The following is a 60948-nucleotide window of genomic DNA, read 5'->3' as shown; positions in this document are numbered from 1 at the left end:
TGCGTCGAGGGAACCAGAAGTGCTCAAATGCTAACTGATTTCCAGGTTTCTAGGACTACACTCTGTATAGGCTGTATTTGATTTCCACTGTCAATGCCAGCAATGTAACAATTGTACACTTGTATGTGTTGAGGTATCCTACAGCAGAACAAGGCAGACAGCAGAGAGGAAGGAAGAGGAGGTGATACAAGCTGCAGCCAGAAACCACAGATGAACACACCATTTGTGTGTGCATGTGCATGTGCACATTTGCTTTGCTTTGCACTGAGGAGGTGGGGATAATAGTCATTGTTGCCATAACCTCATTGGTGTTGACCTTTTTCCCTGGAAATGTATATGAAAGTAATTCACATCAAAACATTCAACCACCTGTGCAGCTCAGCACAGCTTTAATTCACCTTGATGTTTCAGTACAAAGAGACGTGTCAAACAAATACGTCATTTTTCCATCATTTCAAAACCCAACACTGAGTGTGAGGAGCTACAGGTTGTACAAGCAGACAGACACAGAGGTGGGCGGACATATATCTGGAGGCGCAGTCAGTTGAAGAGGGACGCTCCCTGTGGTTTACAAATAACTGAAGGGTAAAGGAATTAAAATTTTCCACCCAGTCGTCCTCTGTTGAACAGAAAGCCTTTAAATCAAAAAAAAAATATCAGCATGACGTATCTCAGTTCCTTGATCACCCAACAGCCCATATTGTTATCTCAACCTATCAGGACAATCATTTATTTGTGCGAAGCAGTCAGGTGATTTATTTATTTTTTTTGCCTTTATTGGTTGAAAAAAAAAGGACAAAAAACTTAAGAAGGCTGTTGCTGTAGGCATACTGACTGGAAATATCACAAACTGGCATGGTTCATCACAACCAGGACAGGAAGGCTCTACAGCGGGTGAATGAAACCACCTAGAACATCACTGTTACCATCTACAGAGCATCAGTGACATCAGTGAAGTGAGATGTCTGCACAGAGCCGCCAAAAGGATACTAACATACTAACACCCACCCAGCCACAGTCTGTTCACCCTGCTGCCATCTGACAAAAGATACAGAAGTATCCACTGCCAACTTTTTTCCTCAGGCTGTGAGACTCCTGAACTGATTGTCAACACTCCATGTTTAAAATTTGATTTGATTTTCTAGTGTTGCATAAAGGGACTACAATTTATGTTTTGTTACAGAATGCTGTGTCGTAGAATGACAAATAAATGAGCCTTGAGCTCATTTGAGCCTTCATTTGATAGGATAGGCCAGAGTGACAGAAAAAGACAGAGTGGGTTACTTTTCTACGCGACCATTCGTTGGCCGTTTTAGGCTCATATCTGCTCAAATGAGCTGTGAGTGAAATGGCTGCCATCTCAGGATCTCTGGTGTATACTGTGTTGTTGACTAAATGTGTTACTGAAATGGACTGAAGATAAGACGTTGGCAAACGTTGGCAAAACATGCTAGTTTGTTTGGTTGTTTGTTTCTTTGTTGATCAAACCTTGCATATGTTTTTATATATTGGAACGGTTTGCACTGATAGAATCATGAGAATCTAAACTTTCTAACTTTCTAAATGCACTTAGGTACATTCCATCACTGGCAGTATACATACAATTGTGGCATACTCCCTCGTCATAACATTACACCTTGTCTGTGTTGCAAAATGTATCCCATACCAGATACTGCAACAAGTACCACCAGACTACAGAGCAGCTTCTTTATCCAGGCTGTGAGACTCCTGAACTCATCCTCAACACTCTATTGTCTAAAATAGTCAAATGTAGCAGAACTCAAAGAACTCGATCAATATTTCATTTTTCAAACCCTTGTTTAAAAAATGACAATACATAGCTTGTACCTTGATGTGTGTGCAGTGCTGTCTGCAACATAATCCTTCTGTATTTTTGCTCTCTTACATCATTGTGCTTTATTTTCCTTTCTCCGGAAAGAACAACAAACCCCCGATTACAGAGAAAGACTTGAGTCTCAAAGTTCATCCTCCCACCCCATCCCCAAATGTGTTATTGTTGTGTGTAAGGTGACAGTTAAAAAACAGTTAATGGTGTTTGCACAATGACTGATTTCAAAAAACATATTGTCAGGCTCAGAATGGTTTTCTTGAAATATGGTGTGGTGTTAGATGATATTGTGGTTTGTAATCCCCCTCACCCACTCTCTCTCTCTCTCTCTCTCTCTCTCTCTCTCTCTCTGTGTGTGTATGTGCGTGTGTTCAAAGTGAGACTGTATTTGTATGTTTTGCATGCTCATTCCTATGCACATTAATATGTTGGCATGCATGCATGTATGTTTGTACATGTATACAGACATGTGTACATGTGTATCTCTGTGTGTGTGTGTATGTTTGTGTGTGTGTGTGTGTGTGTGTGTGTGTTTGTGTTTGTGTTTGTGTTTGCAGGCTTACCTGTAAGCGTGTGTGTGTGTGTGTGTGTGTGTGTGTGTGTGTGTGTGTGGGTGTGTGTGTGTGTGTGTGTGTGTGTGTGTGTGTGTGTGTGTGTGGGTACATTGTTCCTGCCACAGCTTCACACAGGAAGTGTCCCTGTCAGAATGACAGAAGTGACACTTTTCTCTCACAGCTCTGTAATGTTGAACAGAGATGTTATTTGTGGGCCCAGCTACCTTTATGCAGAGGGGACAGTTTCAACCTCATTGCACCTTAGTGAGAAAAGAAGGAAACTTCCCTCAGGGTAGACTACTGTCAAACACTGATAATCAATAGCAATCGATCAGGAGGACAAGATGCGCGTGGGGGTCCTGGTGATGATTATGGTGTGTTTGAGTGATGGACAGGTCACAGGATGTTCAGGTAAGACAGCACATCATTGGTGAAATTGCTTCAGAATTAAGACTGTTGAAAGGGAAACTGTTGAGATGGAGATTTTTAACTTCAAAACTTTCAGAATGACTACAAAGGCTTTCATGTGTCCCCGTCAGCAATCTGCAATCGGATCGACATACCAGGAAAGAGGAGCTGGTGAAATAAATCCTGGTTATTTAATCATTTCTCCGTTTGCTTCAGTAATTGTGAGTGGATCCTTTCAAACGCAGAGCTCTGACACCTGCAGTTCATAAACCTCAGAAACAGAAAATAATACAATTTAAAGTGATAATGTTTGTAATAGTTTAGGGGATTATTTAAAGATAATATTTAAATTCCTCCTCATTGCAAAAAAGCAACACAGAACAAACTCTCCATACTCTTTTTGATAGTTGTGAAACTATACAATGGAAAGCTGCGGCTAGCTATAACTTCTACTACTGCCAACTCTTTTTTTTTCCCCAGATTTTTTTTCTAGCCCCTTTAATTCTTTTGTGGATTGCATTGTGGGACAATACTATCAATAAATACTGCTCAGGCAGTTAAAGCAAATTTACCACACACACCTAAGTAACATCTTGACTAGAACTCGGAGGCAGTTCCTTTAGGATGGCTTTCCTTTGCAATGATAACATATTTTAGGGAATAGCTCTCTCTATGTGGTGATAGCAAGCAAACTGGGACAATCAAGGAGACCTGCAGATCAGACTGTGACTCCAGCCTCTCTTCCCTGCTTATTAAGCACAGACAGCCATTCTGACTGACAAACATCACTACAGGAACAGTCTAGTTTCAGTTCTGCTCCAATACAAACATCACACAACCATGAGCTACAGTCACTCTACTGCGCTACTTTATATTTTTTGGGGCAGGTAAACTGGGTCCCCAATGAGAACTTAGGCGGCAGTCTAATGAAATAACACCTCCTCTTCTCCAATTAGTATGACTTAGATTGGCAGGGCCAGTTAAGTAGACTCAACATGCAACGATGATAAATGACACTTTGACATTTCAGCAAAGGGGTTGGATGCCCCCACGGTAGATAAAACATGATAAAGTGCCCTATTGGATGCGCCTCCAGTGGACAAAACATGGTGAAGTGGACTCTAATCTTGACTTTCTTCGCGCTGGTGCCCCACCGCCTACAACTTGTGCCGTTTTTTTTTTGGCTCCCGCCCCTCAAACATCTTGAGTCTGCCTCTGCATTTCAGCTTCAACTTTAGCTCCAGATAAAGTGGTTTATATAATGTGACAATTACAACTGTTGGTTGATTTTATCTGATTTTCTGAAGGGCTGCAGTTCTTGCCTCGTTGGACTGTGTCTGCAGTGTTTCCAGACGTTAGCAAGTACTCCAAAATCCAAAGGGCAAAACTTGAAAATATGATTAAACTATAATTCATCTTTAAAAGGGCAATTTGTAAAATATGGCCAGAATTTTGGTTCAAAAAGTGAACAAACATTATCAACAGAATGTGAAGAAACAACAGTGCTGATGTTATGTCAAAGACGTCTCTGTACTCTGTTGTAGAGATGTCTATTGAAGTTAGCATGCTAACCAGCTAGCCCTGGCCCGCCCTATCTCATAAAACCACTTTGTACTACAAGAGGTGAGAGTCTGATCGTTGCTTTACTTTTGACTCAAAATCAGCGACTATAGTGCACCTGAAGAACATGAAATGTAAGAAATAGTTGCAGTCGGTAGATACAGTGGACAGTGCTGAGCTTTTTGATTTCTTCAGGATTTTAATAACACATCTATGTGCTTTTTGTCTGTCTGTCAGTTGGGAAGATTATCATGGTGTCAAATCTCAGTAAGACATCCATCTCCTGTCCATCTATCAAAGCCAGCAGCTCAGAAATGAAGTACCTGCTGCTCTTTAATGACAGCTGCATCGATGAAATACATCTGAACAAGGTCAGTCAGTGTGTGTGTGTGTGTGTGTGTGTGTGTGTATGTGTGTGTTGATATGCTTCTGTATTTTGGATTTTTTTATTCCAAGGAGGAAATAACACCACATCAAAAACCTTTCACAGATCTTTAATTGTATCATTTCCGTTTCATGTATAATGTCCTCTGCTGTATGTGTCATGTCAAGTTCATTGCTTCGTGGGTTTCAGCACGTGAAACAGATCATCAGGCTTCCTCAGCCACTGCCACAACTAACACATCACAGTTTATTGCTGTACATTTTGGAAAGATTGTCTGATCAATTATTTTTACCTAAGCAAATTTAACTGAGCTTGAGTGACAAGTTAAAAGGCACGTGCTGAGCCCTGACACACAGGAGGAAGCCACAATATCTCACCTCTGCTCCAGGACTGCAATGCACTACCATTTCATGCAAGTTGGGGTTAGCTGGACAGACTGTAAAACCCCCTTAAGGCATATGTGTGGTTTGTGTCACTGTTGGTATAGATGAAATTTACACTGATTCACACAGCCTACAGTAACTCTTGTATGCACTTGACTCCACTGGTCCTCATGAATTGAAAGGTGTATCTCTGACTACACACTCTGTTACTCAGTGGCTGAGTTGCATTGTTGGCAACATAGGCTCCAGGGTTTAAAAAAGGGAGGAGAATGTGTGAAATGAAAAAGATAAGATAAATAAAATCTCTGCTGTATCGATTTTGAGAATGTTGTAAACAAAGTTAAAGATGAATTTGGATTATAGTAGTATTTGTTTTCAAATCTTCTATAGATATCGATATAGATATATCAATATTTAAAGATTATATTATTATCGTGAATTTGTTTGGCCCTAATGACTGTGGAGAGAAAAATCTGATAACGTGACAACCCTTCCCACAATGCACCCTAGTCACTGGAGCTAATTTATCAGATTACATGCAGCTTCCTCTGGAGTCACTGAAGGCTTTATACTACCTTTTCTCAGGTATGTAATTGAACTCCCCAAGACCTTAAAACACACTTTAATGTGTAAAACAGTGGAGTTACCCTTTAAAGTTAACACTGCAGCTTGCAGGCACATGGTGCTGACAGAGCAAATGTTACTTATGAATAATAACTGTGTTAATTTAAAACATTCTACAGCGTCAGCCCAGAGATTTTCATTCTATGTCTCTGACCTTTTCATTCCACTTTTTCCCTTTCTTGATCCTTTCATTTTTCAATTTCATTTGTATTTTTGATGCATACCCTGCTCTTTCTGTCTTGTTTTTATTTGACTATTTCCTGCTTGACCTCTGACATTACATGGATAGACAGATCCGCTTTAACAGTGGACAGAGGTGATGATCAGTGGCGGTCCTAGCTTGCAAGACACCCTGGGCGAACCTCACCTTGCGCCCCATAACTCATTTGTCATTTTGGTTTGCACTAACTGGGCAATTTTCATACTCATATTTATCATTTATTAATAAAAATACACACTGTCTATAATTACACTGTTTATATTTGTACATTTTATGTAGGCTATATACAATTCTATTTCTATTTCTTACCTGTTTATTATATTGTTTATTTTTTACTATTATTATTGCTTATTGTTATATTGAACTGTCCTTTGGCTGCTGTGACGCACACATTTCTCCATTTGCGGAACTAATAAAGGAATTCTGAATTTGAATCTGATTCTGATTCTGAATCCCCTGCTTCACCGCTCCCCCGTACCAGTAGGAGAGATGAGGTCCTATCCGCCCCCCTCCCCCTCCCCCTTCATCCTCAACCTCTGTATGTGAGACTTTCTCAGCAGCAGCAGACGCACCTTTACAAAACAGGGGGTGCCCAGCCGCCCACTCCTCACACGGCAACATGACATAGTTGACTTGACGTCTAAATGAGCAATACAAGAACTGGATGAAATGAATGCAAACAAATTTGAGATGACGAGATAAGCCCAGAGGCGGCTGCTACAGAGCTGGTTACTGTGTGACGACTCTCCACTCGGCATTTATTTATTTTTTTGCGGGCGCTCATGCCGCCCCTCCACGAATGCCGCCCTGGGCGGCTGCCCGTATTGCCCACATGAGAAACCGCCCCTGGTGACGATGGTCAGTACCACTTCCTGCAACTGCCTTACAACATACTGTAGGTAGTCTATTGACAATTTTGGGATAGTGTAAACCCAATAAGATGGTCTGTGCCAACATCAAACGGGCTGTAGCTGACCTTGCAAGGCAGCTGAATTCGCGAAATCACGTGATCATGTGAGGTAAACCCCTAACCCTAACAATTTGCCAAGTTTAAAGCTATGTGCCTGTGGCTGAACACACAGTGGTGGAAATAATCAGCATCCTTTAAGGAACTACTGGCAACTACAGGTGTGGTTTAGATGTGAGGACCAGCTAGAGAAGTGACTGTTTGAAAATGACAATGGCAGCTCCACAAGAGATTAGCTTAGCTGCTGTAGCATTAGTTACATCCAAACTGGAGAGTTTATTTCAGTTAAAGAAGAGCAAAGAACAACACTGAATGGCTCAATGGAAAGGATGTTTGCGGTCTTCTCTGGACTGACTTCGGCACTGGCAACTGGCTACACCGGTGGGTGCTCTCCTACTATTGTTCTGATTGGTTGAAGTTGTCCGGTGAAAGACAGTGATGGTTTGTCCAATCAACTGCCAATATTTTTTGAAAGTGTCAACCCTTTTCCAAACAGCTTAGGCCACAGCCAGCAGGTCAAATATTTATTCCCCACACTTTTCAGTGGGCTGGCCCATCCGCCATTTGCCAGAATTGCCAGATTGTCATACTGAGCCTGCCTCCAGTGTCTGAGGTTTGCAGCAGTGATAGATAGTGGTAGACATGTTCTCATGATGTGGTCTAAACACTTTGACCTCACAGTTTGGTGTGGTTACAGGGATTAGCAGATTCATCGAATCACAAATTGTGCACAGGGTGACTGCAATGAATGTCCCTCTATATCAATGACCCCCCCCCTCCCTCTCTCTCCTCCTTTACTTAGCAGTCAGACTCTGCAGAGACCTTGTTCTCCGGTCAGTTTGAAGTCACAGCCCGCAATAGTGGCGTGTACATCTGCAAGAGTCGGGTGATTTATCCTCCACCATTGAGAGAGCACTGTCTCTCAACTGAAGTCATAGTGGCAGGTAAAATGCAAGACCAACATCTCACATATACTCAATTATATTACATTCTGTTATATTGATCTATACAGTATGTGATTTATTAAAATGCATTGAATTCTGTCCTGTTTAATTCATAGAACAGCCAACAATCAGTGACAACATCCCAGTAGCCAATCAGAGCTGTCCAGTCAGGTCTCCATTCATCCCAGATGTGGTGTTGTGGGCGGGATGTGGTGTTTTATTTGTCTACAGCCTGTCAATCACCTGTGTTACCATTGTTTTATGGGTAAGAATAAAAACATAGATTGACTTCAAGCATTCTCCGAGTTTTATGGAGTTTTATGGAATTTCCTGTTTTATGTTGAAAGCCTGTCCCCATGAGTCATGTCTTACCTCCCACTTCCTGTCTTAATCTTTTTCCTGCCCTTTTTGTGTGTGTACACCTGTGTTTTATTTGTTAAATAGCCCCTGTAAGTCTGTGCTTTTCCGTCAGTGTTCTTGTGTCTGTTCCCCTGTCCTCCTGTGTACTCTGTGTGTGCTTTGTTCCCCTGTGGCTTTCTGGTTTGTCCTCAGTTTTTCTATTACTCTTTAGTTTTTATTGAATTCTATTTTGCCTGGCTTTTTGGATATTTTGGATTTCGAATATGCTATTTAAGCTTGCCGTTTGTTTTTCTACCTGCCTTCCTCTGTGTCTTTCCATTTGGGTCGTCTCTTGATAAACTCCAACATAAAATGCTTTTCTCTTTCTCTCTTGTATTCCTCAGAGGAAGCTGAAGACAGATGAGGAGGATACAAGCCTGTATGTTAACACCAGACCTGGAGAGCTCAGGAAACCCTACAAAGTTTAACAGCTTACAGCAATTATAAAGAAATATGACAGCTACTGATGTTAGAAATGTGCTATGAATGTAGTGAAAATGTCTGTTAGATGGAGAAGAGTTATAGCGCACTGTTCTAATTGTGCTACAGTCTATATATAGTCTGAATATGTTATTCAAAGTGTGGTCATTCAGAAAACAATAGGCTGGGAGTGGGAACAAAAGGGCACACAAAGTAGAATCCAAGAAAAACTAAAGAGTAATACAAAAACTGAGGATAAATCAGAAAGCCACAGGGGAACACAGCAGGAACACAGAGTACACAGGAGGACAGGGGAACAGACACATGAATGCTCATTCTCTGAACACCACAGGATGGCGCCTGCAACACACAAGCTGCAGGAAGTAGCTTACACTGTCCCTCTGAACACAAGCAATCATCTCACACCACATGAGTCATCTCTGTACTTCAGACCGTGGCCCGCAGCACACATGGACGATCATTTCCTGTGAAAATCTTGATCTTGATTTGGGGACAGTGACATGGCTGGCAGCCAGCTAGTCTTGTTCCTAAACATACAGATACAGATTAGGTTTACAGTTCTGACTAATAGCTGAGCCAAAGGGTTCTATGAGCAGAGCGGTTTATCTCTTGTTGCTAAGTCGTACCTAAGGATCATCCTATTTAGTGGAGAAGTGAACAATGTTTCCATTGCATTGTTCAAGGCACAAGCCAAACCCTCAGGTGTTGCCAGGGAAGTTAGTGCTTATGGAAAAACTTAACTTTGAATGCAAAACGTGTGAATTTTTTTTTTTTTAAATAAATACATTTAAAATATATATATATATATATATAAAGATATATATGTATATCTCTCTCTATATATACATATATATTTAATAATATAATTAAATTAAATAATGCATACAATGATTGTAAAAAATAAATGAAAAAAACCCAAAATAAAATAAAATGAAATAAGTAAATAAATGAGCAGAATAAATAAGATAAGAGGACCGAGTGTTCTGTAGGAAAAGGTTCGTAGTTGCTGACAGCCAGAATGCTGCGGCAGATTACTAAGATTTGTTCACCAGCGAGTTATGAGGGCTAGAGCCCCATTGCACCTGTAATGCATCTGATTGTGTGGCGGGCAGACAGCGAGATATAGCGAAGTGAGAACCCATGCAGGCAAGCACTAAAAAAGCTGCTACAGGAACATTTCCCTAGAAGAAAGCTGGTTTACATAGTTAATTAGTGGTTTCCAATGAGAGTCGAATTTATCTGAAGAGCCAAGAGAGAGTGAGCTTTGTCTTTTCAAGTTTTTAAAAAGACAAAGTGTCACACAGCCGAACCTCAAATGACGGTGGTATGGGCGATTTCCATAGACTTAGATTTCTCGGCTGGGCGATTAGAGAGGTAAAAGCAATGACATGCAGTGGTCTGCTGGAGGAAGAATTGACTGCTCGCAAGGCTTTCTCCCAAAAGTCATCAGACAAGGACATTCGCAGTTCGTTCTCTCAGCTGGCCTTAGTTTTGTTGACAGCAGCATCTGAAGATAGTGAAACGAGGTTACAAAAGTGAGACACGTGGCTCTTGAAAATATATATTAAAGGTATTTTTTTTTTCATTTGTAAAGTGACCATGGTGATAGGTGATAATTACTCCGTACATATTTTAATTTCACTCTTATTTTACTTAGTTTTTATATCAAAAAGTGATAAATTACATGAAAACAATATGCATCACAAATATGGATAAATAGATATAGGTTGAATAGGGTACACTAAAAAGAGATCCTACTGTCAGTCAGGATCAGACACAATCATGTTAAGTAAGGGTAAGTAAAGTTACTCAAACAGCAAACAGAATCTGTTATAATAGTGCATTACAATAGCAAAAAGCGATTTGTAAAAAGTTACCTTAAAAATTGATAAAAAATGTTTAGTGACCAGATTTGCTATATCTGTATTATTTCTGATACAATTGCTTTGACAATTAAACTTTTTTCAAATATTTTTTGAAATTGAAATGTAAAAAATATGTAAATGTTTGTAATATTTGTGAGAAATACATTTTGTCAGTGTGATAAGTAATTTTTTAAGTGTGTTTTGAAATGGAGGTATTGAGTAAATCTTCTGTGGAAAAGGGAAATGAACATAAATATCAATCCATCTGTTTTCTATACCTACTCATTCTGTTTGGGTCACATTCAGCTAGAGCCAATCACAGCTCAGTTGCCCTGAACACAGACCGTCAAATTGCTGATAAACGTAGATGAACATCAGTACTTGGTGTTAAAGTGGAAAAGCTGTGACAGTTGAACTGTGTTTTTCCAGAGCTACTTGTCCTTTATATAAAGTTGAAATGTTACTAACAATGATAATTATATGCTGCCTTATTTAGGTATTTGAATTATCACAATATTGAACTGAAGATGCAGCTATCATATTGTATGTATGCTTCATTATAATTGTTTTTAGAAAATTTGATATTTTGAACATTTCAGATTGAAAAATAAAAATATAAACATGTTATTCTCACTATCTTGCTCTCTTTAGTGATGCCAAGCTGTTCTCATTCCAAGGTCACCAAGTCACACTCCTTCACAACAGGCTTACAACCAACTCCAGTGTTAACCCATCTGTGGCAATATTAGGCGCTCAGTGCAAGTCAGGTGATGTATAAAGAGCTATAAAGTTCATGTAGGAAGACGGTGGAGGTGGGTGGATGGTCAAACACAGAACTCTCTGTTTTGCTGACTTTTGCTTTTGCTGTCCATGTCTTTGGCTGACTATCTGATCTCACAGCACTGCTGTTAAACATATTATGAGCTCCGTCAACAGAAAACAGTTTTAAAAGAAATACAACCCCATTAAATTACCTAACCTAAGCTATATTCTTGAAAATACAATATGTAATATTATATAGTCTTTATATATACATGTATATAGGTATATATATATAATCTCACAGCAGTGCTGTGCTAGATTGAGGTTTAAAAGTGATGTTAGGTGCAACAAAAGGTTGTCATATTCAAGTACAGCAGCAAAGCATCTTTTGCTTGATCTAAATGAGCTGCAAATGTGTACTTATCCTAATAACACATGCAGAAGGTGAGCACATCAACTCTGAACTATATTAATAATGTGGCTTCTGTAGAACAGAGGCTTTGCTTCTGAAAATTGATTCCCTTATACCCTGCACATCACTTACTGTATGTAACATACCTTGACTTTCGTAACTAATGTACTTATTTTAACCCAAACCAATATGCTTTCCTTAACCTAACCAGATAGTTTTATTGCTTAAACCTAACCAAACTGTGAAAGTTTCACAGCATTAAACAATGTGACAAAACATCAGTATAGAAACAGATTAAAACAGCTTTGCTTCACTGTAAAGCATTCACTTTACCTTTCTAATTGCAATCCTTTTGAGGATTCATCAAAAAAAAAAATCTGCATTTTGAGTAGTTGCACAATGGATTTAATTATCTGGTTATCTGGTTACAGCAAGTCATGAGTCATTTTCCTTCATGTTTAGTCAAATTACAACTTGAACAGTACAGACATGCCTCATACATGAGGCACTTTACTTAGAAATGCTGGTAAGAAATTTTGTGGATGATGAAACTGCAGATTGGGTGCAATAACCTCACTATTCAAAAAAACTTTTCTCATGCCTCTGCAGGAAGTGAACGGATGTCAAGCTTGACGCTCAGCACAGACAATAGTATGAATCAAATATTGCTGATCTCCCTCAATATGTTTACTGAAAACGGGAGCCCGTACCTGGTATAACTCAATGAGGAAAAGAGGCTGAATGGATCATTAGTAGGAGGAATGTTTTATATTTCAACAATACAATCAGACAGCTACAACAGCTGCCTCGTTTTGTTGTTTACTTACTTCAGTGATGGATACCCCAAGCACACTGTAGTGCTTTTATTGTGACCAATTATTGTATGTCACTATGCAGCAACACATACACTAAAGTTGTATCACTATATAGAGGAAAGCAAGAAACCACATTTAAGAAATGCTGGCTGGAAACAGCTCACTACACTAAGACATGTAAAGTACCAGCACCTAATGCAAGTTGCCCCAATAAAATGTTGACATTGTATGTTTCTGCAAAACAAGACATAAAATTTGTATGTGTCATTGGTATAACATCAATATTTCTACAGCACATGTCATATATATGTATACATGGTTGTAGCCATATACAAATTGACATGTAAAGTTTCAACATATTAAATGTAAATTTTCAACATATCCGCGGTTAGCACAAACGTTCCTTGGGTAGAGCTCCTTAACATTTTTCTACCTGCTTCTTAGCACTAAATGCATTTTCCCTCATCACAATTTCCGGTTATGTGTGGCTTCATGCTTCAAGGTTCATTCAAAGTCATTCTATGACACAGAGTTGTACAACAAATGAAACTTATAGTCCCTCAATACTACAAAAGAAAAAATATTTGTGTGTGTTTGAGCGTTGAGGATGAGTTCAGAAGCCTCTCAGGAATGAAGCTGCTCTGTAGACTGGTGGTACAGCAGCAGATACTTATGTATCTTTTGTCAGATGGCAGCAGGGTGAACAGACTTTGGCTGGGTGGGTGTTGTTCTGGGTGGTTTTAATCAGCCGCTGTAGAGCCTTCCTGTCCTGGGCCGTATGTGATGTTTTTGTTTCTCCTCTGTAAAAGTTCACCAGAACTTGTCTCTGAAATTAAGCCTCCTTAAATTTCAATGGGAAGTAGAGCCTTTTGTATTTTTACCAGGGTGGTGATGTGTGATGACCATGATAGGCTCTCTGTGATGATGATTCTGCTAAACCTAAAACTGTTCACCTGCTCCACCTCAGCTGCACTTACGTAGACGGGTGTGTGTCTTTGCCTCCTTTTTTCTAGCATGAGTTCAAATAACATGTTTATGCTTTAAATTCAGTCCACAACAACCAAGTATTAACGGGGAACTTTAACTTGAGAAAAACACATGCTTTGGCCGTTAGATCCTTGGTTTTTATTGGATATTGTGTGAACTGCACTGAGATGAGCTTCATGATGAATTTTCCACATGTACAGAAAGACTTACTGACAGCTTCTGATAAAAATTTGCACTTCATACCGAACCATACTGAAAGAATGACAGCAGCAAAAATAAACCACTGTTTTCCGGCTGACTGAAGACTGTAGTGCTGACTGCAGCTTCTGCAAGTCAGCTCTGTGAGAATGGGGCTTAACCCCACAAAGTGTTTCCAGGCAAAACACAGATGTGACGTCAGGATGGCACCAAATATCTTAACATCAGCACTTCCACTGTGATCTATCTGAAAACACAGTGACTAGAATTAGCTATTTTCCACTGCATGCAAATGATCATTGCAAGTGCGTTTGGTGTGACAGATGAAAGAGCAAGAATGATTGTAATATTCCAAAGACGTTCAGTCATTTAATAACAGAAACTGTTCGATGTACGGCTTGTGATATACCCTCACATTCAAACGTGAAATTAGCTTTGATTGCGTCACACACACTCAATTTCAACATATACATTAGAAATGACAGGATTTCTTTTTAAAAGACATTTTAATGCTTAAATGTGATGATATAAACAAATAAACAAAAGTGAGGGTTTTCAGTCTAAATGTAGGGAAATAATTCACCCTGTTTTTGCTCTATCAATAAATGACAGCTGATGTGAATTGATAAATAAAAACAACAGTGTGAATGTGTGGGTAAATAGAGTCTACTGTCTAATAAAGATTTTACTTCACTAGAGGGAAAATTTGAAGTTGATGGTGTCCAAGGTCAAGACATAAGAGGGCCCTGCCAGTCCTGTCTCATGAACCTGTATCAGGCCCATGAGCAATGTTACCAGATTAAAAGAGCTGGGGATGATATGACCATCATGATTCAGCATTCGCATTGTTTTCAGTTCATATGATGATCAATTTTATTTATCTCACCAACGCAATCATCGTTTTTATCCAGTGATGTATTACGACCTATTGTTTAGTCACATGTGCAGATAAAGGCTAATCAGCTAACTTCTCATGGCCCACATCCAGAGCCGAGGGTATTTTGAGGGGATCCCAGATATGTCATGTGACATTATTATGTCATGGTTCCTTCCCTTTCTTTAAAACAACATTATGTTGTATTTTGTATTTTGTACCAACAAAACTGTCATAAATACAACTCCTAGGTTTCTGTAAGAATTTGTCAGATGTAATGTAACATTATGTGCTAACTATAAACAAAACTTGACATGTCATAACTATGTTACGTCTCTAAAACAGATGTATTGAAGTAAACATGCAGTCAAAGTTTGTACAAGCGTTGCATAGGCCTACAACTCAGAACAGTAACAGCATGCCAAGCAAACGTAACCTGAACCAGAGACATTAACATTTGGCTGTATCATGCTACCAGTCAAGCCTCAACTTTGCCAACACAGCAAAACATCAAGCAAGTGTAACAACACAAGACAGGACACTTTCAGGAAAATCTGTTAAATCTTTTATGATCAAACATGATCCAGATTCATCAAAATCAGTGATAGTTTCACTCTACTACAAGTGTAGCAGACTACCATCAAAATGGTTTTGAAGCTGTTTTTTAAGGTAAAAAGTTACAGAATGTTCCTTATTTTCTTTTTAAATTGTGATATCAAGTAATAGTTTCTTACATGTGACAAGCTGTTACTGACATTTCTCAGCCGGAATAAATGACTGTGGCATAGCGTAGGAGTTCTACTGTACATCACACTCAAAGCATTTCGTAATCACTCTACTACTATACAGCTTCTCCCTGAATGCTGAGGAAACATCTCCTTCTGCTCCACTGCAAGTGTGGTGAATGCTGCCCTTCAGTTGAATATTAGGTCACTAGAAAAGACAAGGAGGGATTAAGATTGATTCACATTTGCTCTGAGAAATACTGATTGAAGTGAAGATGCATCCATCTGAAAGACTCCTGACTCTTCTTAGGTTCTCAAGAAGAGGGATGTTTTGTCATATATTTGTTCCAACTGCAAGATGAAATCATCAGAAGATTTGTTGTGGTATAATCACCACTACACTTTGGGAAGATTGTGCATTATTCACAAAGTTGAACACATCAGTCATGGCAACAAAAAATGAAAACTGATATAGTTGTTCTGTCAAAACCACAGTGAATTAAAATGTGTCTTGTTATATATGCATATTTTCCATTTCATCACAATCTTGCAACGTTCACAGAGATTCAGTCAGATGATCACCAACTAAATATTAACACTGCAAAAGTTTCCACGCAAACAAGTCGATACATGTCTTTCCACCAGGTTCCAGGTTGAACAGATTTCTTTCGAAGGCATTGTAACTTTCAAGGTATAGTTCACCCCAAAATCAAAAATAAATATTTTCCTCTTACCTGTAATGCTGTTTATCGATCTAGATCACAAAATTGGCCCACCAAAAGGTTCAGTTTGGCCCAACAGATGTTTCAAGCAAAAAATAATTTTACATAATTTTGAAAAATTAGAATAATCTTTATGCTGTTTAATTTTTTGTGGTCTTTAAATATGCAGGATCTCTGATTAGATTTAGAAGCAAGTTTTGGACCCTGGTACCATTTCACATCTTAACAATACAACAGTTTCAGTTTTTGCCCTCTAATGGAAAAAGTTTGGGCAGCCCTGATGTAGATTTGATGGATTTTGAAGATATTGGCCAAAATGATATATGTCTTCTCTTGGTACTTTTCAACAGTTTTTCCTCATCTCATCTCTGTACGTTCATGAAGTAAAGTACATTTCCTGTCCATTCAGAGATAGAATCACAGTATGACAGTGGATTTTGCTGCTGCAGACACATTGGGATGAGTGAAGATAAATCCACTTTTTAATCCCAAAAGTTAAAAAAACAAAACAAAACTCTGTGCTCTCCTAGACTCCGGGTGTTTATTCCTTCAGGAGCCCCTGTCTCTGCCCACGGCTGTCTCCTCCACAGTCCTCCAGCTCCAGCTGTCTGCCAAATAATGCTAACAAGGTAATTAGTTACATGGCTGAGAGGTCAAGATTAAGTGTAATGAGTTACAGTACAGCTGTCATGAATTGGAACATTAGCTGCAGAGACCATTTCTTTTACCCAGCTGTAAACATTTTAACAAAGGGTCTCAAGGGGGTGGGCTTGGTTTTGGAGTCAGCCTTAAGTGGCCATTCACTACCTGCAGTTTTTGTAACCACCGCATCATTTTTCAGCATTGAGGTCGCCGATTGGGCGCACGCTGTGTCAACAAAAATGAATGCATTGATGCATATCCCCTAACAATAGACTGCACTAACATCTGACGCAACTACCGTGCCAGTACTGCCACGTAGTAGAGATTCTCACACATTACACATTTCATCCTTTCCATTACTTACACTGGAGACACATTTGACCTACAACAACCAAAAGTTGGGAAATTTTAATACCAAATAATTTTTAACAAAAACATAGCATGCCTAAATTTTGCTGTACTGTGCAGTTTAGAGAGTTCCTCAGTGAGCATTGTTGAGCCATCTGAATAGAGAAAGAGAAGAAAACAACACTCAGCACTTTGAATGAAAAACCTTGTCCAGATGGAAATGTTCTGGCTGTGCAAAATGATTTTCTTTCTTCTCTTCATTGACTGGGGACTCAATTTTTTTATTTATTTATGTGACTTAAACAATTTTAAGACTTTATGACATACACATTATCTTTAATGTGCATTTTGTTTTAAGCTGTTTCTTCTTTTTTTCAAGACTAAGCTGGTTTGTTAAAGTAACTGAAATTGGTCCTTCTCAGGTTTCCTGCAGAACTGCAGCCTGTTCAACCTGCCGTCTCTTTACCAGTAATCATCATCATTTCCTGTGATGGCACAGAGTTTCCATGACAGCTGGGAAACACACCACTATAAAGCTAAGTTCTACTGTTTTTGCTGTATTTTGATGAAATTTGTTCTTTGTGAGGGTGTGTGCTCACCACAGCTTTGTGAATTCTCTTTCTGTGTAACTGTGAGAGTAACTATAGGATGTTCCTGGCTCACTGTATGATGGAGTGGACGGTGTTGACAATCCTCAGCCTCTGCCTGCCTGTGTGGAGTGGTGAGTATAAATAGACTTTTCCTGCCGTGACAATAGTAATGTGACATTTTTTTGTTCCGTTTTAATCCACGACTATCAAGCGACAAAAGGTGCATGTTCAACAAACTATTATTAGATAATTTTGCTGGACATCTGCAGGCACTTGCAACTTAAACCGTGACCTTTGCCTAAATTGTATCTATTCCAAAACCTCAGCCAAACACTCAGTTTAAGATGAACTGACCTTCACACACTGAATGGAGTTCATTTCTAACAAGATTTCACAAATAATATGTAGCAACTGGGTTCATTTTTCATATTGGGTGCTTACAAATTTCTCTGTCTTGTCAAACTGCTTTTCACCCAAACAGTGTTGTTCAATCAATTCAAGATTTCATATTGGAATTTATTGTTGGTCAGTTGGTGGGCATAGTTTGAAACTGTCCTACTGTGGAACTGGAACCTGAAAGCACTGCAGTTCACTGCCTCAGGGTTGATACAGACCAGTGAAATGCTGTGCAAACTTTTTTCTGTAACAAATAATTAAAAAGCTTACAATTTGAAATTAAGTAATAACCTGTACATTATGGTAAAAAAAATCTAATATTTTGAGTCTCTGGCTTGTGGAAAGACGGAATTTGTTTGCTTGGCTTCTTAGCTAGCTAGCCACTGGTTAAGATTGATATGCTTCTGCGTTGAATTGACGTCATACCTACAGTGTAGCCTCTGTGTAGGGGCAAGCCCTATGCCTTAGCCTGATGCGTACCTTCCCAGAAATATAACTGCACGTTGTCGCGATGCCTTTTGCAGGTTCTCCACTGGTGCTTAGCGGTGGTGCTAATAATGGGAATTGTCACCTGTAGCTTCCCCAATAAACACACTGCACTCTTCGGCTGTTGCAGTCCCTCCTGACTGGTCGGCTGCTGCTCTGCTTAGATTATACTTCTCATCCGGAGCCTCTTTTCACTGCCAGAGTGTCTCAGGGCAAGAGAGAGTGGACAGGCTGAATGTCTGAAGGGCAGGCTGTCCCTCAAGGAGCAGCCCGTTGGCAAATACAGGCTGCCCTCCCTGCAGACACTCTGCCTGTCCGCTCTTTCTAGCCCAGAGACACAACTGGGCAGTCAGTGTGTCTAAAGGGAAAAAAGCCAATGAGCAACCATAAATTATCCTTTAGCCTACATTAAGGAGTCACTTTAAGTTTATAGACAAGTGGTAAAGGTACCGGGCTATCACAGGAATTCCCTGGTTGTGTAGCAAGTGTGTGAGAACCCTGACATTCACTGTGAGAGCAGGACTTCTGCAGAACTGCTGCGTGCAGTCAAACCACAATGTTTCACTTTTAATGTCTATCTGCATTAAACACAGAGGAAGTGACCTGTGGGTGTGGAGTTTCAGGATTTCGTAATTAAAGTAATTAAATGAATAACTTCTGCTGTTGAGTAATTAGTAGAGTAATGTAACTACATTTTCAATTTGTAACATGTAATGACTGATTACAATTTTAAAGTAACTGTCAAAACACATTGTGCACCACTCTCTGTAAACTATAAAGATGGCCGTGATATCTGCTGCTCTGTTCTGTTCTGTTCTGAAAGAAAGGTAAATCTGCAGAGGTCTTGTCTGTCTTGTCTTCTGGATTCATTACATAAGTAGAATGGCGCTCAGTAGAGAGCATACCTCCGCCTAGGCCCAACACTCCCCTTTTGTAATCAAATATAAAAACCTAAATATGATTTTTTTTTTTTTTTGGTAGTTTTGGAGAAGAAATTCAAACTCAGAATTTTACAGTATTTATGTTTACAATATTAATGAGGTAATAATACAAAATGTTTTATTTTTCAATGTTTATTTTCTCCATAAGTGAATAAACAAGCTGTTCTCAGAGGAGAATAAGGTCCCAGAATACTATTTGAAGCTAGAACGGTGGCAGGGTCCACCACATACTGTATAAACAAAGTAAAACAGTATAAATTGTGTTGTCCTTTTAGGTCAGTTTGTTTATTCAGTTTATTCAGTCATGACGACAAAGAGAGTTTGATCATTTAGTTTATTTTGGCATGAATAATGAGTCAGTGAAGATCTTTCTCTAGTGTTTAAAATGTCCTCCTTAAAACTAGTGCATCTTTATGATCCATGCATTATTACCTGAGAAATCAACAAAATGTGTAAAAGTTAATGGGGTCTATTCTGGGCTGAGACCCATCCTCCTGCGTAATCCTGCTGACAAACCAACCAATATACAGATACGAGTCCAATTCTAACTATTTCCACCCAATTCTCCCTTTCTTCTGCCAGCTACGGAGGTGATACAGCCCTATAGAGTGGTGAGCACTGATGGTACGGCTAAAGTCCAATGCTTCATCCAACCCCAACCTTCTTATCAGAACTTCTATGACCAAAGCCTGCCAAACCCTGACCCTGAGGTGCTCCGTGTGACTCTGCTCAGAGGTCTCCACAGCAACCAGGAAGTCTGCTCGTCCAACTTCACACAGCAGAGAGAGGCAGGTGTGGACAGAGAGGGGAGGGTAAGTTCTATTCCAACTTTAACCAAAATAATGTTATATAACATTAAAGGCCTTTTAAAAATATTTCCTCGATCAGTGCACTACAGAGATGAACACTCCTACATTTTTTTTTGTCAAAGTTTGACAAAGTTTGTGTTTCTGAAGTTTACAGGGCTTGGGTGATGTCACTTACCATCCATCCCTTGCACCAATCAGGATTTTGCAGCGTTTGAATCAGAATCTGGTTTAAGTTAGGTGGTTGCTTTTCCTGCCAGACCACTGTCAATCTAATGTAATGAAGCAGTTTTGCTGAGTTTTTGTGGTTCAACTGTAAATTGTGTGTTATTTGATCGGCTCAATAATATAATATACAGAGCAATCACTTTATAGTAATAATAAGAACAATAATATATTATTAATTTATTATAAATATAATAATAATAATAATAATAATTATTATTATTATTATTGTTATTGTTATCATAATTTTAAGATTTTGATGGGATTTGAAGAATTTCACTGAAAATGTACTATGAACTGAGGTTAATGATCATGACTCCACCATAATCCTAATCGTCCCAAGTTGATTAAGAGGAAGAAAGCAAGAGATTTCTAAGAATCATGTAATTAATAAAATGATGGCAAAATGATGAAGGTCAAGTAGGGTATTCTCCAAGGCCTGTACACATACAATGTTTAGAATTGGAGGAGTTATCCTTTATGAATGAGTCTTTGACACATTTGAGCTGCTACATTATAAAAATACACCACTGCAGATTATGTGCACATGCTCCTCTGAGGTTGTTTTGACACAGACAGAATTCAAAAACCTGTATTTCTGGCATATACATATTTTCCTCCTTTCCCCTCCAATCTTTGCCTATTTTATTGTGAAAAATTTGTAATTTTGGCCTCGTTTGGAATAATTCTTATACAACCTATTTGTAGTTGATCACTCGTTCTTGAAAATAACATAAACATATGACATGACTTCAGTTAATGACACCATTTTCTAACTGAATCTAGGTCAGGTTTAATGTGTGTTTTTATGTGTTTCAGTTGCAGTGCTCTGCTCAGGTGAGAGGGGGTGCTGTGGAGCTGACAGTGTCTGGACTGAAGGTCACACACACAGATATGTACCGCTGTAGGATAGATGTCTTCTACCCACCACCGTACCTGCGTCTCACTGGCAACGGCACACTCATTCATGTCTTAGGTGAGACGCCTACTCGTGACATCAGGACGCTCTGCTGCATGTCTACACACTGAGCTCACAGTTCACTCACCTTCTGTCCTCATTCATTTCCTTCATCCACAGGCAGCTCTGACTGTCCTGTGCAGGGGGCTCACAGACAGACTGCATCCGAGGATGATGAAGAAGAGGATGATGAGGACAAGGAGAAGATGGCATCATTTAGTGTTCCTGTGGGTGCACTGATGATATTGATCATCATCGTCCTCATCATCATCATCTCTTTCCAGGTCAGAGCATTATTATATTTTTTATTCATGTCATGATTGTGGTGATGATTTATGTAGTGAATAATAGGTAGTAGTGAAATCAAAAAGTCTTGTAATATAGTAAAACATTTCATCATTTTTATTTTATTTGTACGAGCTGGAGTAGCAGTTATAACTGGCAGATGGGACATGTTTGATGTATCCAGTTAAAATAGTGCTGAAACACACCACCTGCGCTCCCAGATCCCTGCCAACACTCACCTAAAGAATCACAGAACATTCACACAACATCCAAAATGTGTTCCTTTATCATAGAAATATACTCCACTACACAATAGCACTGTGCAGGTCTCTCTGTGGCTAATCCTTTTTTTTTTTCTTTACTTAATTGAAAGCTGTGTCTTTTCCATTTGCAGACTCTCCAGTGTGAACGAAGGAAGAGGGAGATGGTCGTGCCTGGTGTGCTTCACAAAGCGGATGCTGCTGCATTTTCATGTGAAAACATGGCATGAAAAGCAAACTGGTATCACGCCAAACATTGTAATAGACCCGCAGGTCCACCTTTTCCCCTCGCCTACCCGTCAAAACAACACAATCAGGCTAGCAATAACAAACATGCAATGTCTGGTTACACTTTCAAAATGAAGGCACCAAAAGTACTTGGTTAGATCATTGTTCTGCTTAAAATAACTGCTTCCTCTAAACAGTCCCTTGAGACTTCACACAGGACTCAAACTCTGGTTACCCAGTGGTAAGTCCAATAAATAAACCTACCAACCAACCAGCCCCTGACCTCCTCCTCATATTACATTCATCCTCTCTCCAATCATTAAGCCCCCTACTGATACTGCACCTTCAAACACACAGGTACTTTTCATGCCTAGGTGAGGAAAACTGTCATACTCACACTGTCCTCTAGTGGATAAGTGGGTCTATTACACACTTTGGCGTGAGACTGGGCTGGAAACACACTGTGTCTGTGTGTTTCCCAAACCTGTGATTAGTCACCTTCACCATTGTTTTGAAATGGAGAGTTAGAGGCATGCAGGTCAGTATTGGCTGTTTGTGATACATAACCTCTGTTATAAATGAGGTTCTTTTATGGAAAAACACCAAAATGATACTTGAGTGTCTGTGCATATTTTACTTATTAAGTATAAATATAATGTTTACATTCTTGTAAACACAAATTCTATTAAAAGCTGAAGCTTTTGAGTTGACTTGAGTTGTGGAGGCACCTATGAGCTCTCATCCTAACTGCAGATAGGAAGGCTTGTATGGCTAATACAATGTACAACATGGTTGTTTGATTAAAAACTGAATAACTTTAATCCGTTTAATTTGGCTTCATGCTCCAGCTTTGAAAATGTAAATGCTTTATATCATTTAGCTGCATTATGGCAATAGAAGCTACTTGCCTGTGATTGTATTGATAATTACCTTATTTGTATTTTTTGTTGCCATTGCAATGTTAAGCAAATATTCATGTTGGATATTTTCTTCAATTAAAGTTTTGTTGACTTTAAATTGTATTTTTGTGTGAACTGTTATTATTTGTAAAAACATAAATACCAATACCAAAAATCAACTTGCCCAGGGATGAACCACAATGATCTTCAATCCAGTCCAGATTCTGTGCCATCAGTTGTCTCATGCACATAGAACATAGTCACGACTTGAAGACACTTTAGACAGAGTCATTTAAATTTCAAAGTAGCAGCTGCAGAACATTTTAAAGGGTTGTGAATTCACAATGACAACAACTAATTGAAAGTGTGGACCTTACTATGTTTTTTATTCTGACACCTATTCTTAAAGTGACGGTTGGGGTCTTTTGATTTGGGGTTGTATGAGGTACTTCTCCCTAGTCAGTGTATTACCTGCAGTACTGTCAGCTCTCCCATGTGTGGAGAAGCAGCATGTAGCACCAACAGGGAAGCAGAGCATTGTATTGCTAAACAGTACAACAGCAAGACGTATTTTAGTGACCGAAAAGAAGGCACACTTAAAAATATAAAGACAGCTCTTTCCTTTGGAACTACATTCCCTCGACCGCACAAACTCCGTATCCCTATGCACAAGCGCGGCTGTGCCTGCTACGCACTGTATTATGCCGCAGATCAGCTGTTTGGGTCGGACTTTCAGCGGCTGTCAATATTCAAAATCTCACATACATAACCTTTAAAAGACAAAGGTTACCATAATCCTAATCGTCCCAAGTTGATTAAGAGGAAGAAAGCAAGAGATTTCTAAGAATCATTTAATTAATAAAATGATGGCAAAATGAGAGAGGTCAAGTAGGGTATTCTCCAAGGCCTGTACACATACGATGTGTAGAATTGGAGGAGTTATCCTTTATGAACAAGTCTTTGACAAACTTGAGCTGCTACATTATAAAAATACACCACTGCAGATTAGTGCACATGCTCCTCTGAGGTTGTTTTGATACAGACAGAATTCAAAAACCTGTATTTCTGGCATATACATATTTTCCTCCTTTCCCCTCCAAACATATGACATGACTTCAATTAATGACACCATTTTCTAACTGAATCTAGGTCAGGTTTAATGTGTGTTTTTACTGTATGTGTTTCAGTTGCAGTGCTCTGCTCAGGTGAGAGGGGGTGCTGTGGAGCTGACAGTGTCTGGACTGACAGTCACACACAGATATGTACCGCTGTAGGATAGATGTCTTCTACCCACCACTGTACCTGCGTCTCAATGGCAATGGCACACTCATTCATGTCTTAGGTGAGACGCCTACTCGTGACATCAGGACGCTCTGCTGCATGTCTACACACTGAGCTCACAGTTCACTCACCTTCTGTCCTCATTCATTTCCTTCATCCACAGGCAGCTCTGACTGTCCTGTGCAGGGGTCTCACAGACAGACTGCATCCCAGGATGATGAAGAAGAGGATGATGAGGACAAGGAGAAGATGGCATCATTTATATAGATCAGCTGTTTGGGTCGGACTTTCAGCGGCTGTCAATATTCAAAATCTCACATACATAACCTTTAAAAGACAAAGTAAAGAGGTCTCACCATTTATCACAAAACCAAGTGACTCAAATAAGGAAAAGTTTCCAAGAGAATAAGTATAAATTGTCTCTGTGAATCACAGTCACTCCACCTCCACGACAGAATGATGACATGTTTGATTGAATGCAACACAGTCGCCTGGGTTTAACAAGGGCTCAGTAAACATAAAGAAGTCTGACTGATGTAAGAAAATGATATCATGACAGAACTGTGAAAGCAGGCATGACTAAGGCAAACTTGACCGTAATCTATTTCCACTTGTTCAGAAAAATTTACAGAGCACAACCATGTTCAGCAAAAGAATGAATCATTTTGATCAAAATGACCCCAAGAATGTTCTTTTACGCTGCCATGAGTAGAATATTGAAGAACATGTTTGGCTTTGGCCTGTGTGAGGGCTGCTGCATTAGCTGGAGCCTTCCTATCGTTCATCTGGCTCATCAAGCAAACAGCATTACAGTAGTCTGTAAGCTGTTTGAGATAAAAGTGTGAGCCACTTCCTCTGAATCAGCTTGTGACGCAGGTTATCTAACATCTGATTTGTTTTTCAGCTGATAAAAGTTTCCCTGGTTATGTTACTGACGTGACTTTCAGGTTCTTGACCTGCTGGCTGTTTACCAGCCAAAGTGACTCTGCGTGAATGAACTTCCTGTCTCTGGGTTTTAGGCCGTACCAAAAGTATGTCAGTCTTATTGCATTCAATCAGAACTAGTTCATGCTGTCCGACATCAGAAATTAAGTGTCTATGGCCACACTTGAAGGTATAGTGAAAAGAGGAGTTGTGATTTAGTTAAAATAAGGAGAAGATGGTTAACATTTTGAGACAGTCTCTGAGAGAATACATAGTGTCAGTTTGTCACATCGAAAAGTGACAGAAAGAGCTACAGAGTTCTAACCCTGGCTGCTCTCTCACCTCCAGTTCGAAGATATTTGACCACCAGCAAGCACTTCTGAAGAAACATAGGTCAACTCAGGATACCCAGTCATGAAAATCATCAGTAGAGTTTACCGAATTCTTTCTAGGAATAAAATCATCTGTGGAGCGTGATTTGAAACATGAATCAATAGGAGAGGAGTTTTCCTTTTAATGTTGCCAAAAGGAGCATATGTAAAAGAAAAAGAAAAGGACTGATCCTTGTGGGACTCCAGATACCATTTTCACTTCAACAGATTTAGAATTAAGGATGATGATAGAAGCTCATTATTCTTTGAGTAGGAACACATTCAGTGAAGAACAGGGCCTTACTATCTTTACTGTGGTTATGTTGAGGATATGATTATAAATATTATAAATATTTGCGTTGGAAATATTTGAATCAGACTCATATGCAAAAGGACTTGGACTCACGATCAGGGACTTGTGAACAATCTTTGTATTAAGTCTGCCGAGCTGACCGTGACTACTGCTACTATCTCTCTTTAGCATGTTAACATGCTAACATTTGCTAATTAGCACTATATATAAATGAGTGCATTGTAAATGGTTGTGTTTTCGTTCCACTTTTATCCAAAAAGTGCTCACACACACACACACTCACACACACCAGTGAGCGAGCTACCATGCTGGTCAGACCAATAGGGACACAGAGTTTGGGGTCTTGCGCAAGACACATTGACTTGTGGATTGAGGGCCCAGATTAACGAAAAAGTTACAAATGGCACTGGCAAAGAGGCAAAGGTGAAAAACAGGGAGAAACCACACAAAATGGGTGAACTTGTGGGTACTATGAAAGGCTGAAGGTGCTTTTCCTTTCTTTTTCTGATTCCCTGCTCATGCACTGATTGAATGAATCCGAACAGTGTGAAACACAACAAATGCTGGAGCCACAAACGCTCACTGCCGGCCCTGACACAAGTGGGTAAGGGCCCTAAGTCGACAACCCTGTGAATAGTGGATGTCATCGATCCCAGCGTCGCAAAAAAAGTACTCATCAGTGAATTTGGTTTATTTGACTTGCCTAACAATGGAAAGTAATTGACTGGTAATTGAAATATAAAAAACAAAAAGACAAATACAAAGAACCCAGTAACGGACACTGAAGCTTGGAGAAGAAGCAGGCTCCTAAACTGATCGTGTCTGTGGTTTGACTTGTCTTTGACTCTCTTGAACAAAGACTTCACAGAAGCACAAACACTGAAAAACAGGATGTTAACACTGCTGACTCTACTTACCCTAGATCATATCAAAGAGTTCATTTTTAAGAAATTTTACGCTGATACAGACAATAGACACAAAACAGATACCACAGATAGCAGTCACTGGTTGTGTAAAAGAACTTATCAAGATTTTTTCGAAAAGCTCATTACAATCAGTTTCTTTAGAGGAAATCTAAAGTGCAGACAATCACTTTAACAGACAAACAAATACTGGAATTTCCTTTTCATCCCACTTAATAATGATAATTATTGTCTCTGTCAGCAGATACCTTTGTCACTGAGGTCAGTTACAGGTACCGGGTACACTTACTGAAGAACAGACTTTCTTGTGCTTTACTTGACTACAGTATTTCCATTTTATGACATAATGAATCTGTACTTATGAAGCCTGCATACTTGCACTCCACTAGTGCAGGTCAAATCTTGTTTTGTTTTCCTTCTGAACATTTATTTAAAAGCAATAATGACCAGTTATTTTCAGACTGAGATTTTAAACAGCTATAATGAGCATATACAAATATATATACATTGGTATGCAGTAAATCCATAAATCATTTATGAAATAGTTAAGATCCTTTCCAGACATGTTTTAAGATATATAAGTATACTATGCTTTGAATAATTTATTTCTTCAAATACGTTTATTAACGTTCTTTTTAAATTCTTAAAGGTCCACTTTGTAAGAAAGCTGATTTTTTAATCTCATTCCCAACTCGTCAAATACTGACGCTTTGAGATTGTAGGTAGGATTGGCTGCAATCCCAAAGGGTCAGTGCTTGATGAGTTGGGAGTTTTTACAAATTGGACCTTTAAAATGATATCCACTGATTGTCAGTCATTGATAAATCTAAAATCTGTGAATATACAAATATTTATCATTTCAGAAGTTGAACTGCAGGAAAAAAGATGTCTTCTATTTCACTGAAAAGTTCATTGCCAGAGTATGTGCACTGCGGTTTTCAAGTTTCCACATCAAGTTTCCAAATTCCACATACTGTAAGTTGCATAATAGACAACCATTGGCCTCCAAAGTACTTGTGATGTCACAACACATTCTGCTCGTAAGTACATGTTTTAAAGTGAGACTTCAGGTGAGCACAAAAAACAGAAACTTTCCTCCATCAGCAGGTACATAAGAATGCAGCCTTCTAGTGTCAAACTCTGCACATACATCATTCTGTTCAGTGAAGCTCAAACATCCAAGTGATGGAACAACAAGCACACTAATGTTTTTATATTTTGTTCAAAATAAGGTTGACAGGACCCATTCAGCCTGTGTAGTGAGTACTTTTACTTTTCCTACTTCCAGTACACTTTTGTCTATGCAGGAGAGTACTTTTATATCGTATATGGAGTACATTTACTTAAAGGGTAATTCCAGTATTTTAAACCTGGGCCTTATATTTACATGTTTTGGTGTGTAACAGATTATACTGTACTTTGGTACCATACTCCAGTAGATCACCTCAGCTGACAGCCACAACAATGCTAAAATGGTGGCAATGTAATCCCTTGGGGCAAATCCAACCATTAAAGTTAGGTCCTCCAAAACTACTTGTTTTTGTCACTGACAGGCGGAGGTTGTTGTTCGGAGGTAAGTTTTCACATTCTAGGAATTTGCTGTGGTCTCTAGGTGGTGTGGTGTGTTGGTGCGCATTGTCCGACGACATCTCAGAAATAATTCATTTTTCAATCATTTTTGTAGCCAGAAACACAAGTCTCTAATGTTGTCACACACTTAGAAGAAACTTGACATCTTGAATCACTTAATTAGTTTAAACAACTATACAAAAACCCCAAAATATTAAATTTACAGTGATAGGACAGAGAGAAGAGCAAACCAAAGAGTCACATTTTAGAACCAGGACTTTAAAATGTTTAGCATTTTTGCTTCGTGATCTACATAATGAATCAAATACTGAAATAGTTTCAAATTGACTTTCTGTTGATGGAATAATCAACTGAATGGCTAATCATTGCAAACTAGACTTGACAGTGCTTTCCCTTTTTTTCTTTTTTGGCCTTTTGGTTTATGGATATACTAAAATATACCCTGTGGCAACCTTTTTGACAGACCATTTTATAAAAACAGGATTCATGGTAATGGATATTCCTGGGGATATACAGTACATCATATACATTCAGGGTTTTATGACAAAGAGCTAATTATAGGCATTATACAGTTTCTTTTAAAGTCCTGCATAAGTACTCTGACACAAAAGTCATATGCCAAATGTGCACCTGAAATTTCTTTAAAGAATACAACAAAAAAAACTTTATTTATAGCTTTTACATGTAACATTGTTGATACACTGGTAGGGGCGGGTGCAACCAATAATTACCGACAGTAGTTAAAAATAATAATAATATATTATTAATATAAATAATACAAAATAATACATAAAAATAAATGCTTTCGGGGCCCCACCCTGGAATCAGGGACAAATAGCCAGATGGGAAAACAGTCTCAAAAAGGGATGTTAACTTTGAAATGATCATATTTACCCAATATTTAACATTTAAAGAAAGTGAAGGAAATGAATCCGACCACTGACAACCAGCTGAGAATCGTTACTTGCCTGCTGTATGGTGACTGAGGTTTACTGGACAGCTGTGGTTTGGGTGTACTTTGTTTTTTTTGCAGGCTTTGCTTGTTAGAACCATGTGGTGGGGCCCAACAACACTGGATTGTGACTTTGCATTAACAATGCTGTTTCAGCCAGGAGACCGAGAGAAAAGGAAAAATGCACTTTTTCAAAGAGTAATACAAATCGTAATCATAATCTTGGTGCGCATAATAACAGTAAACACAACAAATAAAGTTTTGTTCAACAATGGACAATAGGAAAAAAAAAAGTAAATAGTAAAATTAGTAAATAATAACAAATTAACCACCCAAACGTTATCAACGATAACCTAGCTTAATGGAGCTTGTACAATCCAACAGGAGACTGAGTGAATCTAGACCCTTGTGCAATGCTAGAGTGTTATAGTTTTGCATTTTGGTTAGTTATTTTCTGTTTTATTTTGTAGTTATATCCAGGTAGTTCTGTTCTGTTCTGTTTCCCTCCTGTGGTCCTAGGCTCCTTCCCAGCCTCCTCCCTGGGACAACTGCATAAGAGCCCTAATTCTCTGTATATGTGATGGGGGTGATGCCTCGAACTGGCAGGAAATCTGACACTCCTTGCAGGAAATTGTGTGATTTACACTTCCTTTTGGTCTTAAAAAAAGAAAGAAAATGAGAAGCCATTGCATGACGAAAGTTAGCAACAGGAAACAGTGGAACCCACAGAAACTACAAAAACAAGCTGAGTTCCAGTTGATAACTGTAGAGTGAGAGGTATGACAGCAATTAAGAACAGGCACCATAGGAGCACAGGCTGTGGTTAGATCAGCGTTTATTCTGACCTCAAAAGTCCCCTTTTTCCTGTTCAATAGAGAGCTCAGCATCAGAATGAGCTGTTTGTGACTAATGTTGGTTAGCACTGGTGTCTGTGATCCAGTTTTGAACACACCGGAGACGGAGCAGAAACGCTGAGATGTCAGGTTGCAGCTTCAACATCTTCACCATCTTCACAATTCATCTGAGCTTCATCCTCCACCCAAGCTATGGTAGGATTATTCATTCCACCATCTGTCTACAGGAAGTCACATAGTTCTTTTCTCTTTTTTATGTATTGATAGGACCAATAATAGTAACTCATCTAAAGAACGAAGGTGACTTCCCTGATCAACCATTGGTTGACATATGCTTTTTCTTTATACAAGCTTTGTTGTAAATTCATTTGTAGTCATTTCTGACACACAGCAGCCACAGTCAGTATATTAACATATGTTAATGAAGGTTCTCAGTTATCAAGTTCATGGTAATTCTAAGTGCTACGTTGCAGGCAAGTGGACTTGTTTCAGTTTCTTGAAGATGTTTCACATCTCATCTGAGAAGCTTCTCACTGAACAAGCCTCTTGGATGAGAGGTGAAACGTCTTCAAGAAACTGAAACAAGTCCAGCTGCCTACGATACAGCACTTAGAATTACATTTACATAGTGAATACAGTATAAATCTTGACTCTGTTCAGTCAGACACTGCTCTTTGATTTCTTAAACAGGCTGATTTAACTTCTTAAATGAAAACAGAAACTTTTCTCTAATGAAAATTAGAAAGCAAAAGAAAAGTTAGTTAGATATGAATGTTTTGATGAAATGAATCCTTTTCATTCAGCAGGTTTTGAGGTGATTCAGCCACAATATCGGACCGTAAACTCAGATAAGTTAGCCATCATCAGCTGTGAACACACCGCAAACGTCACCTCTGTAGAAGATATTCGACTCAACGGAATACCACCGTATGTATCTTGGTGTAAATAAATTAGTATTCATGTAATGGTTGTGAAACAAAATTAAAGGAGTTTACCCAAAAATAAAAATTCAGTCACTATCCCCCTCACCCCTATTCGAAGGCCATATGGTTTCTGTGTCCACAAAACATTTCTGAAGCCTCGCGGCAAACAGCATTCTCCTGAACAACTGATGTAGATGGGGACTTGTTTTAAAATGTAGAAAACACAAACAATCAACAAAAATAAAAACATGTAATGGTTCCATGCAGCTTGTCCAACAAAATCAAAGTCTCTGGAAGTCCTAGGATCCCATGTTATCATGTTTTTTAGCTGTTTATTTACATTTCAATGACTGAATTTTCATTTTTGGGTGAACTTATCCTTAAAAATGAATGAATTTGCTTCCACATTGAAGGTTTAGGGTTTTTTTTATTGCTTTTTATTGTATTTATGTCCTTTTGAAATCCTTTTCAAAAGTCTGAACGTTTTCTTGCCAATAGTTAGATGAAAAGATTGATACCACTGTCATGTCTGCACTCTGCTAAACCTGTTGGCTTAGCTTAGCACAAAGACTGGAAAGCTCATTGTTTAATGGGGGGTTATACTATGGGACTATTTCTTGATGGTTTGAAGACCTCAGATAATTTACACACTGTAAAATGTTCATTGGAATCAACTAATAAAATATTTTCTTATTGACTTGACCTAACTATAGAAGTTTTCAATGTTTCAAGTCAATTAAACTCAATCTTTTATATTTTCAGACCACTTCAGAACTTATAAACATGAGCTCTTAAACCTCTAACTGGAAGTCTTTTGATTTAAAATGATGAGTTGGATGAATATACTTAGCAGCAAAATGTACTTAAAGCATGAAATATTATTTATCATAATCATAGTACTTAGCCTACTCCTATAGTATATATTAATATCATATGTTTCTTAAAATAAAAACCAAGCTTTACCGACAAGTGTTTAGCAAGTGGAATAAAACGTAGGCTCTCTCTCTCTCTCCATTACCCCTTCTCCACTGATTCACTTAAATCCACTAAGACCAGGCTTTTTTGTGCAATGGGAATGTGTACACTCTGCATTTACACCCGGGTCAATTGACTCTGCAGTAGACACAGGTTTTTATCACCTCAGCTCAGTTCGGCTTTGATCAAAACATGACCCCGGTGAACACGCTAAATTCAGCCGCACGAATTGATGACGCTTTGTCAACATCCAGTGGTGAATTTGGGATGCGGTCTATTGTTGTATTCTCTTCTGTTACAACTGTTTCTGGCGCATTGGTGGTGTGAAACGTAACGCTTCAGATAAAACTCAGACGGGCTGCCTCACCTGCGGGAAGTAGGAATGCTGTCAAAAGGAGAATTCTAGCAGGTTGACCCGTGTTTAAAAAACCTGTGTAGACCGGCAAATTTTTGGTGGAAAAGCGGCATAAATGTAATGGAGAAGTATAATGTAGCAAGTTAAGTTACGTTTCACCACTGAATATCAGTCTTCTCATCAAAATCTTGGCAAGAAAGTTAAGTGTATTTCACAAAATATTGAATTATTCCTTTAAATCATCTGCTAGCCGAATTAAAGACTGAAGACTTAAGTCTTTATTTACTTTCAGGACAGGCAAAAAGTTGATGCTCTGCCAGAAGGGAAAGGATGACTGTGAGAACATTATCATGCGTCAACAGAATCCCAACAAGAGTCTTTTCATCATATTCAACATCGAGCCAGAGGCCATGAACATGAAATACCAGTGTGAGTTCACAGTGACGGAAAATGATACAGACGATACTGCGACTGGGACACCAACCACACTACTGCCAGGTATGTTTAACCCTTTGGAAGATTTGCAGTGTCTCTATAATACAAATCAATCAGACAATAATGTGAAATACAATAGTTTCCAGGGGGTTAAATATTTAACTGTATTTTTTTTTCAATATTTACATCCGGGTTATTAAGTCTCTGAGTTCACTGTTGAAGTTTAAATGTAACTAGAACTGTGTTGGGGTTTGTGCTAAACGTAAAAGAGGCATCTGTCAAACACATTGACATTGCATTTGTGTACAAAGTACAAACAGGAAATCACCTGACTTTGTTTTTATTAGGTGAAAAGGAAGCGGCCTATATACCTCATCCTTCTCCTCCTACTCCTCAGTCTGATCAGCTGAGGTGGATTCTGATTGGTCTGCTGGCTCTGATACTCCTGTACAGCTGTATCATCACCTCCTTCTACATCAGACTGAGGGTGACTATCTGTCCATCTCACTTATTGTCTGTAGTCAGCGGTGGAACAGAACTCAATACTTTAAATCAAATATTGTACTTAAAGTACTTAACTTTTACATTTTAAGCAACAACAGCAGCAAAATGTACAACAGTCACTTTCACTAGGTAACCACCAACACCTCAGACCAAAATAAAATTGGGACAAAAAAAAAAGCAGCATCCGAAGACACTGCTCACGATTTCAGATTGAAACTACTACTACTACAAACTATGTAGTGGGTATAAAATATGAATCAAGATTCAGAAACATATTTTAGTGTGCGTTTCAGCTGTTATATATGAAAGTTTGTGACCCAGCTGCCATGTTGAAAAAGGATGCGGGAGGACAGGAAGGGACACACATGGGCTAACATGCCTGGGCGGTCAGACACAACCCAACTGCCGATCAATCTTGACAATGTTGGTTCCGCAATGGATATGTTGAAACTTTACATTTCTTACAGGTTCAATTTTCAGTTTTATGTTGTGACAAGGCTTTGCTTATGGTCTGGATGGTGTAGGCATAAAAAATTGGTTAGGGTCAGTGGCAGAGTCATGGTGTTTGAGGGGTATGGAGCCAGATCAAGGCCAAAAGGTTTGTTAATTTGAAAAAAAAAAATGTATTGAAAATTAAAATATGAAACTGAAAGTTTAAGTTTTGATCTTGAATTATAAAAAAAATCAAAAACATTTTCTAAATAAAAATAATTGTAGGAAAAGTTTGATTTCAATTTAAATATAATTTGATTTAATTCTGATATTCTTTTGAAAAAAATATTTATTTTCAATTTTCAACTATACACAATTTCATATTTGAGGTCTCATTTTTTTCAGTTGCAGATTTTACGTTTTCAGATTCAGATCTTATTTTTTTCCACATTAAAATCTAATGTTTTTGGTTTCCGAATTTTTTTTTTTTTCACTTTCAGATCCTATTTTTTCAGAGTTTGGGCCATGATCTGGTGTTGGGGGTGTGGCATCAACTGAAAGGGGCGTGGTGTTGTGAGTGACAGCATAATAAAGAAGGCTCATGGCCTTCCCCAATTATGTTGCTTTCAGGAAATGTGGGTACTTTGAGAAACATGACTCAACACTTTCTATACACTGTATTGACCTGATTAGCAGTGGATTAAGTGACGCTCAGGACAAAGTTACATTTAACAAGCTGTTTTAGACCACTCTTGGCAATTATCAATATATGAGAGCAGTACAATATGCCAGATTGTGAAGTTTATTCAAATTTTATTTTCAAATTAACAAACCTTTTGGCCTTGATCTGGCTCTATAGAGGGGCAGGGGTGAAAAAAGGGGCACCTTCAAGGGCACTTTATCACACTTTTCCCACTGAAGATTTTATATCGTTTTGGTTCCCTGGAAGACCACCAAAGAGGGCACTACATCATGTTTTACCAACCACAGGGGCTTCCAAGAGCGCTCTTTTGCAATGTCTATTCGAACATGGGGGCTCCAGTACTGGTGCCATATGTTGGCTTTAAATACCTGCTTTAGTCGCCACAAACTGGAGACGTCAGCTCATTACATAACAGTGTTCTGCAGAGGCTTTTACAATACCCATTACTCAGAAACAGGGAGAGGAACACGTCAAATTGCACATTACGCATTTTAGCCTACATGTTATTAGTTTTATCCCCAAGTTTTAAATAAATGTTTTTAATAATTTGAGGGCAATAACTTAGATTAGCACTAAGATAGAGGCACTCCAGAAGCCAAAACACATTGCAATGCTGTGGCCTCAGTTTACCATTTTATTTGTTAGGTTTGTGCTATTCGGTTATTAAGCTTTCATTGGAGCCTAAGTTTAGGGCAATAACTTGTGTTGCAGGATAGCACAGTAGTGATACTCCAAAATACCAATTATATGGCCTCAGTTTACCACATTTTGACAAACAAGGCTTCATTGGTGCCTAATTTTAGGGCTTTTTTTTTTTTTTTTTAAAGAAAGCTATAGCAGCTACAAGTAGTAACTTATATGGCTTTTGACTCAGTATTCCTCCATGACTCTGTCAAAGGTATAGGAACAGCATTGGTTATCTGTAACATTGCATTGACAATAATCTCTTCAGCAGAATTGGAGGCTTGTTTGTAACTCTTTGACCTATGATTAAGAAAAGAAAACCCTAATTTGTATCTTTTCTGTCTCTTACTTTCAGTTAAGCAGTGGAGGCCCAGAGAACTCCACCTATGTAGTCATGAGGAAAGCTCCTCTGCCAAGGAATCCAGCTTTCGACATTTATTGTGGTTAGCAGAGACATCTCTCATCACGGGCCTCATGCTGGATGTAATGAGATGGAAAAAACGGGCATCTCAGGATGAAATTTGGAAACATTATGGGACTGCTTTTCTCATGCAGCTGGTATTCTAGTTCCAAACTTTTGCTCTATTTGGCTTTGCAGCTCATCTCTTTGTTTACATGACTTTAAATACTTGTACTACTGAAGATTAACAGCAGGGTGAGACAAAGACTGTCTGAAGAGACCATGCTGGCTGCTACTGTACCTCTGTTTGTTTCTGCTTTTACAGTTGTATGCAATATGGCACCATGGTACAGTATCATCCATTATATATTTTCTATATAGACATGTACAATGAATTCTTAATATTAACCTTTTCAATCAATGATTCCAACATCCAACTTAATGGAAGCTACTGTATATAATGCTTACACTGAATGATGTATATCTCCATTTATCTGCTGACTGGTACCAAAATAAGTTTTTTCTGATTCTGATTTATTGTATTTAATTTTATTATATATTCAATTATAATAATTTGCATTGCTTTTTGTTTTCACACACTTGCACATTAAAGTTTAATTACTATTACTAACATTTTTCTTTATTATCATGCAGTTTTGCTGGTCACTGGTTGGCCTTTGTCCAGTCTCTGGCAGCATGTTGTGGCTTTACTGGTATGGAAAGCATTGCTAATCATCAGTGGATGATCCTCCTTCTGATAGGAAGTGATTCAAGGTGGAAAGACCTGCAACAGGCCAGCCTACTACATGTCTGGGTGTTGATCAATGTAATTCTGTCACTTAAAATAATATAATATTAAGTGGAGGGAGTCAATACATGCAAACATAGCTCATTAAAATGAAGCTGGACTGTCCTCCCTCTTTGTTGCTGTTAGTAATTGTATTCACTATCAAATGTATCAACTCTTTCTTCTTTCTTGTCTTGATGTCTGAATGTTCTGTTGTCTTTATGTCTGTTCTCAGTATAAATTATGTCACCTTTTATTATGTCACATTACATTTTATCAATAAAAAGATTTCAAACAACCCTTTGCTTAAATTACCCTTTAAAAGCTTAAAAGTAAATAATTGGACAAAATATGATACAGTCACTAAGCTGAAATGATACAAGTTTGTGGCCTACAGCAGCAGATGCATGTATGTTTAGCCACATTTCAAGTCCACGTGTCTATTAAAAGGCAGGTAATAGTATCATCTACTGTTTGTATTGTGTAACCAGGTGAAAGAACAGCAGCAGGTTGCATTTTAGATGTAACATCGACAATGGACAACAGAGGGAGACACTGTTAGTGTCACAGACGTGTGTCTACACACACACAGTACATCACATACTGTAAAGACACAAGACAACATCAGCTGCCATTTGGTCATTTCAGGATTTTAGTCACATCTTCAGCTTTTTCACACAGATCACAGGCATTCTTTAAAAAAAATACAGACAAGAACTAATTAGAAAAAAGAGTACTACTCTTGCAGTACTACTGCAAGTACTACTATACACTGCAATGGACTGATGGAATTATTATCTGTTATACACAAATATGCCAATGTAACATATAACAGGTGAACTCCTTATTCTACCTTTGTATGCACATCTTTTTTTAAATCATCATGTAAAGTACTGTAAACTGCATGCACACTGCACTTGATAAAATGCAAATGCAAAGTTCAAGCAAGGTTTGCACTGGCTCTGACCCTTGCTCCTGTAGGTGTCCTTAACCATATTTTATATTGAGGGGATTATATCAGTTTAGCTTGCGTTATACTTTGATACATGGAGTTTGGAGCATCTGCTGTTTACAAGTCCAAACTTTGCCTTGTTCAAATGGAAGTGTTACCTAACTAGTGTTTTTTTAAATGGGTCCTCAGTTCTCAGAGGAAAAGGGAGGACACAGCTTCAACCCCTCTGTCAGGGAATTTACTGAGTGCATCAGTGGTACACGTCATCAGCTTGCAGGTAAGTACCGCAAACTGCTTTCCTGATAATGCCACTCAGTTGTTGCAGTCCACCCCTGTGAATGCAGAGTAAAATCATCAACCATATTATTGGAAGGATACAGACAATCATGTCATAGCAATACAATAAGGTTGCATTTGTTGTACTTAAATAGCTACTTCTAAAGGTAGAGTTCACCATTCTGGCGAAATGTTGATAATATTTGAGCTCAACAGCCAGCCAATTATACACCTCCCTCCCGGTCTTCTGCAGAAATGTGTTATGGCCAGTTCCCATTTACAGATTGCGGTCTGTGAGACTTTTAAGTGCACACCCTTCATGGACAGTTATGGAACAGTGAGCAGCAATTTGCTGAATTGAACAAAAAGTATACTACATCAGAAGTGCAGGCTCTACCTTTCATTTCAATCACTTACATTTAAGACTAGGATTAAATTTAACTTCAACCTACTGCATGAAACTCAAATTACATCTTAAAGTGCTCTTTTTGAGCCCTAGAGTAAACAATGAAAATCAGGAGCCTTTGGGGAGAATGTAATGAGCAGTTGATAACACTTTATGTTGCCTAACTGAACATAGAAGATAACGCATGGCCCAAAATGACCAAACAATTACTAGATGTCCTGTTTCTGTAATAGTTAAAGTCTTACTAACTTTGATATTAGTCATTGTTATAGGACAGGGATTCCCAAAGTGTGGTGCGCGCACCCCGAGCTGCCGCTAGGAGGTGCGCGAGATGAAAAATGTAATGGCGGTCTGATAATTACACAATTACAGTTTCCCCAATTTATCTGCTTTCTGCCTCTGATCCTGAGCCTGTCATCCATCCTCTTTGCTCTTAAAAGTGGAAGCTTGCGCATAACTTTGTTGCATTATATTAAAACTGTGTTACAGTGTTTCAGATTAATTCAAATGCCAGAGCGCATTGTTGTGATCATGATTATTTTATTATATGTGTGTTCTGGTCATTTGAGCATGATTAAACATGCCGCCTTTAATATGGCTATAAAAAAGCTTGTTGCATTTTGTTTTTTTTGAAGGTGTGGGGGACTGGGGGTGCGTCAAACCGGTTGGGACATAGAAGGGGGTGCGCAGCTAAAAAAGTTTGGGAACCGCTGTTCTAGGACACAACTGATGACAGTGGTGAGAGGAGGCACTTGTCTAGGTGGCTGGCTGGGTTGTGCCAAAAGTTTCTGAAGAGCCGGAAGTTATTGTGTGTGCAGAATGTGAAAGTCACAAAGAAATACATCACCTCTGCCAGGCTGCTTTGTCTATCTAAAACCTTCGAAAGATGCACTTATAATATTAGGGTCTATCGAAAAGGTGGCATTAGATAAATATGTGATGTGTAGGATGGGGTCGAGCTAAGAGCCTACAATCAAGAAGATGCTCAAAAAACAGAAAGAAAAAAAGAAGGAACAGCACATTGAAAACTGACGTGATTCAAAGAACTAAATGCTAAGTCACACCTGAAATGAGTAATGTAATTAATTACAACTTGTTACAATTACAAGTGACCACAAAAAACAAACTTTTAGCATTTCCTTACCATTGATGAAAGACTGGTTTGACTTCTTGCTTTATTCAGATTGGTCATTTTCTACCTCAGCCCTTCGCTTCTTGCCTTGTCTAGCATTGCAAGCTGCTTTTGGTATAGGTGGAAAAAGAAGTTATAGCTGCACTTTCTCTGTATTTCTTGTGTGACTAGCACACTAATGTAGTATAGCTTTAGTAAAATATCTAGCTAGCTTTGCGGAAGACTGGTCATATGCAATGAATACATGGAGGTAGGTAGGTAGACAGGTAGGCCGTCCAGTCATTTAATTTAGGGACATGAAATGTTTAGCTGGACCTAGGACAACCCTGTGGAAGCCTCAGACAGAATTTTTCGTTTTGGTTTTGTCGGATCATTCGATTTATGATTGCTGTTGGGATGAGCAATCAAAAAATCAAAAAAGATTTTCAAAAAAAAATAGCAAAAAAAATCTTTTGAAATAAATTAACAACCCCTAACTTTAATTTTCATGGAGGGCAGATAGTCACTTGACCTGCGTCGTCATCTATAGTCAGGTGACCTTCATCATCGTGGTAACAAGACTGAAATCGTAAAGGTTGCAGTTTGGGTAGGTTTAAGCAACCAAACTACTTTAGGTTTGGGAAAAGATAATGTAAAATACATCACATCAGGTACATACGTTAAGTCCATTAAAACAAGTCAATGTTGAATTTTTGTTTTAAACACAAGTCTCCTGGGTCAAAGTCCTGAGTTTGTTTGAGCCGTCCATCAACCCCAAACTCAACCCTACTCAGATTTTCTGTCTTTACACTACGTCTGACATTTTTTTTGCATAGTATTTGGATGCATCCGTTTTTCAAAGAACTTCAGAGCAATAAATCACCTGACAATAAAACTTGAGTTTGGCGAAGTACTGCACCCCTAACTGTCCATCATTGTGAGTTTACACTTAAAGGAATTGTAACTACATTAAAATTATTTAATTTCGTCATTGCTGTTTCCATTTGTCGGTCCCATCAGCTGAGGTTGCATCATGTGTTCAAGTGTGGATTTTACATCATATGTTTACTCCGGAACATGGATGTTTTCCTTCACACCTCTAATTGGAATGATCCCTCTGAGATTAGTGCTTGCAATCATCTGACATTAATAGAGGAAGGTGTGAATCCTTCACGAAAGCCAGTCATTAAAGAACATCCAAATAGTCTATGTGGATGTTTGTCTTGTTAAGTGCTTGACACAAAACCAGTCTCAGGGGCTTGGGTCAGCCAGGCAGAAGATGATTGAGCGCAGAGTTCGTGTTACGTGGGAGCCAATGGGGGCTGAGCTCCCATAAGGTTGGTCTGAGCTCCCATGAAAACAGTAAAAATAATACATCACTAATACATTACCAACAACCATTATTTTAATCACAAATAATACATTGTTCAAACAGGCTAAAAGAAACATGTTTTCCAGAGGAACTAGGGACCATATTCTCTCTGAATGACAGTGACAATGACCACACAAGTCTCTCTCTCTGCAGCGTGCACTGCCATATCTTTTCATATTTAAATTAAATAACTGATCTACTTGACACAATTATTGCACAAAGTGGGCCGCTGTGTGTGTGTGTGTGTGTATGTGTGTGAAAGTGATGGACTTGGTAGACAATGTACTGAAGTTAAGTCACTAGTAATAGCAATATCCCAGACTCCCTAAACAAATTGCCTGATTTTAACAGTTGTTGCATGAGAAGAAATTTAACAAACTTTGTGAAATGGCTTAAGCGAATCCTAAATCATGTCAAATTTCACAAATACAGTAAAAAATAACTATAGGCTTCTTTGTCATCCATAGAGAAAGTTTGAAAACACACTACATTTTGAGACTTGTTGCGTTAGTAGAAACTATGAAACACTGTCTACAACACAATCGTAAATATTTTGGCCAACTTGTTAACTCGGCAAACATTATATACATGAAGATTTTTCTTTATTTGTTTTGCAAACGTTGTATCCGATTGTTCCAGTGATATAGGTGTATATTTGCATTTAGAGTGGAGAGGTGAGATCAGATCACAAAAGGTCACCTAAGGTGCATGTTGAGTCACATGTTAATGCCAGGTGTGAATTGACGGGCTTGAAACTTTCCACTTATGATCGGATAACTTAGGACTGATGGTAGAACTAAATGTGAACAGCCTCTAAGAACGCACCTGTTCGCCTATTATTTATTTATCTAGCTCTGCCCTAGGGTTAGTTATTTAGGGACCCCCACAAAGCTCAGATTATAACTCAAACCCTGATTGAGTGTCTGTGTGTGTGTGTGTGTGTGTGTGTCTGTGTGTGGGTGTAAAAGAGGCATATTGTAGAATGCAGATTTTATTAGCGTATTACATCTACAGTATACTGTACTACTATACTGTATGTCCTCTACCAGTATATCTCTTTGTCTGTCTTGCTTCCTCTTTTTTTCAAAACAAAAGACCCCTCTGTGGCTCAGCATTCCCCAGGGTTGACTAAGGACAGGATCAAGTGTCAGCTGGAGGTGATCCCATTAAAAGTTTCCAATTCTTTATTTTCAAATGCATTACAATTACAGTGAAGCAGTCATTGGTATTGAAGTTCTTAATTCTCAGGCTCCCACCAACAATGCTCAACAATATGTATAAAAAGAAAGAAAGAAATAGAAAATTACTGATCACTGACATTACAAGCTCACAACATAAACAAGGAACACAAACAGACAGTACACTGTGGCAGACGACCTAACCATTGTAACTGATGAGAACCTGAGAAAGATGTCGCAAATGTACAGACTAAGTGACCTATAGACCTGGCTGCCCATGCAGAGAAGATAGGCTGTGCTGTTATTGCGATGATGGAGTTGCAGAGACAGAATTAGACTTTATTACACAACATCAAAACTAGACAAATATAATGGAAGAATGTGCAGTTCTGGCTGTAAGTATGTCACTTCCTGCCACAAAAAAAGAGAAAACCAGTAGTAAAATTACTTGCACAATATGTTACTGCCCTCCTTTTGTTATTTGTTCTTTTACTTTTTATACAGTATATTTACAGCATGCAGATGTGTATGTGGAAGAGGCGTGAAAATTTCTTGATTCTAATGGTGCGTTCAGACCAAACGTGAAGAGAATATTCACATCACGTTACTAAAAATGTATTATCCTGCGATCAATATCGCAGGATAATACATTTTTACTTGCATGTCTGGCATGAGTAATTCAAATTATAAAAAAAACGGGAGAGACGAGAGGGGAGGGGCCTATCCCTATAGATACCAAATACAATTCTTCCTGCCATTTTTTTCTGTCACCATCCATGGATGAAATCACAACCATCGCTGCTCTCTACCTGTTGTGAAGTCCGGGTGGTGTCGGAACACCCAACTCTGTCGTGTCTGGGTCCACAACACCATCCAGAGGTGCTCCTTGAATTCCACCGTCTTCTTCAGGAGCTGCATCTGGATGAGTGCCGCTTCCAGCGCTACCTTAGGCTGACCCCAGTGCAATGACCTGTTGGCTCGATCAGTGCCAGGATTTCCCACAAGACAACTACAGGAATTCCCTCTCTGTTCTGGAGTGCCTGTCCACCTGTCTCTGGTGATTCTTCATAGGTGTGTCAAAACCAATAAACAGTAACTGTGACCAACAAGTAGATGTAGACTGAATTAATCAGTCTTGCCACGTCAGTATGAACCCAAAACAAAGATTTCTCTGATCTGACCGCAATGAATGGATCAAAAGGACGCTGAACTAACAACGTCTGTCGTCAACTTTTAAAATGCTTGTTCCCTAAATGGAGTTTGGATCGATCAGGGCTATGCTGTGCTGAGATTGGAGCTGCTCTATCAACAGTCAAAATAACACAATATAAGTAAGGCATAAATATGGCAGTTACCACATTATTTATACGTATAGATGTCTACATACAGTCTCAATTCAAAATCAAATATATTTAAAGGTGACATATTATGCTCATTTCTGCTTGTTGACATGGGTCCTTGATGTCTAAATGGAATGTTAGTAACATGCTTTGGTCGAAAAAACCGAAGGATTGAGCACAGCAGGGTTGTTTACACACCAGTTTCACAGCCCTGCTCTCAGCGGCCGGTTTGAGTGCCTTTCCCTTTAATGCTAATGAGCTACTGCGTGCGCCGGCCACCTCTTCCTGCCGGGCGGAAGACGGGAGGACGGCATCGCGTGACCATGGCAACGCGAAGCAACCTTTCTGTGTCCATGCTTGCATATAACTGATAGTAGCACAGCAGACATGTAGCAGGTAGCCCCTGTCTCCAGCTCCAAAACAAAGTAGTGATTGCTTTACTGCAGATAATGTTTTGGTACTCTCAGGTCTGGTCTCTCATGCCAGCAGCTAACGCTACAACTAACGCTACACACGTAGTTAGCTGTAGCGTTAGCTGTGTGTATACCAACACACAGTAAGTCGTACGACTGCCAAGTTACTCCTGGGCATCTAACACAATGTCCTTTAGCACAAAATGCTAATTAATCAACGTAGCTCACTGGCCGTGAATAACAGACCATTTCATACCATCTCCTCTGCGTGTTCACGGCGGAACAGCAGCTCACCGTCCACTAACAACTGAGACCATTTCATACCGTCTCCTCTGCCTGTTCAACGTTGATAACTTCACATGTAACGTTAGTTCAGCCTCATATTTACATTGACGGTTAGCGTTAGCTCATGTGCTAAACGGCCAAAGTAACACAAACTATACTGTTAAATAAATACTTACAGTTCCATCATCAGTGTTGTTGCCAGCGTTATACTGACCCTGGTTGCTGAAACAGTCCGGCGTGAAGTGACTGGCACAGACCATAACGCTTTTGCTCTCTGAAGCTGGGACGTTTCCCTGATAAATGAAATGTAGCCACTTAGCTCTGCTATCCTCTTTGGTAAGGAGGCGATGTAGCGAAACATGAGGATCCGTGCATCCGACGACAGAGCAGCAGTGCTTGGCTTTCGGGCTGTACATGGTAGCTGTCAGGCTGTTGCGTACAAGCAAAGCGAGAAGGAGAAAATGGCAGATCCTCGTTCAGGTAGCTGGCGTAGTGTGGGAGGAAATACCCAGCGCGAGTGCCGGAGTATTCAAATCACCCGGACTGTTACGTAACAATCCGGGTGAAATCCAAATGGCTCATTTAGAGACTCAATTCCTGACTCCGGTAGTTTACAAAACATTGACTTAGTTGTCGAAAATCACTCTTAAGGGATGGGGAGGCACTCCGGATACGAAAATATACATACTAAAGCAAGGAAAAAGTGAGTTTTGCATAATATGTCCCCTTTAATTGCATTTAAGATGAAAAATGATCTTCAATTACTATCTGTCCCGAGCTGAACTGGTGCTGTCGAATGCCTTTGGGATCCTCTCCTCTCAGTGGAGGTTGTACAGGTGTGCCATTGAGGACTGTCCAGAGGTTGCCGAGATGTGTGTGAAGGCCGCCTGTGATCTTCACATCAAACTTCTCTGCAGAGGGAGCTGTGCCATAGTAAAACAACGTGTAGCAACCAAGCACACCAAATATGGCTCTTTTAAGAGTGAGCAATCTTACTGTAATTTTACTATACACTGTGCACTGTGCAGACAGATCATCAATTCACATTCATGTCACTGAACACATTGTGTCTGCTTTTATCTTCATCCACGGTGGTATATCACATCTTGAGGTAATGCACCCTTAATTCGGCTGTCTATACAACATCACAGTGCAAAAACAATCAGAGTAGACTTTATGAAGCAGGTTCACATTTAACAGCAATATACTTAAATGTAAAATAGTGCTATCTGGTATCATTAATATCAGAAACTTTATGCTTTGCAAGACCTTTTTAAGATCATTTATGACAGATCTTTTTGGACAAGACATTTTTTCTTATTCAAGCACTGAAGGTTAAATGTATAGCCAAAGCTGTAGTTTATATGGTTTTTATTAGTTATAATATTGAAATCAGACGACAAAGATTCATTAATCACACGTGAACTGTATAACACTGGATTACCTCCTTTGACAAGAAACACACGAACATGAACCGTTAATGCCAGTAGACAAATATGCTGGGAAAACCCGACAGTTGTTGCTAACTTACTAACTAATGACTAATGACTAATGCCAGTGCTAAGTTGGTTCAGATTTGAGTACAACACATGGCTGGAAACATGAAACACATATTTCCGTGACTTACCAGCTAGTCCTTGCTTACTTTCCTCCATGCAAGCTCCTTTTTTGTCATGTCTCAGTACAAGTAGGAGGTGCTATTGTACAGCTCTGGGTGTCCACAGACGATTACGGTAATCCTCTCCCCCATTGTTGTACGTTAACGTCATGATGTTAGTGAGAATGTCAATGCCCATAGGCTGTCGCGACTCCGTGTCATGCAAAGTCCTTGCTTGAGTTCAATATTTTCAAGTCTTTTAATTGGCTTTGTATGTAATCCAGATGTGCAAATAATTCACCTCGCATTTGGGTCTGAATGCCTCAGAAGACGCATTGCAATGCATGTGTTGAAGATTTTGCATTGTGGCAGTGAGAGAGCACAATAGACCATAGTCACACAATAGCCATCTTGCTCTGACATCACGCTCTGGGTAGAAAGCTCAAATGTCTTATTGCTGTGTTACAGGTTGCAAGTCCTGTTATCTCTCACAGGTTTCTGATTGATCAGCAGCTGACAACGGATAGTGAAAATCTGGGGACTTTGGGCCATATTTCAAAGTAAACAACATATTTGGTAACTCATTAGCTTCCCATGGACAACAGCTAATGTTGGTCTTGAACCACTTCCTAATTAGCATTACATTTAATGTTAATGTTAACAATATGACAGGAATTAATTCTAAAATATCAATGCATATCTTGCATACATTTAGAAGACTGAAAGTGAAATGCAGGGGATATAATCAAACAGTAATACTAACGTTAGTTGATGGGTTATCAAATATATCATTTTACCTTGAAATATGGCCAAAAGTCCCTCTAACTTTTCACCATCTCATCATCTTCTCAGTTACTGATCAATCTGAAAGCTGGGAATTTGTTACGATTTGTCACATTCTTTGTTATTCGACTTGCAACTTAGAACATAGCAGCATAACATTATCCCTGCATTTGAGCTTCCCACTCTGAGCATACTGTGAATACAGTCAATGGGGAGTTTGCAAGCTATGTTGATTGTCGATTTTCCAGCCTCAGCTGGACAATAAACTTGTAAAGTTAGGTTACAGTGTTGCTTGTTATGAATTGTGGGCGAACACTCAGCTAACGTTTCTTATGTTAGGAGATGTGATCATGGAATGCAAAGATCAGGAGCAAGTAATTAGAAAAAAGGCATCCATTATTTTGAAAGCAGACATCTCAAGGCATGTCGGATTTTCTGAATTTGAAGCTCAGTTGTACAAAAGTTGTGTACTTTCTGCTTCATAACAATTACAAACCATGGTAACTGTTTTCACCTGAAGCTAACCTCTGCAGCCATAAAGAACACATCAAGCCCAGCTAACCAGACAAGAATTGAGTAACCTGATAAAAAAAGTGCTAAAAAATGCTTCTTTTCTTGGAAATGAGTGAAGTGTGCAAGTGTACAGAATTTATAATACTGATCCTCCTGAAAACACTAATGGCCGTAATTAAGTTAATGATACAAAATTTAAAAAAATTTAAAATATTTTTTCCAGACATGGGGCCCCATTCATAAAACTCTGAAGAGAATTCACACTTTTTGCCCACGTACAAATAAGAAAATGTACATACATATGCCAGTGTGCAATTTCCTTTTATAAATCCCAGATCAAATTGTCCACATGTACACACCTAAGACACATGCTCACAATCACTCATAAATGGTTAGATAGCCCTTAATTAATATGATACATATTCAAATGTCCATTATAGTGGGTTTTGTCCTTGCAAAAATAGCAGAGCACAGAGGTATGAGGAGAAATTTCCCAGACTGTGAAACAAGCGCATGTGGGGGAGATTGAGGCCAGGAAAAAAGTTTTCTGTGAGAGCCATAACCCTGGAATCACCAACAAAAAGGAGATTTGAGCCAACATGTGGCAGCAGCTGTCAGTGCCTTCAGCTTTGAGAGTCTAACCATGTCAAAGGTGGAAAAGAAGTGGTCAGACCTTAAAGTCACAGCCAAAAAGCAGATCTGCCTATACAGGCAGATCATAACTGCGACTGGTGGGGGCACAGTGACTGTGGGCCTCTTTCCCACAAATGAGCGAATCGTTTCAATTGTTGGGGAAGCATCAGGTGTGGTTTATTTTCATGGCCAAAGAAATATTAGTTAAGACCTCCTCAGCTCTCTGAATAGCTCCTCTGCATGGACAATTTTAACTTTTCTTTATTAGAATTGCCATAATTTGTAGAAACAATTTTTTTTTCTTTTTTTCTTTGAAAACTCTGCTTTCAAGGCAACAGATTTATCTTTTAAGTTTTTGGTGTGAGGGTTACAGTTTTTGTGTGGGAATTCCAGGAGGCTATGAAGAAGGTTTTTTGGTCAGCCTCAAATCATTCAGGGAAAGCGGGGCTTAGCCAAAGCGATGGTCAGCCAAAGAGGAGAACTCCTCAGCTGGGCTGGAAATATTGTCGGGTGGTGGAAGGAGCACTTTGTGGAGCACATGAACCCATCTAATATGTCCTCTGCAGAAGAGGCAGAGTCTTAAGACTTGGAGGAAGACTCCGGAGCCAGTTGCAGTTGTTCGGGCATCTGATTAGGATGCCTCCTGGTTGCCTTCCTTTGGAGGTTTTCCGAGCGTGGCCAACTGAGAGGAGACCCTCGGCAGACTGAGAACTTGCTGGGGAAAGGGAACACAAAGAAGCTACAAAATGTGGATGCTTCACATAAATGTTGAACTTTTCACTAAAGTCATTCGAAGTAAAGTTTAAGATCTGTTTGTCTGTGTTGGATGTTTTCTGCTATCCGTCACAGTCTGACGCTGAGATTTCAGACTTACACAACACACGTGCGATTAACTAATTCGAAGTACCTCAGCCAACATGCCCTCATTGGAAATTAGCTCTGAAACCAGCCGTTGCTGCAGGAAAGTCTGGTGGTCATCATCCATCTTTTGGAAGAAACAGTATATAAATAATAACTCCATTGAAGTATTCAAGAGAAGTTAATAAAGTGTATTATTATTGTGTAACGGTATTAGGTACGCATAATAGGTATTTTGATGATCCACAATAAGTGTCCAGCTGTAGGTTGTATCAGCTATTGTGCTAGTCATGTTGATGGACTAGTTGTTAAAGGATAACTACCGTTTTTTACAACCTGGACCTTGGGTGTCGTTCGGACGAAATTAGATCCAGTGTAGCCCCGATATATCCATATAATGCGAGTGACCGGCGCTACACTGGATCTAATTTCGTCCAAACAACTTCAAATGACACCAAAGTTATCTGGGTGAGTAAATGATCATATATTTTGCTAGAAATAAGGTCCAGGTTGTAAAAAACGGTAGTTATCCTTTAAGGTAACAGTATTTTGGTAATAATTAATGTATGAAATAACAAGCTAAACTAAGCACTGACAACTGCCAGTCAGGACAAACAATTAACAATAGATGCAAGTGCATATAGTATCATATCCACGTGAAAGTTGTGACAAAAAAAGGACATTTAGTAAAAGACTGTCACTTTTCCACGAGATACTCACACCGACCACAGTCGTTCGGCCTTCACAGTGGCACTAAACACATGTTAACTTACTTCAATCTTCCTCCTGAAGCCCCAAAATGCAGTGGACAGGCGAGAGCTGACTGACTGACTGACTTATCTTTATGTGCATTTCTGTGATAAACACTGTGCAGGTTTTTACTCACAGACCCTTTGTGAATTAAACTTTGCCCAACCAAAGACAGACATTAGCAGTTTATATTTTATGTCCAAATAAAGGGGAAACAAAATATCATAGTTAAAAAAATGTGTGTAACTTTAAGTTATATGTTAAAAAAATTTAGTAGTTACAGAGAATGCAACTGTAAGTCCAGTTAGGACCCAGGCAGCCTGCCAGTGCACTTCTGTCCACACTGAGCCAGAATGGGGATAATTATAAACTTTGATGGCACCAGCAGGATTGATCACCTTCGCGGCTCGGTGAAACATCTTGTGAGTATGAGTCTTTGTCTCTGTGTTTGTCTCTCTAGTCGGTCGTCCAGGTGCCTTCCAAAGTACTTAGAGGAGTGAACCAACTCAACATGCTGCCCCAATACAGGGATCAGAGGAGGAGTAGTTCTGCAGAAGTCCACAACTAACTCCTTCGTCATGCTAATGTCCAGCTGCAGGTGTGTGAGTCTGCACCACACAAAACTGTATCCAGCCATAGCCACCAGAACACTGCTATACTCTCCTTTCTCAGGCACTTGGTTGGACAGGACCCCTTGCACTTTGCCCACCAGAAGAATATTGTCTTTGATTTTTAAAAAATGAAATATAATAGTAATATCATGGGCACTGATTAACAGCCAGTCTGGGAGATTTACTCTTTTTGGTTACTCTCTCTTTTTCTCCTCTTAGCTTCCTCCATCAGTGTCCTTTAGTTTCTTAGCCTCCGTTATGCCCTTCTGGTGCCCATGCCAGTGCTGCTCCTTGTCAGCTTTTAAGACACTTCAAAGCTGACAAAGCCTGAAAACCTTTTCCTCTACATAGACAACATAAAAACTCAATGCATCATCAAAGTTAAGATTTATCCTGAGGGGGGCATGAATGTGTATACCAAATTTCAAGGCATCCATTCAATAGCTGTCAGACATTTAAACCAGAAACACAAATCTGGACCTGATGTTGGAGCTAGAGGAAAAGTGATCACCAGATTCAGTGGGATACATCGTCTGGAAACCATGTCTATATAACATTATGTGCCGATCTATCCCATAGATTTTGATATGCTGTATTTCACAGAGTTATTGAAAACCTTGACATTGAACTCAGCAGGATTTTACCTCAGGGCACCACAGATAGTTGTCATGAAAAATTATAAGTAAGGCTCAGGAACAAGACTACAGTATGTCACTCACTAATTTGGCCACCTGTACCTCACTAGTTCAATCTACTGTGAAGACCTTAGATTGCTTACTTTATGGATTATGAGCTGGTTCTCAACCTCTTGGACAATGGTCTGTTTGATGATCAATCCATGTTCTCAGAATCTCCCTCCATCCATCATCATATCCATTCTGACACTTCTAGCCACCAAGCCATCACGTCCATTATTCCCTAACTCTTCATAAGTAGCTCTGGCCAGACACCACTAAACCCACACAGATGTTGTAGCTGCCCTTGCCATCCTTTGGGAGAAAGTTGATCTTCAAGCTTTTCCAGCTCTTCATGGCCACCACCACTCTAAACGGCTTGTCACTTCTGGGGTTCCTACCCAGCACCACCCACTTGCAGCACACTGATGACATCACTACACAACCTACTACAGTGGAGCAGCAAACCAAGTCATATCTCCCAAGGTGCCTTCTCTTTTTTGTCTCCAGCAAACAGACCACACTAGTGACTCTAGGTGTGATAGGGAAACCAGTGTTTCCTCATGTTAATTAGGCTCTTGGTTCTTGAACACACCCTGGTGTTCAGGCCAACCCCTCTCAACTCCTCTACCCAACTCAGTCCTGATTAATCTGAGGGCATTTAAGCCCCCTCTGGCCTCACGGCTGTCTCTTTGGCTGTGTCCGAAATCACCCCCTAATCACTGTATAGTGCACTATATAGTGACTATGCCATTTTGTAGTGGTGTCCGAATGTATAGTGATCAGGATATAGTGCACTCATTGTATCCCACAATTCACCGCGAAATGTAGTGAACATCTGATGGTCACTAACCGAAGCAAGATATCCCATCATGCATTGCGCTGAGAGAAAAATGACGGACGGAGGCTCAGCGGTCGCGGAGCGGGAGCTGATTTACAAATGTGAGTAATGTTGATAAAAAATATATAGGGATGTGTTGAAGCTGTGGTAACAGTTTTTTAGTAATATTATGGCACAATTTACAGGTAGCGATGCTCGCTAATGTTAGCTGACTGTTAGCTAACGCTAGCGACGCTCGCTAATGTTAGCTGACTGTAAGCTAACTGTTGCTGTCTTGCTGCTGCTGGGACATGGAAGTGGTTCTCCCTCATGGATGAGGCGACAGGTGCCAGGCCATCTATTCAGCCTCTTTGTCTTATTGCCTCAGCATGGGGAGAGAATCAGTGTCCCCTGATTCAGACAGTGACACACCAGAGCCAGGGGATCTTTGTTAATCTCATCAGGGATCCTTGTTAATAAAATGTTCTTTAAAAAACTGATTAACACCGACTGTGAACTCATATCTATCATAACATATCAACATACCAACAATACCCTAACTCAATGGATTATCAATAACAAAAACTGATGAAAACTAATATTTACAAGGCAAATTCTAACATCAACATTTCCTTAACTAACATAAACAAATCAAAGATTATATTATTAAACTTTTAACACGTTATAATATCATTTGAAACTTAAGAAGTACTACTAAGATGTATAACCTAACCAAAAAACGTGACTTTGTACTTCTTCTTTCTTTTTTTAAATAGTTTTTAACAATAATCATGTTCTTGAAGAGCTCGAGGAGTGTTGTCCGGTGCAGACAGAGCAGCAGCGATGAGCCCATGCAGCTTTTCCCCACAATGCTGGTCCTGCTGAAGCTGCTCACCTCCATCATCTAGAACCCTTCCACAGGCTCTAATATGTCCCCATCCCTGATGCAGAGGTTGTGCAAGATGGGACAACAGGCAATCACCTTCACGGCAAATGCAGGGTGCACCTCAAGAGCCTTGAAGAAGACCGATCACCATCTGGTCTTCATGATGCCAAAGGCAGTTCTATGACTGAACGGGCCTTTCAGTCTCTTATTTAAATCCTTTTAAGTATTTTTAGTATTTTAAGTCTACTTGTTTTTATGTCCCCTGTACGTATTGGATGTCTGTCTACCTGCTGGTGTATTTATTGTATGTCTGTTCTACCTGCTGCTGTATCAAGTAAATTTCCCTGATGTGGGATAAATAAAAGTCTAAAGTCTTTTGCATGGTGCTGGTTAAACCCCCCAGCGACCACACCTCTCACAGGCTCTCTGTAGGGGGTTACAAGGGCCACTGGGTGGGACATGTAGGGGTATCCACCATCCCCAAGAATGCAGTAGCCCTCAGGTGGATAAAGAGGGCTATTTTCCAGGACTCTAGAGTCATGCACTGAGCCTAGATACCCAACAAATGTGTCCCAAAAAAAATACAACTTCATAAAATGAAATGTGCAATAATAATTATTTTTAATTTATTTATTTGTGTGTTTTTATAAGCTGTTGTTAACTTATTTATGCGTGTGTGTTTTTATGAGCTACTGGAGACCTGAATTTCCCCTAAGGGATGAATAAAGTATATCTATTTATCCATCCATCCAATCTGATTTATGAACAAAGCTGTGCCATGTCTGTTTCCACAGGATGGGGTGTAGTCTAACAATACGAGTGAATTATTGACACTAACAATACATTAATGATTTAGATGTCTTGTATAAATGTAAAATCCTTCATCTTTATACTGACAATCTGACGATGATGGTGAGTATATTGGGGAGCTCTGAGACTCGTATGTAATTGCGAAGTAAATGGGGTCTAATTATAGCTCTTTGATTGCATGGTACAAGATAAAAGACAAAGGATGTGGCGTGATTACATATACACATACATGTATGTATATATGTACGTATGTATGTATATATATATATATATATATATATGTATATATATATATATAATCGGGATGTACATTAAAATGCTTGTGTTTTGACTCAATATTAACGGTATACTTTTTAAATACGGATAGTCCACAACCGGCGTTGATGTGTGACATTTCAACTGTGCGACGGCAGTGACGTAATTAATGGCGCCTGAGTAGTGTTCGAAAGTGCTTTTTTCTTTCTGCCGATGAGCTCACTATATAGTCCACTATGTTAGTGGTAGGGAGTAGGGAATGAGTGAGTGATTTCGGACACAGCCAGAGTCTCTCCCTGGTTGTCGTGTGGGCTCCTCTGACTCTGAGCTGCTCTCTTTTGACTGTTCATAGTGGTGTCTGCATCTACCTATGAATGAAGGTATGTGGTAAACTGCTGACACATGATGTGCAAGTGAAGCGGTATTAACAAACCCAAACTTTTTCTTTTTTGTAGTTCACCTCCAATGTTGTGGGGATGCATTGTTAAGTGGGGTTAGCCTGTACACCTTTTTTTATTAAGGTAAGCAGAGTATAACTGAAATGCCAATTACATGTTTTTATCACTATTAACTCACCTTTTTTGAATTTATAGGTCATTATCTGCTGCTGTTTTGCTTTGCTTTAGTTTTGCCTTCATTGATTTAATTTTGTTGTACATTTCTTATATGATTAGTCTGGACCAACTGGTGCATTTTTAATTGTTTGTAGTAACACTTCTTTTGCCCCCCCTTTTTTTTCTCCTTTATTTTAGTGGCGTTAGTCGGCTCATAGTGGAGGCTAGGCACGTTAGAGTGTTCCCCTCACTGTTTGTAGTGTTAAAGTTCACCGGGACACAGTTTGCAGTGATTGCCGATTGCAGTGAGCACGCATGGTAGGTAAGTTGTTGCACTCCTTGAACACATCCTTAAGTAGGCTGCCTCCCTTAAACTGGGTTCTGTCCACTCTTTTTGTTAATTTGGAAAATAAGTGTTTCAAAAAGACACCATTTTACTGTTTTATAAAAGAATACCTCAATAAAATGGTTATATTTTCATAATTTGATTCATTTTCCCTGCGTTATTAACCCCCTACTCCACAGATTTCCATTTATTCATTATTTCACTTGAAATTAATAAATTTGGCTTTATTTTGTAACCACATCTGTCTTGGCTCAGTTAAACGAACTTGTTGTCCATCAAGTAATTGAGGTTTTAGTCAGATTTTCATAAAATATTTCCTGGGGTAAAATTCCCCAGGTGGCGTTGTCAGGCAGTCAGATTCTGGTGGCCTCCACCCACACTCTCTCCCCGCCACATAGACATAGCCTATCTCACTCCTCACAGCCACCACTCGGACGCAGAAGGTGGCCAGATCGACTTGTGACCACAGTGTCTATGCACCATTTTGGTACTATGATGGTTTCTAACACAAATAAGCAGTCATTTGAAAAAATTTCATTCAAAACTTAGTGTTGCCACAAATCAATGTCGCAAATGTTTCTTGATGCAATCATCTGGAAATGGTAAAGTTTGAAGAACCCCCATATGCCACAAAATAATAAGATCAAAAACTGCGGTCCACTGACAACCCTGGCAAGAATACATAGGTGTCAAACTGTTAAGTTTTTATTCAGCGACAGGCCAAAATCAAATATGTGTCACAGGCCATAAGAGATTAGCAAAAATTATTAGAATGTAAAAAGATTGTGAGTTACAAAAGTACAGATACAAGGAGATAGTAAAACAGAAGAGATCAATGGTCCATGGGGGCCCAAGGGTATGAAAATCAATCCATTGTGTTCAGCTTTTCTGGGGTTGGGTCGCGGTGGTGGCAAGCTCATGAGCGGTCAGACACAGTGTCACGTGCAGGCAGGACACAAAAACTCATGCTCTAAGCTGGGTTTCCCCACACACACCCTGTTTTTAGAAATAAGACATCCTCACTTCATGTAAAAAACTTCTTCCAACCCAATTATCCACAGGTGTCTCGGAAGGGTCCCTGTCTCTGGTGTCCCCTTCTCCTGTCCCTCCTTTGGATACATGGCTTGTTACAGATAGGATACTTCAATGCACAACAGTTGACTTTTAAATAGTTACAGAAATGGCAGTAATTAAATTGCGCTTACAACCAAAGTCCAGTGTCATTCAGCCCCAATGACAATGCCCCACTCCAATACATCAAGCTGCAAGTTGTGAACACGTGAAAACATCTATTCTTACCATTCTCATCCCCCTTGATGTGCCATTCTAAATCCAACCTCCGCTGGAACAGATTTGGACACCAGTTGAAGGTCCATTTAAAATCTGCACAAACAACATCCTAATTATTAACTTGCATATCAAGGAGGAAAAATCTGAAACAACTCACAAAACTCACCTCACTCACCTCACTCAGGGTTACATAGTTCATGCGTGTTTACTTAAACAGGAAGCAAAGACGAGTAACTATTTAATAAAGATTTATTAGAGATACACATTCACAGGAAGTTGTAGCTACAACAACCACAGATGCATTCGGCTGAAGGTCGCCAGTTAACATTGGCAGTTAGTCCACTTCCACATTCATTGTTTCACCTTTGGTTTCCACCCAGACGTCGAGGTCATCACAAAATTTTCATTGACTTGTCACAATCTCCACTCCACACATGCTGAGCCAATACAGATGAGGGACTGCATGCCAAAGAAGTCGGCTTACAGGCTGGACACAGTGAATGCGTTTGCAGCACTGCTGCGTGGCGTTACCTCTCGCGCTGATACTGGATACCTGAGATGCGCGTGGCTGCTGCATCTTGCCTATTTTTACAGCGACACGGTGCGGTTCTTGGCAAAGATCACCATGAAAACGACCTAGACAGTCATATGGACATATCAGCATTTTACTGCAGTTTTAATGTCTGTATGTGAAGAATATGTCACAGACATGAAGAGAATTCTCGCCCTCGCTCCCTCCTGTTCCCCCTCCAGCTTTCTCACTCTTTCAGGGGGGTTAAGGAAAATCATGTCATCATATTCATCAATAATTATCAAAGGCAAACTCCATGTAAACAGTTAGGGCAGGCAGGAGATGCACTGCAGCAGCTGCCACGCAGCCTTTGTGAACACAAACACGCAAGTGAGCAGCAGCAGCTCGATAACGCAGCCGCCACACAGTACACAGGAATCCAGTGTGCCCACACTCAAAAAAATTATTTATTGGATGAACGTAATTTTATCTTGCCACCTATATTCTATCTAAATAAACCATATTACATCAATCTATCTTGATTGTGTTATTTCAACACATATCTAAGTGTAACATGTTAACATTCCATTCAATTAATTCGGCTTTTATTGAATTAAAATGTTTGTACTAAGTTAGTCTAATTAAATTCATTTAAGTTCTTTTTAAGGAGTTATTATAACTGAGGTTCAGGAACTGGACCACGCTGCCCCTTCTCGCTGATCTGCCACCCAGGCCCAGCCAATCCAACCGCCTGCGTCTCGACCAATTACCCGAGTCTCATCAACCTAACCACCTGTGTCTCATTAACTCAACCACCTTCATCAACCTGATTCAATCACCTGCAACTCATATAAGCATGCCTAACCAGTATTCTCCCGTTCGTCTCAGGTTCTGATAACCCTCCCCCCCAAGACCCTCTCCTTTTCACTATCCTCTCACAGGATCGCCGGCAGCCCAGCCTTCGACATTGCCATCCCATGGCAAGAAGATCCTCCAGACCAGACACCCAGGCCATTCCAGCACAGGAACCACGGGGGATGATGAAGCCACGCCGACTAAGACGTGCGCCCATCGAGAGGTACCCCCATTCTGAGTCTCAACCTCCCTGGTTCTAAGACGGTCTGGCCAATCGGCAAACCTACTCAAACACCCCCTCCACTCCATTCTTCCTTCATCCACCTACCTCGACCCCTTTCCCCTCACCCAACGACCCCTAACCCCTTCCTATCCTTTCCAAATCTTCTACCAATTCAAAAAAATACCTTAAACGTTAAACAGCGGCGTGGTCTTGAAACATTGATTAAACATTTTCGTACAACAAAAGTCAGCTTTGTTATATTTTGACTGTTATACCAATGTTAATCTTGTTAAATGAACTAATGTAGCTTCTGTCTGTAATACGTCAATCTTGTTTTAGTTAGTGTTTTTGTTGCTAATGTAAGCATTAAATTTAATTAAATTACTAAAACATACATAAAGGATAGCTTGCAAAATCATTTTATCTTTCTTTTATTTTACTCTAACATTCTTAAAACAATTGCCAAGATCCCTGTTCAGGCCAGCTTTCTCTCCATTAACCATCCCATGCTAAACTTATTAGCACCAACCCACTGTGCTCAATGACTTCCTTCATGCCACCTGAGAATGCAAATCAATAGTCCAAACTGCAACCACACTCTTCTGAAGGATGGTTCAAAGCTAAGATATCAAGCTGAGCTGATATGAGCAGAGTAAATAACAGGTACATTTGGAATCTTTCATTAACAGCAATGCATGTAGGAGACTACAGAACTTCCAGACCAATGAAGACATGCTGAATTCCTCTGGACCAAACATTATACCAGATCTAAACTATCATCATCATGTAAACACTGCCAAATTGTGGAAATGTGTGGGAAATAAAACAGTTCACAAATAGTCCTTCAAAATGCGGGCACTTCTGTCATATAAGGTTTAACATTCAACAAATGTAGAATATTTTGCCAACAAAAAATAATAGCCCTAAAGCAATCTTTTGGATTTGTGCACAACTTTTTTTTCATTTTAAGTTTTAAAAATTCTACGTCCAACAATTCAACTTCAAAACATATTTGTAAAAATGCAATAAAATATGCCATGGAACCAACAATATGCATTTTAACACCATTTTAAACACCGTTATAACATTGGACAAATACATTTCAAAAAATAAATCAAAAGTAATGAAACATTACTGTAATGTTGCTAGCACACTTTTTGCTAACTTGAGAAAATGTCAAATCTTTGTAAATTAGTGCTCCTTTTTCAGTAGGCTTTATCCATTAATTGTGACTTTATTCTATTTAATATGTGGAGAAAGCATTCAATGTGTGTTCATGTTCGAGTATGACTGCTCCACATTTTTGGAAAACCAGTGTGTACAACTGCCTTTGCAACAATTGTCCATGTGGTAAAATCTGTGTATGAGCAAACCAAATAGTCTTGAACAACTTCTAATTTTGAACTTTCAAGGTCAAACAAAAAAATCTGCATTGCAGATATGGAAAAATACCTGGCTTAGTTTGAGTCTGTTTTCAGCTCATTCATCCCATGAGCTTGTTCTTTAGGAACTGTACCTTGGATGACAACCTCTGCCCATCCAGATTTATGAGAATCTTTTGCAGGACTTCAAAAGTGCATTTGAGCTCCGGTGGGTAGCTAAGGTTCGAACAGTATATCAGTCCAAATAACAGAGCACAAGCAAACGCGATGCTCCCCAAACCAGTGAGAACCTCCACACCTTCAATAAGAACACCAATGTCCTTTGGGTCACCTCCAGGCTGTGCACCCTCCTGCTGTATGACATACACTCCCATCACAGTTTGCTCCATGGCTTCAGTGTTGGCCTCAGTGTTCTGTGAAGTAAAATATGGCAATAAATACATTTGTTTGAGTCTAGATATGGGTGGCAGGAGACTGGAAGCAAAAAAAGGTAAATATGCTAATTGCTGATCAAAACATTATGAAAACATTTCCAATTTTATGAGTAAAAGCACATATTAATCAGTACAATTGGAGATGTACGAGAATTATACAGATGCACCCATTACAAATAGTAAAAAGTGAAATGAATTGAATGAAATGCAGTGAATTACATATCATGGAAGTAAATGTATGAAATATGTGCTGTAAGTCTACATCTTTGTCACACCTAGTGAATGTAACTCACCATGTATTCCTTCACATGTTTCTCATGGTCTTCATTGAGGTATATGCACAAGGACTTGAGGATGCATGCTCGTCTTGTATGTTTTGTATCATCCTGGGGGAAAAAGGCAAGTACTCATCTATACAAGATCTCAACCAAATCAGACACAAAATGAGGCAGCCACACACTGTTTTTTCATTCTGATTCTGATACTTAAAGCTATGGTCTACGATTTGAAAGATTTGTCATTATTATTAACATTATTCAGATGGTGGTTATGGTCCAATAGTACGACCTACACAATGTGAAGCGTAAAAGGAACCAAATAAATCCATTCTCTCTAGCGCCTGTAAAACTGAAAAGAAATTGCCCAATTGGAAAAAAAATTGGATCAATTTTCCGATCCAATCCCCTCGCTCACTCTCCTGCTCACGTCTGGTCCCGACCCACTTCCGCATTTGAAACTACAAGCGGACAAGAGGTTTGTTTTGCCCTGAGCAGTTCAGCTGCCTCTGCTTGCCCCACCGACAAAGAGTCAAAGAAAGAAAGTCTGTCACTGAAAAGATACAAAGCGGAGATGTGAAATAAAGAGGGTTCAAACCCGAATAAACATCGGGTCATCATTTGAACGGTGGCGAAAGGTCCGTGAAGGGGGGGCAACCGCCATTCCGACATGTCGCCATTCCGACATGAGGCCCTAATTGTCGGAATGGCAACCTTTAATTAAACGTCCCACCATTCCAACAAATTTTTCCTCCTAAGGTCGGAATAGCGGTATTTTTTCGTTTTTTAAACGTGTTGCCATTCCGACACGTCTTTTAAAAGGGTTAAGGTTAGGGTTACGGGTTGGGTTAGTATTAACCTTGTCGGAATGCCGGGATGAAACTTTGTCGGAATGACGGAACGTTCACATGTTGGAATAGCGGTATGTCCGAGTGGTGACATGTCAGAATGGCGGTATGTTGGAATTTTGGGATGTCGGAATGCCAGCATGTAACCTCCGTGAAGCTATGGACCCGATGCTGATACAGCGGAGTTTCTGTTGAGCAGGTAATCTTTCGTCTTTATTGTGGATGTTGTGACACAGATAACGTTCATGCCGATGCTGGCTTATGACTGTGAAAGCTGCCGTTAGTTTGTTTCTGTGTTATTAGACGGTCAAGACAATTTCTGTCTCTGCAGTATTGTCAACACTTGTTTATTTGTTCAACGGAGACGTTAGCCTCTATGCTAGCATTGTAAGCTAACAACAAGCTAACATTGCTATCATGTTTACACCAAATCAGCCTATTTATTTGCTTGTGGCAGCTAAATGAAGCAGCAAGTAATGCAAGTAAGATGAAGAAATGGATGAATGAAACCCCAAAGCGAAGCGGAGGGGTTTCGGATTTATTTCCGGATTTTTATTTTATTTGTCCGGATTTATTTCTCCATAACAACCTCTCGCCCGGTCACTACTCAACTGTTTTGCTAACCCTCCTCCAGGTCTTGTCCATTTGTTTTCAACGAAGCCTTTGCTAAATCAATATGAGGGATTATCATATATGCGTTACAATGTGTGTATTTGTGTGTCTTATCTCTCATAAACAAGAGATTACGGTTTACGGGCACGTTTGTGTCGCGGTCTGGTGCTCCTCAGACAACAGCTGGGACACAGCTGGTCCGAGGCTCATGCAGGTTTAGTTTTCAGCCACAATGTGAAAGCGATCTTTATGATTAAAGCTACCGGCAGCATCTGTTAGTCTCTTGGTCTCTTGCTTTCCCCTTGTTATCCCAGTACCAGAGCTAACTTAGCTGTTGATAAATAGTAACTTATTACGTAGCTGTAACATGCTAATGACGTTATGCTAACTTGGCTGTGGAGTTTAGCTGTGGACATGGTAATGACTTACAAGATTTACGTTAGTTTCAAAGTGCATTGTAATAACTTTACCTGTGAATCCGACATCGTTACTCGTTACCGGGTTCGTTGTTCCTGGAGGGGGTATGTGTGT

General features: G+C 39.4%; 3 protein-coding genes across 5 annotated transcripts; all 3 read left to right on the top strand.

Annotated features, from left to right (window-relative positions):
* Positions 1 to 2628: 2628 nt before the first annotated feature.
* Positions 2629 to 9482, top strand: LOC311262386 (T-cell-specific surface glycoprotein CD28-like). 2 transcript variants are annotated; one of them, XM_084361725.1, is made up of 5 exons: positions 2629 to 2814; positions 4609 to 4742; positions 7756 to 7894; positions 8011 to 8159; positions 8638 to 9482. In XM_084361725.1, exons 1-5 carry the CDS (start codon positions 2748 to 2750, stop codon positions 8719 to 8721), a joined length of 573 nt encoding a protein of 190 aa, XP_084217851.1. In that variant the 5' UTR covers positions 2629 to 2747; the 3' UTR covers positions 8722 to 9482. The 2 variants fall into 2 exon arrangements, with proteins under 2 accessions (XP_084217851.1, XP_084217850.1); XM_084361724.1 differs by having other exon boundaries at positions 7753 to 7894.
* Positions 9483 to 17650: 8168 nt separating this feature from the next.
* On the top strand, positions 17651 to 23206 carry cd28 (CD28 molecule). Its single transcript, XM_084362021.1, has 5 exons — positions 17651 to 17805; positions 20080 to 20309; positions 21348 to 21504; positions 21607 to 21770; positions 22166 to 23206. The coding sequence occupies exons 1-5, from the start codon at positions 17733 to 17735 to the stop codon at positions 22259 to 22261; spliced, it is 720 nt and encodes a 239-aa protein (XP_084218147.1). The 5' UTR covers positions 17651 to 17732; the 3' UTR covers positions 22262 to 23206.
* A 7108-nt stretch (positions 23207 to 30314) lies between these two features.
* Positions 30315 to 36838, top strand: LOC311262184 (uncharacterized protein). Of its 2 annotated transcripts, none has more exons than XM_084361421.1 (5): positions 30315 to 30561; positions 31173 to 31293; positions 32912 to 33117; positions 33402 to 33541; positions 35733 to 36838. In XM_084361421.1, exons 1-5 carry the CDS (start codon positions 30489 to 30491, stop codon positions 35823 to 35825), a joined length of 633 nt encoding a protein of 210 aa, XP_084217547.1. In that variant the 5' UTR covers positions 30315 to 30488; the 3' UTR covers positions 35826 to 36838. The 2 variants fall into 2 exon arrangements, with proteins under 2 accessions (XP_084217547.1, XP_084217546.1); XM_084361420.1 differs by having other exon boundaries at positions 31170 to 31293.
* Positions 36839 to 60948: the final 24110 nt, after the last annotated feature.

The sequence above is a fragment of the Pagrus pagrus genome, assembly GCF_965226575.1.
Source record: "Pagrus pagrus genome assembly, chromosome: 9".
NCBI classification, from domain to species: domain Eukaryota; kingdom Metazoa; phylum Chordata; class Actinopteri; order Spariformes; family Sparidae; genus Pagrus; species Pagrus pagrus.
Note: the sequence above shows the minus strand (reverse complement) of the source record. Positions and strands in the feature narration are given on the sequence as shown.

Excerpts from the sequence above, each read along its gene's own strand:
- LOC311262386 (XM_084361724.1), top strand. The coding sequence starts at position 2,748 with ATGCGCGTGGGGGTCCTGGTGATGATTATGGTGTGTTTGAGTGATGGA. Across the intron at positions 4,743-7,752 it reads ATGAAATACATCTGAACAAG|CAGTCAGACTCTGCAGAGAC; the intron begins GTCAGTCAGTGT and ends TCCTTTACTTAG. Across the intron at positions 8,160-8,637 it reads GTGTTACCATTGTTTTATGG|AGGAAGCTGAAGACAGATGA; the intron begins GTAAGAATAAAA and ends TGTATTCCTCAG.
- cd28 (XM_084362021.1), top strand. The coding sequence starts at position 17,733 with ATGTTCCTGGCTCACTGTATGATGGAGTGGACGGTGTTGACAATCCTC. Across the intron at positions 20,310-21,347 it reads GTGTGGACAGAGAGGGGAGG|TTGCAGTGCTCTGCTCAGGT; the intron begins GTAAGTTCTATT and ends TATGTGTTTCAG. Across the intron at positions 21,771-22,165 it reads TCATCATCATCTCTTTCCAG|ACTCTCCAGTGTGAACGAAG; the intron begins GTCAGAGCATTA and ends TTCCATTTGCAG.
- LOC311262184 (XM_084361420.1), top strand. The coding sequence starts at position 30,489 with ATGTCAGGTTGCAGCTTCAACATCTTCACCATCTTCACAATTCATCTG. Across the intron at positions 31,294-32,911 it reads CGACTCAACGGAATACCACC|GACAGGCAAAAAGTTGATGC; the intron begins GTATGTATCTTG and ends ATTTACTTTCAG. Across the intron at positions 33,118-33,401 it reads ACCAACCACACTACTGCCAG|GTGAAAAGGAAGCGGCCTAT; the intron begins GTATGTTTAACC and ends TGTTTTTATTAG.